Here is a 72,089-nt window from a genome sequence, read left to right on the forward strand (position 1 = left end):
AGATATTGGCGAATGGGCATCCGCCAATCTTCATCGTCTTCCAGTTCTTCGATGACCATAATCTGATCGACCTCGAATGCTGGTGCCGATTTTATTTCCAAATTGCATGCCTTTTGACTCCATGGTTCTCTACTTGCCGCTGCTTTTGCCAATTCGTCAGCCTTTGCATTTTGGCCTCGCGGAACATGCACCATCTCCCAAACGACTCCCTTGTGCGTTAACTCTTGTGTCAATCTGCCGACTACCTGATGGTATTTTACTAGCTCCTCCTGTTTCACCAGATAATTTTTTGTGATCTGGTTTATCATGAGTTTGGAATCGCTGTAGATTACCACTCTTTCTGGGGTGAGTTCATTGAGCAACTTCAATCCGCATATCATTGCTTCATACTCTTCGGCATTATTGGTAGTTTTGAAAGTTAATTTTGCTGCATAGCACAGGCGAATAACCTCCGGGCCCTTGATGACGACTCCCAGCCCAGCTCCATCTGTAGATAATGCCCCATCTGTGTACATGCTCCACTCTTCTTTTTGTGCCTTCGGACATTCATCGTCATCCCAGGTGAATACGTTCACGAAATCGGCGAGTACTTGGCTCTTTAGCGCTGGTCTCCCTTCATAGCGAATATCGAATTCTCCCAGGCGAATTGACCATTCCATCAACCGGCCGGATGCGTCAGGTTTCTGTAATACCTTTCGCATTGGGATGCCAGTCCTCACAATGATAGTATGCGCCTGAAAGTATGGTTTCAATCTGGCCGCCGTGGTTATCACTGCGAGGGCCATTTTGTCCAACTTCGAATACCGGAGTTCTGCATCCTTCAGGACTTTGCTCACGTAGTACACTTGATATTATTGCCCTTCTTCTTCTCGCACCATCACAGTGCATATCGCCATATTGGTGACGGATACGTAGAGAAATAAATCTTCTCCATCCTCCGGCCTACTCATTAAGGGCGGATAACACAGTAATCGCTTTATCCCCTCGAATGCTTCTTGACAATCCGGCGTCCATTCAAAGGACTTGGATTTTTTGATGGCATTGTAGAAAGGTAGACATCTCCTAGCTGAGCATGATATGAATCGCCCTAATGCCACCAACCGCCCATTTAGTCTCTGTACTTCTCTTATGCTCCTCGGCGTTTTCATCTCCATTACTGCTTTAACCTTCTCGGGATTCGCCTCAACTCCCTTGCCGCTAACAATGAAACCCAGGAACTTTCCCGCTCTTGCTCCGAATGTGCATTTCTCTGGGTTCAATTTGAGGCCATATTTGATTAGCACTTCCAGGATTTCTTTGATATCCTGTGGGTGGTCTTGCATTTTCTTGCTTTTGATGATCATGTCATCAACGTAGATCGAGAAGTTCTCGCCGGATTTGTCTGAAAATATCTTGTTCATCATCCTCTGGTATGTTGCTCCCGCGTTTTTCAATCCAAAGGGCATCACCTTGAAGCAATAAGTCGCCTGGTGAGTTATGAACGATGTTTTGATTTCATCCGCCTTCTCCATGGGTATCTGATGGTAACTGGATTTCACGTCGGTGAATGATAAAGCTTCATATCCTGCAGTTCCATCTACCAATATATCAATATAAGGAAGCGGATACATATCCTTCGGACATGCCTTGTTCAGATCTTTGAAGTCGACGCACATTCTGTACGTTCCATTTGGCTTTTTCACTAGCACCACATTGGCTAACCACTCCGGATAGGTGACTTCTCGAATTGCATCTGACTTTAGCAAATCCGCCACTGCTTTTTCAATCGCCTTTTGCCGCTCAGGAGCATGTCCTCTCTTTTTCTGTCGCACTAGGGTTGCACCTTTGTCTACATTCAAATGATGGGTTGCTACGTCTGGACTTATTCCTTTCAGTATTTCATTTGGGGCGGCAAATGCCGACTCACATTGGACCAGCACCTCGGCAATGGCTTTCTTCGTTTCTTCGGGGAGGCCCATCGTTATTCGCATATTTTTGTCGCTTAAGATGGCGAATAGTTCCGTTTCTCCCAATGCTTCCGCTGGCAACTTCTCCTCTACCCTATCTTCCTCGTCTGGCTTTGGTTCAAGTGACAATGTATAGGCCTGTTGAGATACAAGTTGATCACCTTCAACTATGACTCGCCCTTGGTGTGTTGGTAAATGTAATGTTAAATGCTTCATTGAGATGAGCGACTCCGTTTCTGACAGGAATGGGCGTCCCAGAATTATATTGTAGGCCAATGGGAGATCAACAATTGCGAATTCTAAATCACCTCGCCATTTTAGCTTTTTATCGCCCATTTCTGCCTCCAACACCACCTGTCCACTTGTTTGAGAGGATTGACCCCCAAAACCTGTTACATCCATGAATGTATGTTCCACTCGCTCGTCATTAATTCCCAACTTGTTGAATGCAGTCCGAGTAATAACATTACAAGAACTGCCAGTATCAATAAGGACCCGCTTGACGTCCCATCCTTCTACAGCCATTATAATCACCAAAGCATCCGCATGCGGCTCCGTGATTCGCGCGAATGAGTAATTGAGGGCATCCCCCCTATGAGTGTTGCTTTTTCGCTGTTCACGGCGAGCTCTTTTTGTTGGAGGCTCATAGATTCCGCTGGCTATCACATTTATCACTCCTTTTTTTTGCTTCTTTTCGGGCCTTGCCTCTTCTTGATGTAGTAACGTTGCTTTCTCGTCACTAGTCTCCTTTCGTACAAATTGATTCAGCTTGCCCCTTTCGATCAGCCTTTCAATCTCATTCTTCAATTCATAGCAATCGTTCGTGTCGTGGCCGTTCAGTCTGTGGAACCTGCAATATTTGTTAGGATATCGCCCCCAAACTGGTTCGACCTTTTACCTCGGGGAACCGCACATCCTTCTTCAGGGGGCTCTTTTCGATCCAAAGTAACACCTCCTGGCGAGTCGTGTTTAATGGTGTCTGATATCCGCCACTTTGAAAGGGGCGATCGCCTCTTCGAACAAAATTACTTTCGGACTGGGTCTGGCGCCGATTGTCCGAAGTGGATCTAGCGGCATCTCTTTCTCACCGGGTTTGAGCCCTATGTTCCCTGTTGACATCATCCACTTCCATGAATTCCTTTGCTATTTTCATGAGTTCGGCCACTGTGCGCGGCTTGTTGCGGATGATTTCCTCCCGCATACTCCAATCTGTGGTTCCATCTGCCATGATGTTGCGGATGCTCACGATATCCGGGTTTTGCAATCGCACCAGAATATCGTTGAATGCGACAACAAATTCCCTTAGGGAATTATAGTTCCTCTGTTTGATCTCCTTTAGCTGCCTATCCGTCACATCCGCTACTTTACAGCCCACAAATTTCGCACAGAAATCCCGACTATATTGATGCCAATTGTGAATAGATTCTGCGGGTAAAGATTGAAACCAATCAGATGCGGCTCCGCCCAAAGTTGTTGAGAATAACCTGCAAATGATGCTTTCACTCGCTCCTGCAACATCCATTAGTTCTCTGTAGTTCCTGACATGAGCCTCAGGATCAGAATTTGGATCTCCATAGTATTTAGGTATCGCGGGCGCTTTGATTCTGTGATCTGGAATGAATTCCCGCAACGAAGGGGCAAAAGGTGAATCGCTCTGGACCTCTGCTCTCGGCCTAGGCGAGTACCCCATTCGCTCCATCATGCTTCGTAATTGATCTTCTAAGTCAATATCGGGTATTCGCCGGACTTCTTCCATCCGCTGCTGGTGAATTCTGGGTGGCATCCATCCGCCCATCGGTGTTGAGACGTGTGCCTGTTGGGGTACTAACCACTGTCCCGTTATAGGATCAAAGTTCCATGTGTGCTCTTGCCCAGGAGTCATCAACTCCGAATGTCTGTGAGGAAAAGGTTCCACTTGCTGTAGCGGAAGAGTGCCTTGCACTCCTGGCAACGGTTGGGATGGCTGCCAGGTCGGATGTATCGTCGTAATGAGATCTGGGTGCAAGTAGTTGCTCGGGTGGCTGTGTGGGTTTGTGCGACTACTCTGGCCCACTTGATTTGGCGCCTGAGATGGCTGCGGGAGGGACGATATGACAGGGATAGTCGGTGATTGTGTTGAGATAACCACAGGTTCTTGAGGAGCAGCCGCCACGGCGGTATTGTGTTCGGCGAGGGCAGTTAGTAAATTAATCATTCGATCTCCAGCCGCCTGGCTCATGTTCGAAGCCAAGACTTGTCCTGCCATCTGCACGAAATCACTATTGGACATTTCCATCTCAGTTTGCACTTGGACTTCCAATAAGGGACTCAATTGTCCCGAAGGACCCGATGAGCTAGGCACCACAGGCTGTGTACTTGCAGGTTGCGAATTCGCAATCCGTGGTCCCCTGGAGTTCATACTGGTTGATCTAGTGGTAACGCCGGTCGTTCGTGATGGTTCTGACATGTTCTTCGCGTACCTTTAACCAAATGTTGGTAAAAAAGGTCCACGCTCACCGCACCAATGATAACTTGCCGGATCCGATTTGATATTCTCTGCCAGAGTTACTTGCAAAACAGAACCGGAGACAGGATCTCCGGGAAAACTCTCCGACGATCAAGTCAGTTTTTGTAAGAAGGTTGGTAATTTGACAATAGTATTGCGGGGAAAATTGTGAGTGTACCTTTTTCCCTCGTTCTTAAGGCCTTTTATAGGTGTTTTTTAGGTAACCGCCGAGGGCGGTTACTCCTTAGTGGGCCACGTTCTGAGGGCGGTTCCCCCTTTTTAGGCCATGTCCCTTTCGTGGCTTTCATGGCAACGAACGTGGTTCTTAGTGGGAGTCTTGATGCTCCGTTTAGGAATTCGGGGCGGTTACTCGCTTCACCCGTTTCCGCTTATTCGGGTCCCATTCGGGGCGGTTACTCGCTGCGCCCGCTTCCTTTATTCGGGTCTCATCCGATCTTAGACCATAGGTCTAAGTATGGGCTGGGCCTGTGAAATGAATATGACCCGGTTTAGCCTCGCGGGTCATCAGGTGGTGATGGTGTTTCCTTTAAGGTCGGCTTAGGAAGGGCCTCCTATTTCTCTAGCTCTTTTTCCATAACTTGCTTTGAGACTGATTTATCATGTGATTGCACTTCTTTGCCACTCCTCAACGTGATAGCACTAACATTCTTTCTAAGATTCACCTCGGGTTGGGATGGAAGATGCCCATAAGCTTGAGATTCCAACTTGCTTATTGAAGTTGCCATTTGGCTCATTTGTGACTGCACATTTTCTAGACTTATTTGGATATCTTGTTGAAATATCAAAGTATTTTGCTGAAATAGCAAAATATTAGCACCTAAAGCATGAACAATTTCTTCAAGAGACATACCTGAGCTTGATGAACACTGATCACTAGAAATAAAGCGATAGAAAAATTTTAAGCACTAACTAAAAAGAAATAATTCCGTTAAATAAACCAGTCCCCGGCAACGGCGCCAAAATTTGATGAGTGTCGAATTCACCAAAAATAAAAATACCTACTCTTGGAATCCAAAAACTGTAGTAAATATGGAGTAGGGTCGAATCCTCAGAGACTGGTAGAATTATAACTTTTCAGAATTAACAATTAAAAGTAAAATGAGGTTTTTGGTTTATAGAATGAAATAAATAGAAAATAACAAATAATAATAAAATAGGAGAAAAATTAAATAGTTGAGAAATATATATGAGAAAGATTCCAGCTAGAGGTTAGGTTTGAGTCTTGAATTGAACAATTGATCATCGATCATAGAAAATATAAATTTCAACCCTTCAAATAAATTAGCTATGGTTATTAAAAAGCATTAACAACCTATCTCTTCTTATCGATTGGACAATTAAGAAAAGTTCATTAATTTTCCCTAATCAATTAAACAGTTCCAAACAAGCTTTGGAATTTAATTTGATTAAAAGCATTAAAGTATGAAAGAGATACCAATTCTACTCAATAATCACTAAAGCAGGATTATTTAAAGCATATTAATTACATTCACAACATAGGTTAAAAGCTTGTCCACAATTAACTATGTTATTTGCTACTTGCATTAGATGAATTAAACGATTACGTATTTAAACATCTAATTAGCGAAACGATTACAAGTAAATAATCAAATCAAGGATTCAATTAAATCATGCAATACGAACAAGAACAGAATAGAAATTGATTACTTGAAATAGATGAAAAAGATTAAGTACAGAATGATCTCCCAATTGATTGTTCAAGACCTAAAAACCTCTAGCTAGAAATTGGAAATGAGTTCATATTGGAGGAAGAAGAAGCCATGGAAGAATAATGATGCATGAAGAGCCTTTGATATTTTTCTTGTTCTCTCTATGTGTGTCTGTCTCTATGTGTGTGTCCTCCTTCCCAATGTGGTTCTGATTGTCTCTTTTTATAGCTTTCACAATTGTGCCTCTTGGCCTATAGGAGAGAGAAAAACTGACTTTTATTAATTTCTCATAAAAATATTAAGAGAAACTCTTCTTTAGAATTGAACTCTAAAAGAAACTCCCTTTTAGAATTAAATTCTAAAAGAAACCCATATTTAGGATTAAACTCTAATTAGGACTATTTAAGAAAATCCTAATAGAGTTAAAATCTTATAAATATTATATATGTTAAGAATCTCATAACATAAGTCATCAACTCTCTATTAAATGCTTATTGATCCACAGGTATAGGTTAGGACAGATCATCATTTGAAACTCCTTTTCAGCACATGACTTGACAAGTTTATCCACAGGTATAGGTTAGGACAGATCATCATTTGAAACTCCTTTTCAGCACATGACTTGACAAGTTTCTTCAAATTCTCTTTAAACTCCATAGAATCACTATTTTAACCATCAATTTGGAATTGAGTCTCAAAAATACCTACAAAACAGAAAACAATGTAAACTTGAACCTAAACAACAAAACTAAAACTAAACCCTAAGGAATTAAGATATAAAAATATGTATAAATATGGACCTATCATCAGGTGCACGAACAACTATCGAGTTAGAACCGGTGCTAGCCGAAGAACGAAGAAGAACTGGAGAGATAAGGTAATTAGCCAAGAACAAACCCACTTTTCAATTGTATATGTCTGTATGCGAATTCACTTTTGGTGAATTAAGGTGGCTGCCGAAAATTCCTTTTCAAGTGGTTAATTAGGTTTTTTTTGTGGAGTGTTTTAATTTATATATAGTGTATTCCTAAACCTAATTGGTTTAAGGTTAATTGGTTAATTACAAAACTAATCCAATCCTAATCTAATTACATAAATAAATACCAATAATATTTATTCTATGCAATTAATTATGATTAGATTACATTTAATTACCCCAATTAAATGAATAACACTAATTAATAAATTAACGTATTGATCTAATTAATTATTCACCGAATGCAATTTTATTAATTTACAAATTAACTAATTACATCGCGCAAACTAATTAATCAATTAAATACTCAACACTTAAAACCATTAATTAATTACCTTGATACAAAGTATCAATTAATCAATTAATTAACCACCAATTAATCTCCTTGACATTTTACTGTCAATCAATTAATTAATTCTATCTCTCCAATGTACCGTTCTATAAGTTCTAACTCAGATGTTCGATGTGCACGATCCTATGGGACTGTCCTTAGCTAGCAGTGGGCTTATGGCTCACAGACAGTAAGTGGGTTCTAGCAAACCATTACTGCCCCTAACTAAGACAGAGTTTCAGCAGTCTAAAGATGCAGAGACCCTATAGTTATCTCTTAACGTCTTTTACCATTTGATATCGATATTATAAACTAGAGGCATGGCGGCTGTCATCCTCTTTGATGTTTATGATATTTCTTGATCTTAAGTAGATTAATGAATCAGATTAGTAAACTACTTATCAGGGTGTGGCCACACACTTATCAATCTCACTTATCAAGTGGCCTGTGATATCATCTCACTATTATGTGAGTGGTAATTCCATCACTTCACTATCAATACTAATGTGTTCACCTGTTCACCCAATCATACCCGTATTTGGCATCCTGTTACAGACCTGTTAGGCGTATGTCAAAGTGAACCGGATCCCACATTGATATTATAATGAAATCTGGTCTGAAGACAGTTAGAGACCTACTTAAGAAAACTAATGACACAACCACCATGTAGTTTTCTCGGGCGGATCGATCCAGTCACATGTATACAACATGTACCCATATTCACAACTGACTTACCAAGTGCTATGGCTAGTATCAATTACTACCATATAGTCGTCGAATATACAAGTCTGTGGTCCTAATCATTCCCATGATAGAATAGACTTGGGATATGGTTTTACGATTATCAATCAATGGATTCTCTATTCATATTATAGCACAAGATATAAATGAACTAGATTAATGCCTTTATTAATGTGACATAAATACATTTTATAAGAACCAATGCCTATGAACCAGGGCACACCAACAGTCTCCACATGACTATTGTACACGGACAGGAATCCCTTATGGGGACAGGCGGGTCGCTGATGGGCAGCCGCCAACTCGGTCTCATAATTTTTGATCCACGGATAGCGATCCGCCAAATCCGCAAGATCTGTGGTGCTCATGCGAGATGAAGTAATCTCTGCACGAGGCTTCTTTTTTCTAATCGGAGTTGAAGGGGAAGCTTCCATCCCCGAAAGGGTCCTAGGATCTATCGCCGGAGCAATATGAGCTACAGTGGCGGAAGGGTTCTGGATTCTAATTAAACGAGGGCGACAATTCCTACTCTCCCTCACCGTATTACGCAACTCGGATAAATCACAACTAGGCATACTTTCAGAGGAATTAGAACTCTCGGAAGAGGTCTAACTAAACAAAGGCTCGGAGGAAGTGGTCAAATCAAAAAGTTCAATGGTAGAGCTAGAGGAAGAACTCATAAAAACCCAGATGGCAACAAGAACAGGACGAGAAGGTTCACTTACATGGAAAATTGGAAGCTCTAAAGATTCTTGACGCCGGAAAAGCTCTAAAAAAATGCAAGCCAAATCGAAAGGAAATTAGCAAGTGAGGCAGAAAGAGAAAGAGAGAAGTTGAAGAAGGTACCGTCACTTACCTCGAGCTGTGCGTCCAGGACATCTGTCGCGCAGTAAATGGCCTTGAACAGAGCGGTAATTAATGCGACTCATCATGACAGCGCGCCAGGAAGTGCAAAAGCCCTAAAGGACTTTAACGAAACTTTGGGGGGGCTTCTGATAACATCGAGATATTATCTACGGGATCAAAGAGGATATTTACCAAAACAACTGTGTATTCGGATGATCCGGGAAGCAATGGCGTATCAAGCAAGCCATCCGAGTGGCGGATCACCTAGACTCCGCCACACGCCATCCGTAGTCAAACCTACAGGAGACCCGCCATCATGCCTCGATCCGCCTGTCGAACGGTTAAGCCGATTCTCAATAAAGGCAACTAATAACCCATTAATGAGCTAACGGTCATACTTGAATGAGATCAGTAACCGCCATTAATGAGGCATTAATGGAGACTCTCTAGTTACTAGGAGTTACGACTACATGACTATAAATAGCTTGCATCCCAAGCTATTGAGGTACACACATTCTCGCTCTCCTAAACCCTACTTTTTTATTACAGTTTATTCACTATGCATATACTGACTTTGGCATCAGAGCTTCCCCCCGTCGAACCCAATGACGCCCCCTGCAAGGAAGAAATCCGATCGAAAGTTCATCACCAGTTATCAAGGTTAATAAACTCACAGCGATCTCAGATGCTCCCTCATTGCTTCAAGTTCTCCCAATTATCCGTTTTAACATTTTTTTGTCAACTTAATAATCTCATCATACATTCTCTCTTTAAAAAAACTTGACCCCGATTATTTGTTGAATATGGAAGAAGCTCATCAATCTTGAACAGACTCACATCTTTCATATAGAACGAAAGTGTTGTTTGCTAAGAATTCAGGAAGAACACCTCACAAGCTTCTAGATTTACTTTCTGCATCATATTGAAAGGATCATTTTTTTGAGTTAGAAGCTTGCTACTTAGTGTGCTTGAAAGCCTCACGACACTTGAGTACACAAGAACTTCATCTCCAACCTCAATTTGTAAGATTCCTCATCCTTTGTGGCATTAATTTTGGCACCCTTCTTCCACTCTTCACCGACATTAAATGGAAGGTCTCGGCAAAGCTTATCAAACCACTCCTTAGCAATCCCAGGAACACTCTTCTAAGCCCATATATTGCTTTGAGTATACTAATCTTGGACCTTCCTATCCTCCACTCACTAACTCAGACATCATTTCACCATTCCCGAATTTTTTTCACATGATTTTCATCCACCTAAGCATTATTCTTGCTCATTACATGCTTTAAGAAAACCAAACACCTCATTTGAAGCTCATTTTCTCTGTCTCCTTCTCATCTCAAAATCGTCCTTCTCTTTCTCGTGCTCATTTTCAACCTCGTTCTTCTCCTCCTTAAAATCGTTCTTCTCTTCCTCAATCCAATCTCACTTTTCACAAGTGATTTTCCGAATATATATCTCTTCAAGCACGTCACTATCCTCCTTTGACAATAACATATTATCCACTTACAATCCCACATTTCTAACTTCTTTCATGTGACTTTCGACATGGCTCAAGTTTATTATTTAAATTTCCAAGTTTCTCGGCCTAGTTAATATGTTATACCATAACATATGAAATCCGCCAACATCTTTCCCATCACCGAATACTTCAACATCCACACATAAATTGATTTTGTCTGTCTTCTTATAGAAAGTATTAAGCCTAATTTCACTCTCCCCTTTTTCAATATCAATACCTTTATCTTCTTCAAGCATAGTAGTAAAGTTGTTTCTAAGGGGGAATTTTCTCAAACACATAAGGGGAATCCTTTCCAACATGAGCTTCCCCAATCTTACTATACATAAAATCAATCTCCCCAATGTGCTCACCTTAAAATTCCTTCCTCCTTATTCATACAAAAATCCAAATTCTCATTCACAATCTCACTACTAATAAACTCCAAATGCCAATTTAAATCATCCTTAATAATACAAACATCCAACTTCTTACTAGCAAATTCACTATCCATAATTTCAACATGAGAAATTCAAGAATTAGGGTTTACTTCTTGAGAATATAATGTATGAAAGATTAATGATAATTCTTTAAGAGGAACCATTAGGTTTAATTGGAATGATGAGATAATATTATCTTTTTCTACATTTAGTTGTCTTAAAAATTGTTCAAAATCTCTTTTCATCTCTCGCCTAAGGCTTTCCATCTCAATTTTCATCTCTTATCTCTAGCATTGAAGATCACTTCTTATTTTTTGTCTTGGATTTTGGATTTTTCTATCCAACTACTTCATTGTTGTACTTCAAACTTTGGTGGAATTAAGTTCTCAAAGAAGTCTTGGATTAGAAGATGATCAAAGCTCTAATACTAAATGATGTAGAGAGAAATTGAGAAAAAGAATGTGTTTATTTTGACCTTAAACAAACAAAGAAAATTCACATGTTAAACTTGTAGGAATTAGTAAAAATCTCTAATTCATGGATGAACCCTAGCCTCCATAAGAGTTTCAGAATTTTCAATTGATTAAAAGCTAATAAAAGTTTCTTACATTGCATAAAAAAATATGAATTTATACCTCGTCTAACCTAGAGGGTAAAATTACATCAAAGCCCAACTATATAAATCCTAAACTAAATACAAAGAGAAAGGTCTAAATGTAAAATTTTAAAACTAATTAAACCTAAAGAATAAATGTAATTAAAATAAAGAAATGAAATAAGAAAATAGATAAGAAATAAAAGGGGATGCTATTTTTACAAGACCGCATTCGAGCTCTGGAAGACAGGAAACGGACCCTCCTCCGCATGAATTAAAATCTAATTTCCTTTTCACAATTTAAAGCCTAAAAGCCTTGAGAAGGAAGCTCGGCGTAGTAACGCCCATCAATGAATGAGTTCGTCAACCATTAAGTGAGGTCCATGACCTCACAAGCCTCTGACCTGAATTGGGGATCTCACGTTGGTGACTCAGGACTTCGAGTCAGCAACCTGAGACCCAAAAAATAATCCTTTTGTGTGTTCTCGGGTTCTCGATGTCTCCCCGTTTCGCTCTAATCACAACGACTAGTCTTGATTATTCCTTTGAGCACCATTCCTTCAGGTTAATAAATTTATAATGATCTCTAATGCTTCCATGTTGCTTCAATTTGACTCGAGTTCTCTCAATGATATGTTTTAACATTTTGGTAATTTTGATGCCCTCATCACTTGTATTCTTAAGTGTGTTTCATATTCATAGTTAACTATTTTAGTAATCAATGACTAAATATATAAAAATTATAATTAATTGGCTAAATATATAAAAAAATATAATTAATTTAAAGTTGAATGTATAAAAATTGAAAAGATAAAAAAAACATATGGTGCTTGTTCCTATTTCAAATTCATGATAAAAAAACTTTTTTTAGTAGTATAGGGATCGAAGATTAAAATATTATATAGCAAAAAGGGTGATGAATATTGCTCCTTAAAAGAGTGTTCTCTCTTTTTAGGGTTTTTAGATGTTAGGGTTTCTTACGATTTGCGTTAGGGTTTTGGCTATTTAATTTTATGTTTCTTATTGTTAAGGATATTGTGACTAAGGCTCGACAGAATGGACAATCAATTGATGAATCTTTCTCTTGTGGGTATGGGTTAGAGTTTCAAGATTTAGGAGGAGATAAGCCCTTGGAGAACTTGGACTTATGTTTGGTAAGAACTTTTCTTACTATTGATCTTTCAATTTTAATGTGTTAAAGCACCAAATGACGAGTCCCTGATGTCTATGCAAGGGTTTGTTGATTACTGAGATTGGAGGAAAGCTGGCGTTATTCCATTTTTTCCATCAAAAAGGTTTTTGTTGGAATATGGATGGGGGTCGTTAGACCTTCGATAATCATCTTCTCGTTTTATATAAATTGAAAATGGGAGGGGATCTAATGAACATTCTATTACACCTTGTAATTTTTTTTATTCGGGTGCATGGTTTTCCTTCGGGGTTTTCCCAGAGGTAGGGACAAGCTCTAGGAAATTATATTGGTTCTTTTGCGGGCTATGACACTAAAAATAAATTATCATTATCGCGTCCTTACATAAAGTTGTGTGTGTGTATGTTGATATACGCCATTCATTTAAAAAGGACAATAAGCTTCTCAATGTGGGAGGTGATTGGGTTACGTGTACCTTTAAGTATGAGAAACTTATGTCATTTTTGTGTGTGGGCCAATTGGTTACATTGACCATCACTGTGATACATATTTCAAGTTATCAGAAGCGATGATCATGGAAGATTGGGATGCTTCCCTAGGGGCTCCTAATCATAGGGTAACAACATTAGGTGGGGAGTGGTGGTTGAAAGAAGTTGATGATATGGGTGTTATTGGAAGTGTTGGGGCCGGGGATAAGACTACAACAAGAAGATAGTGTATGGAAGTTCCTAATGGTTCTGGTCAACATGGTTATGTTACTGGTCTGTGGAACCTTACTCTCATCCATCAGAGCCTTGGGGCTAGTTTATTGGCCACAAGGGAGAAGTTAGTACCTAATAGAGCTATAGTGTGCTTAAGTACTAAGTATGTGTTTGTTATGTGTTATTGAGAGGTGTCAAGTCTCGAGCAAGAACTCAAAATTTTGTAACCATGATTAGGGAAAATGCACCTTATCATATAAAGTAATAATCTAGTAAAGACCGGATGTCAAATCCACATGAGTTATTATTAAGAAAATATCATCCCGATAGGCTTCTTTATTGTTTAGGCCAGAAATTAAGTTGATTTTTATTTCTAAATTAACTCTACTGCTAATCTTATTTTAATGTGAGTCATTTTTTAGCATGCCTTATCAAACAAATGCGAGTGAAATGAGTTGCGGTAAGATTGATTCAATAGGTGTGTTCTAAAGTTTTAATTTTAATCTCATCAACCTCATTCTAGTGCAAATCGACCCTTTTAGCCCTGTTAGGGAATTTTCGAACCTAAACTCAAACTTTAAGGACCTGTAAGTACTCGTAGGGTTGTCAAGCCTACAATTTTGAAGGTATTAACCCTGGTAAGGTTTCAAATGTGAATTTTGATTAAAAGTAAGGTGGTCTAGAAATAATTAGATTAGGAAAAGCAAGCATAAAGAATAAGCAGTAATAATAAAACTTAACAGAAATTGAAATCAAAATATGTATTGATATAAGATGAACATGAACATTCAAAAGTAACAATCTTAATAACTGAATTAATCCAAGTACTATAAGTCCTAGGAGAAGAGAAACTTTCTATATAGCACTTGCTAAACTCGTACTATGTTTGGATGATATAAAGACAATAGAATCCTTACCAGATAGCGAATGGATGGTGGAAGTTCTTACAAGTAGAGTGATCATCAGAAGCCCTTAATGGCAAAATAGTAAATAAATTACATTTGAGTACTAAGGTTCATTTGAGTAGATATACCCATCTATCATAACTTCTATATAGTTTAAATATATGGTTAAAAGTAAAAAGAAATAAAATTCAATGAATTATACATCTGGGTATTGGAAACCCTATGCTTAGAAACCAAGCCTTTTCAATCGATGGTTCAAAATTTGATCCTCCGACAATAACATAAATAACTCCTTTATGCTTCTTTTTCTCTAGATGTTATTTTCTATTGTCTGACTTGTCATGTTCTAGTTGATGTTTGACAAAGCAATCTAGGTTGACCTTTACAATCAGTCTTTCAATTTCTTTTCCCAATTCAAAGAAGTTGTTATCATGACTATTAACTCTATGGAATCTATAATAAGGCTTCATGTCCATACTGTAAATTCCCCCTTGATGCATTACCAGATACCGAATATCTCATTTATCAAGGCTTTTCTCAATCCATAAAGGGATCTTTTGCTTGAGTTTATTAAGGGTGGTCCAACATATGCCTGCATTCTCTATTCATTTGTTTCATTTTCCTGGATCTACCCAAGAGTTATAGTCTTTTTCTACTCTATCAATCCTTTTTGGTATTTATCTCACATGATTAATCTCGTCGAGTTCAAGAAATACTTTTTTCCTTTTCCATCAATTGCCCCATATCTTGGGTTTTGCAAAGGACCAAGTCTACTCATAATTTATTGCTTCTAGTGTTGGCAATCATGGATTCTAAGGCCGTGTTAAAATCAAGACTGTGAATGTTTGCCAACATAATTGATTTATCTAATCTATCATATTCATCTTTACCCTATCTTTTGCTCTTGAAATTGGGTTTTCATTAGCTGTCGTCAAGTATTTTCTCCTCATGATGTATCATTGGTAGAGAAAATGAACAATATTTTACGTATAAATGGGATCCTTCCTATCTCTGCTCCTTTAGAGGGTGACTGAAGTAAAATGCTCGAGGTATGTCCTAGAATTGTGCTTTGAGTGTTGTTGGGTGTCCCTTCCATTCTATTCAATTGGTGTCAATTTTAAAGAATGTGTTAAAGATAGTGTTGGAATGGTTTTGATTGAGATTGGAAGCAATACTTTCTAGAAATTACTCTATACCCTCGCTAATCAGAGGAACATTGTCGGTTCCCATATTGGCGTTAATAATGTCGTCATAGAATTAGAATATCATGAGCCATGACGATTTATTAGATCTTGTTCATCGCATCAATGATATGTTAAGTAAATAAATAACAATTTAACTACTTCTCTTGCTCCAAATCTGGTGTGAACTTGCAAGGCGTGGCTAATTAACTAGGGAATCTCTGGTACCTAAGTTAGTACTATAATTAAGAATAAAATAGTATGAGAGTTTATAATAGCAAGTTAAGGTAGCCATATATTAAGGGCATGAAAGCTCCATTTATAGGAGGAAAGATTCCTATATTCCTGTATTCTCTCTTAGGAAGATCTTTCAAACTAATACAATAATAATTTTTTATAAGAAATAACATATTTCTAAAATCATATTTGGGCAGGATTATATGTACGTAGTAAACGAGATACTTGTAAACCAAGATCCAGCTTGAATATCGAGATATAGTCTATGTCTACGAAGCAATAGTTGGTTCATTTGTATAAATTGGATGATAACATTCACTATGTTATCACCTTATATTCAAATTCAAGACTTGGTTGAGATACAACACTATGTTTTTTAGACTTTTAAGAGATGGGATTCCCACCAGCAAAAACATAATAACCAACTTTATTTTTTCATAAATGTCTTTATTTTTTGAAGTATATATATAACATTCTTTAGTCATTCTTTAAAAAACATTTCTTGCTCTGTATAGCTATATGCAATTTGATATCTTAAAACACTCATTTGAGTTGGTCAGATTTTCTTATGAGTTTTATCTGGCTTAATACCCTCCCAGCCCCCTCAAGTTGACCCAATACTGCAACTGACCCCCTGTACTTACACTTTTAACAAGTAACCCCCCGAACTTGCTTATTTCGAATAAATAACCCCTCAAGTAGGGTATTTTAGGAGTTTTTTTACCCTTTACTTAATGTATCACTAGATTAGTTAGATGTAGCAACTGATAATTTGAAATCTTTTATTTCTGATGTAATATTATGTTGAATGTTTTTTGGGGTTTAAGGGTTATTTGTTCTAAATAAGCTAACTTGAGGAGTTATTTGTTCCAATTGAGCAATTGGATGAGTTATTTGTTCCAAATAAGCAAGTTGAAGGGGTTACTTGTTAAAAGTGTAAGTACCGAATTGGGGGGGGGGGGGTCAGTTGCAGTATTGGACCAACTTGAGGGGGTTGCGAGGGTATTAAGCCTTTTTATTTCTATCAATATAGTTTGAATTAAGTCACATGACACAAGAATCTTCATCTAATTAAATGTGAAATGTTGGATCTAATGATGTATTTCTTTGAATATGATTATACAGTTGTGGAAACCATCATAATCTATTACAATGTTATCAAACAAGTCCTAAGTTCAAAAATGACTATATATTAAACCATTCTAAAATAACAATAATCAGTATCTAACCAAATGCTACAATATCTCTGTGTGTTAGAATGAAAAAACTAACACGGATTCATAAAAAAAAGGTGAAAATAAAAGGTCTCTAAATATCGTCATATCTGTGTTTTTCTTTAATAAAACAGTAAATAACAGCAGTAAAGAAAGATTTTTTTTTGTACTACAAAATTGATTAACAAAAAAAAACTGAATACATCATTTGCATCATGAACTTGTCCAAAAAGCTTGATTGAGGTCCAAGGTGTTGGATTTGGGCCAGAGCGGACAATATCTACATGGTATTGGCCAGGGTGTTACAATTGGTATCAGAGCCGACTCTTCACGTACGATGTGTGGTTTGGGGACAAACCAGACGGAAGCTAGTGGGCCTGTAACGACCCGGTCCGGAAAGTATGGCGCCGGGGTAGAAGGCATGAGTAAGGAGCATCCCTAAGGGATGACGATAGGGGCAAGAATGAATTGAATCCCACATCGGAAAATGGAGAGGGAGTGATTGGGGCTTATTTTAGTAAGATGAGAATCCAATACATGCAGATGCGTTTTAAAGCCGTGAGGCCCAAGGTGTTGGATTTGGGCCATAACGGACAATATTTACATGGTATTGGGCAAGGTGTTACAATTGGTATCAGAACCGACTCTCCACATACGATGTGTTGTTCGGGGACGAGCCAGGCGAAAGCTGGTAGGCCTGTAACGATCCGGTCTAAAGAAGGTGGCGTCGGGGTAGAAGGCCTAAGCAAGGAGCGGCCCTGAGGGATGGCGATGGAGGCAGGAATGAACTGAATCCCACATCAGAAGTGGAGAGGGAGTGATTGTGACTTATTACTAAGATGAGAATCCAATACATGCAGGCGCGTTTTAAAGTCGTGAGGCCCAAGGTATTGGATTTGGGCCACAGTGGACAATATCTACATGGTATTGGGTAGGGTGTTACATGAACTTGCATAAAATGTTCAGTTAGCTTCCTAAACTTGCATAAAATGTAATCAATTAATCACTCTGTTGTAAAAAAAATAACTTAAAAATGCAGAAGATGTATTTTATACGTCTTTTAAAAAAAGTAAAACGATCAAGATTGAGGTATGTAGTTCTAATATTAGAAAATACAAATTTTATAGTTGAACAAGTAAGAACTTTTTTTAAAATCTATTTTATGAATTATATAATAACAATCTAAGACGTTTACAATACATATTTCGCATTTAACTTCTTTTTTTTGCAGCTGAGTGATTAAGTGATTACATTTTATGCAAGTTTAAGGGGCTAAATGAATATTTTATGCAAGTTCAAGGAGCTATCAAGACACTTTAAAAGTTCAGAAAACCAATCAAGCTTTTTTTTTGGAAAAGTTCAGACAACAAATTATGTATTAAACAAAAAAAATTGTTACCAATAATAATTAGATATATATCCGCCTGAATAGCCCAAAGGCAAGGGTCCAATGTCGCGTTTGTAAGATGATTATGCTAATTGAACTCAAAATAAATAAATAAAACTGAGTATTTAGTGTGCTTCCATATTTTGCCGAACGGGTCCACGCGTAACGGCAATGACAGGAAGTAGAAATATCACATACCAAAATTGAAAGTCTAATACATCTCTCAACCCTGCAACTGACCTCTTAACTTTAAATTGTTATAACTAATTTTTTTAATTTACTTATTGAGAACAAATAACCTACTAATTTAGGTATTTAGAAAAAATAACTCTCCAAGTAACTTATTTGGAATAAATAACTTTTAGATCAAAAAAAAAACATTCAACATAATATTACACCAGGAAAAAAAAAAGATGTCCAAAATATCGATTACTACGTTTAACTAATCTACTGATGTATTAACAAAAGGGCAAAAAAACTCCAAAAATCACGAATATTAATCTATTTAAACAGTTATTTGTTTCAAATAATCTAATTAAAAGGTTAGTTGTAACATTTTAAAGTTTAAAGGGTCAGTTCAGATAATTTGATTAGGCTGAGAATATATTAAGCCAAAATTGAAAATATAGAAATTGCAGAGACTGTTTTCTCAATTTGACCGTTGAATATGGACCATCATAGTAGTCATGTCATGTATTTACCGTTGGATTTCTTACCGAAAAAGACCGAAGTACCACTTGGTCCTTGGCAAAACAATACAATGTATAAACCATCCAAATACACTCTATATAAACTATTTTATCCAATAATTTGATGCTACAACTCCATAACTGTTCTACTTATATTCATGTACATTTTTAGAATGACTTTTTTTTCTTAAGCCGTCTGTGACAACAATAGCAAATATTCAGTAACTGCATAACCTTAATTCTAGATTTGGTTAATTAGTCAATGTTAGGTACATAAACATAAACTTCTTGTTCAAATACAACTCCCAAAGAAAAAAAATCCAAACAATATTTACTAATTATATATTGTAGTACATTATTTCTAATAATAGTCATATTCATCCATAGTCAATTTTCTTGAATACAATTATTTTTCACTTTATCCGTATAATTGTTATACAAGTCTACAATAAGATTTAGAGGATGTTTGCTTTATCCATATCATTGTTAAACAAGTTAAACCGTGGGATATGTAGTGTTTGACTAGGTTTATGTAACAGCAACATATATCTTTTTTTATATAGAAACAACAGTTTTTAAAGCTTTTCATGAACAATTGTTTGTATTTATTTAATTTTGACAAAATTATCTTTTTTATTCATACAAAACACATTTCTCCTTTAATGTTTATTTCTATTTCTATAATATTGTTGTTTATTACTGAAACAATAAGGTTTTAGTTATTTTTATTTTGATTTAGTTATTTAGATTATTTACCCTCTTCAAAAAAATAAGGTTCTACTTTGTTTAATAAATAATTATTTTTTATTTTTGTTTAGTTATGTTATTTAGATTATTTTTATTAATTTGTGTATTACAGTTTTTATTTTTATAATGTATTTATTGATTAATTTAAAGCATGTCCATGTTAGATATTTGAATAAATAACTTATTATCCCCTACATTTTTATCCAACACACTATTTAGTTCTCGTATTTTAATAATCTTATTATACCTAATGATCTTCGTAAATAACATATATTGCTTATAAGTCAATCAAACTTACTACAAACTCACATTTTAGTCCTTAATTTTGTTCTGTTTAGTCCTTCACATATTTGAATTATTAAATTATCTAATCATTTTTTAAGGAACTAAACTATTGAATGGAATAAAAGTTAAGGACTAAATAGTGCATTATTATATGACTAAATAGTGTGTTAGTTAAAAAAAATGTAAAGACTAATAAATTGTTTACTATATATATTTTACATACTAACAATAACAACTAATTACAGTTTTACCAAACATTAGTAACCAATCAGCTAATAATAAATAGCTAACTGCAACAGCAACAACTATTAGTTAACAGCTGAATCAAATAGACCCTTAAAGGCATCTCCAATGCAAGTAACTTTAAAAGTTGCTAAAACTTAACACATCATTAAAAAATATAATATTTTATTTTTTCTCTAATCCACATCACTTTTGACAATTTCTTTAAACAAAATATTTCAATATCAAGCAACTCCAAAAATTATCGCTAGAGTCCCCCAAATCACTATTTTATGTATATCCATTTTAATCATAAATATTTTCATAAAAATGCACCAATAATAAGCAGCTAAATCATTTTTTATATTACAAAAAAGTAAAGGTCTAAAAAAGTGGCAATATTGACATAAAAAACTAAGCAACACTTGTTACTCTAATAGAATGCAAAGCATCTCTATTGGAAATGCTCGAATAACTATTACTTTCTTTTTCCAAAAAGTAATGGATAAAAATAGGACCATTTCGTTTCAAATATAAAAATATGAGCATTCAATTATGTTTCATTAAATTTGTATATTTTTCATAATTATTTTGTTAGATAATAGCATTCTTGTCATAATTACTTTGTTAAATAATAACATAAAATAATTTTGGAATTAAATATTTTGAGGCTCTAATTCCTTAATAGTTATTTTTGTTATAATAAAAAACTCTATGGAAATTATGTTTCAACATAGGAAATCAATAATAGAATATGATAAGTGTCTCTCTCCGAAAAATATCCTTTATATACACATCAGGGCAATGTTTCATATGACTCAAACCCTAAATGCATCCCATTAGCAATGTTTGTCCCATCATATGAAATCTTAGGCTCTTCGTCTTAGATCTCGGAAGGATCGAGCTGTCACGTGATGAGCTCTTTGTATAGATCTTTACTTTGACAATTTGCTTCCATTCTACAATAACATCAAGATTAAGGTGCCTAACTTAAATGACTATTTTTTGTTTGGAACTATTCCACCACTTCTAGAGGGTTTCAAACCAGTCATGAACTAAGTAGTTAAAGTCCTATATGGTTTTCTGCTCATATTTGAAAGTGATAAAATGTTGAGAAAACTTCGTGACCATTTAGTTGAATCTTTGCATGGACACAATTGGTTGTTCGTACAAATATGTATTCGCTTCCTTTAGTATGGTAGGAAACAACCTATATATGACATCGTTAGTAACTGTAGTAGTCCCCAACGATCGACGAAATTTCTTTACATTCGTCATAGGGTCTCCCATCCAATTATATTCCTTAAGAAAGGCATAGTTAAAACTTAAGGAATTAGTTTCTCAAGATTCCAAGTGCAGAAATAGGAGAGCTAGTATTTGTGACCTTGAGGATTCACACATCAATTTCTACATCCATCGTAGCAGTTTTGAATCGCATGTTTACCTTTTCACTGATCAGATTGAACATGTTTTCCTTTTGGAGAGATGTTTGGGATCCATTTTGGTGTCACTAGGGAGTAATTTCTTGAGGTGGATACCAAATTCTTTAAAAGAGTTTGCTTCGTGCGACTTTTTTTCCAACCACTATTGCCAGAGAGGATCGAGGGTGATTTGGAGTGATGACCTCTATTTTTTATCGTGCCTCGCTCTCGTTCTCTAGACCGCATTTTGGGGTCCGTAAGTCTCGAGGTGCAGGATGTGTCCTTGCTTCGGTGGTGTCGGGGAAACCACATTAAATGGTCCGCTCTTCAACTTATTTATGACCTCTTTATAGTCTCCACACATCTAAATGAGCTGTTTGGTGATTCATCAAGGAATTATCGTATTTTGGATCCAAGGAACCCAGACACTCAACCAAACAATGATCCAACTCCACGGTTATACCTTGGAGAGTTATTGGTTGCTCATTGTCATCTATTGGAATGATTGGTTTGGTTGAAGGGTTGGTGTTTTTTGATAGAAGGGTGGGGGGGGGTGTGTGTTAGGGTATCCAAGGTGAGGGATGAACTAGTGAGATCTAATAAAAGAGTTTTAAAGTGATCTATGTATATTTTGTTTATCCATACTCACCAAGCCAATTTAATGTGAAGAATATTAATGAGGGGATTGTTTTGCATTTTGAATATATAGATAGGCTTACAAAGAGATTAGCAACATGTTATAGGAGGCAAGTGACCGACACCTATATTTCGTACCTAAATTGGTCCTAAGATCAAGATGAAGAGTATTAAATGAACAAGTAATATTTAGAGATATTAATTGTATGTGCATTTGATCTCTGAGTGTTTTTATATTTATATAGGTTAAAACCTTCACGATGAAGTGGACCCCAAACACGTTTGGCTCTATTTGGTTGTATGGAAATATGGGATCAACGACTAGCCTGTCATCTATAATGTATAGTGTTTGTATACGCAGATTCATTGCTACATGGAGGGAAAATGAGCGAAAGTATTCCTATTGATACAGGTGGATAGGTTAATTAATAGTCTGATATTAAACTATGATTTGGGTTAAAATCAAAATAGATTACAACTAGTTAGGAACAAAAATAATATTAGAGATGAACTAGTGAGCCTAGTAAGAGAGCTTTGAAGTGAGCCATAAATATTTTGTTTGTCCATACTCACCGTACCAATTTAGTATGGAAAATATTAATAAAAGGGTTATTTTGGATGTTGAATGTGTAGATAGTCGTACAAGGAGATTAACAGGTTAGAAGGGGCTAGTGACCAACCGACACGTTTATTTCGATACATAAGTTACTCTATATATCATAATTAAGAGCAATAAATGAACAAGCCATATATCTATAGATATTAATTGTATTTATCTTCGATCAGTGAGTGCTTTTATATTTATAGAGGTTAAAGTTGTCATGATGAAGTGGACCCTATACTACCGGCTCTATTTGGTTGTATGTGAATATGAGATCAGCAGCTACCTGACATCTATAACGTATAACGTTTATATATGCAGCATAATTCATGGCTACGTGGAGGGTAAAGGAGCGAAAATGTTTTCATTGATACACGTGGATATGTTAATTAATAGTCCGATATTAAACTATAATTTAGGTTAAAATTAAAATAGATTAAAACTATCTAATATTGCCCATCCATACCATAACATAAGAATAAACACAAAAACTTAATAATAAGCATTATAGTAATAAATAAATAAAAAAAGTTATCCCCAAAACCAAATCCAATCCATAAAACATGTTCTTAATTAAGCATGTCATATAAATGGACTAATAGTAAATCTCCAAATCATACACAGGGAGGCGTTTCGTTGGACACAGAAAAACGAGAAAAGGGAGAGAGAAAAGAGGAGAAAAACAAAGCGAAAATAAGGAAATAGAGAAACAGAGAAGAGAGAGAAAGAGAGAGTTGAAAATGGTCTTCTGGTTATAAAAGCTATAAACAGACATGCTCTGCCATTGCTGTGTTCTTGCCTCCTCTCTCTCTCTTTTCTTTTGGCTTCTTTTGGGTTTTTTGTTTTTTGTTTGGGTGATATAGCTCACAGCTACCAGCGACCTATCTACCATTTACCTTTACTTGGTTTCATCTTTTTATGCACATATATTCATTTTGTTGTTAGCTTGAGCGTGCTCTTTACAAATATTACAGAAAATAAAAGGGGAAGTCGAAGATTGGGGTAGAGGATTTCAGGGGGCAAGGTTTCCACTCGCTTTTCTCTCTTTTCTTTTCTTGTGTAAAACATGATTGCAGGTATTCAGAAATCGTACGTTTGGCTGATGAATATTTCAGGTTCAGTATGATGAAATAGAAATATCATCGTAATATAAGGAGAAGATTCTTGACAGAAATCTCTGGAGAAACGGAAGATATTTGGGGGAAAACAATCCTTAGGCGTTAATGTCGAAGTTGCCAAATTAATGTAAGAGATTAAGCTTCTATCTCAAGAAGAAATCGACTCTACAGCTCCATGCAAAAGAATCTACAATCAATAGAAATGGCGACCAATCAATTTCTAGAAATGCAAGAACCGAGCATAGACACCGATAAGCTCAGCTATGAAATTTTCTCAATTCTCGAAAGCAAGTTTCTGTTTGGCTATGATGATCAGAAACTTTGGGTTCCCAAACAGATCGCTCCTCCACCTGCGGAGGCAAAACCTGAGCCGGTAATATCATCATCGGTGGTCGACACCAACAGCGTCTCTGCAATCAAGAACCAGAGGGGGAAAATCTGCATACTCTCCATCGACGGCGGCGGTATGAGAGGGATTCTTTCTGGAAAAGCATTGGCTTATCTCGAGCAGGCGCTGAAAACGAAATCAGGGAATCCTGACGCCAGAATCGCTGACTATTTCGACGTGGCGGCGGGGACGGGAATCGGCGGTATCTTCACGGCTATGCTTTTTGGTACAAAGGATCAAAACCGTCCTATTATGAAGGCGGATGAGACATGGAGGTTTTTGGCTGATCACGGTAAGAGATTCTACCGTTCTGGTGGTGTCGGAAATAGTCGCAGCAGCGGAAGCGGCGGCGGAGTTATTAAGCGACTATTCAAAAGCGGTTCGAGTTTGGCCGACGGTTCAGCCGGCCTAGAAAAGGCTATGAAAGAGACATTCACAGAGAATAACCGGAGTTTAACGCTTAAAGACACGTTAAAACCGGTTCTAATTCCATGCTATGATCTTTCAAGCACGGCGCCGTTTCTCTTCTCAAGGGCCGATGCATTAGAAACCGATAGTTTTGATTTCCGTTTATGGGAAGTCTGCCGGGCCACATCTGCTGAACCGGGATTATTCGAACCGGTTCAAATGCGGTCAATCGACGGTCAGAGCAAATGTTTAGCAGTGGACGGCGGTTTAGCTATGACCAACCCAACATCAGCTGCAATAACGCACGTGCTACACAACAAGCAAGAATTTCCTTTTGTAAGAGGCGTGGAAGATTTGCTCGTTTTATCATTAGGAACTGGTCAACTCCTAGACGTTAGCTATGACTATGAGCAGGTCAAAAGTTGGAGGGCCAAGCATTGGGCTCGACCCATGGCTCGTATATCAGGTGACGGTTCAGCAGATTCAGTGGACCAAGCCGTAGCCATGGCTTTTGGTCAGTGTAAGAGCAACAACTATGTGAGAATTCAGGTATGGTCCTTTGACAACTTGAATACAGTACATATCTATCTATCTATGAGTAATTAATATTTGTACAAGTTGGTTATAGTCTTTTTCTATGTTACGGTGTATATGAGGACAGTTTTAGCCAGGCTGGTGAAAGGTTAAGCCAATTGTGTCTTTTTCAGGCACAGATGTAGGTATGGATTGATATACATTATGATGATTTTTGGGTTCTTGGGATTCAATTTCAGCCAAATTGTGTATGGGTCATAGATTTCAAGTGTTTTATATGGTTTTCATTAGCCGAATATTGGTTGGAATTTTAGTATTTAGGCAGGAAAAAGTTGAACTCGAGAGACCCAATGGGGACCTTTGTGCTTGTTTGTGTCTCTGAGGCTAGTCTCCCTGTTGTGCTGCATGTGATGTGTGGCATTAGGTTTTTAGTTCTTTTGGATAAGTAAACGTATTATTTGGTAAAAATAAAATTTGACTTTTATAGTCAAAGTTTAATTTTCTTTATAGCAAAATGGAAGTTTTCTTATTTTCTCTATTGTCAAAATAAAGATCGTGGGTCCAAATCCTTAGCCATACTAGGGAAAAATCAAGTTTTTTTATTTTATTTTATAATAATCAAGTTTTAATATATGATTTATTGCCAGCTTACTAATCTTCAAGGTTTTCTAGTATAGGTTAAAAATTCAGAAGTTGGTAAGTGAATTATTTTGCCACCCAACCCACGAATTCAGAATTGTCTTTTCTCCTGCCAATTTAGGGATTGTATCTGAATAGTAATTGCTTTGGTAAGAAATCTATTTTTGTGCAAATATTAGCTGGCTGAATCCTGAGCAACTTTTTTTTTATCTTTTTTGGCTTTTTTTCTTACCAATTAAGTGAATAAAAATGGGGCTTGAATTTGTCATGAGTAGGGGAGAATATAATGATTTAAATTCATATATTAGTTAGAGGGTAAACATGCTTTCCATAATTAGCTTGAAGCTTTTATTATAAGGTTCAGATATAGGTATACTTTATTTGCTGTCAAATGCCAAGGACATGGTTTTTGATATTGCCATTCCTGTACTACCTTAATGTTAGCCATCTATAAGTAAGGGAGGGGACCCTTATTATACTTCAATTTCCTGTCCTCCATCTTTTGCAGGTTAATAAAGATTCACATTCTACCCAAATTAATACTATGACTTTTTTAGCTTTATCTTTAGAGTGTAATTAGAGCACTAATTAATATATTCAAGTTAATGCAGGCTGATGTGGGAACAAATCAGCATAATTAGTGAAAGCAATATTAAGTTATGAAGCTTCAATCATTCCAATAGAAAAGCACAAACAGAGTGCTTTATGGGGTCTGTAAATTTGAGGCTTTTTGGCTAATTGACTAGGTTCTTTTGTTGCATGACTATGACTTTGAATGTTTTAAGTAAATTGAATGAGTGGCCTATGTATCCATTACTTCGTAGACTGTTAATAGTTATTGATTTTGGTGTGTGACAGGCAAATGGGTCCAGCTTAGGCAGGTGTGGGCCTAATGTAGATACAGACTCAGGTCCTAACAATGTGAAGATGATGATTGCCATAGCAGATGAGATGTTGAAGCAGAAGAATGTTGAATCAGTTCTATTTGGAGGAAAAAGAATTGGAGAGCAAAGCAATTTCGAGAAACTTGATTGGTTTGCTGGTGAACTTGTGCTTGAACATCAGAGGCGGAGCTGCAGAATTGCTCCCACTGTTGCTTTCAAACAAGCTGCCTCTAAACCCAATTAGAATTCACTCCCAATTACATTTACAGCCAATCAAAAACCAAAAAGAAAGGTGAGTCTTCTCCTCTCCTCTCCTTTCCTTTTCTTTTGCTCTATTTTATGTTTCATAATTAAATCCATTTATACTCTATGTCTAAAGCTGGCTATTATTATTATCTTAGTGGACCCTTTCTAGAAATAATCAAACTGGGAAACTTTCATTATAATATAGATTAAACCAAAACAAAATAATTTCTGGTTTGTAAAGCTTGAAAATGTATAAAATAACTATACAGTGGCAACTAGAGACCCTTTTTTCCAAGAAAGAAATGTCTCTATCCACTACTGATGCCTGCCTAACTAAAATTGAATGCATAGGTCCGTGCATTATCATCATCATTTTTTATTTCTCTAGTGGGTTATAGTCACTATCGCATCTTAATCCATGAAATTCTTATTTTATTTAGAAGATTGTTGAGAAATGGTGGTCAGATTAGGCCAAATAAACATAAGGAGGTAATAGATTTTTGTCATATAGTTAGTCCTCGTGTACAAGGTCTTGTCATTTTCTTTCTCTGATTGAAAAGAGCCAAACCCTACAACAACCGGTTGTTGCTGTTATAAGTGGCGGTGGTGTGGATGCTCTTTCTTCTTGGTTTGTTTTTTTCCCTGTTTAGCTGAAAGGAATAGGAAATACAATAAGTATTCAAATAGGGATATGTGGGGAAGATTGACCCTGTTGTTGTCGGGCTACCGACACTGATTCTTGCTTGCTATTAGATTTAAGGGCATTTTGGTGATTTTTTATGTAGGTGAAACCAAAACCTTGTTTTGGTTTAGCTTTTTGGTTATCTGCTTGTAAACACATGAAATCAAATGATTTGGTGAGATCATCAGAGTCTAAAGGTATTTCCGTAGTACCTAAAAAGGAGTTCTCTTTGTCACTTATTTTGATTTTTGACTGTTTCAGCAAACCTAAAATACCTTTTCTCCACAAGGATTCCATAACCTAAATAACCAAACACAACATCTGTCTTCTGCTGTCACTTGAAGGGCATTCGTGTAATTGTAATTTTATGGTCAAGTTAATTTTTTTTGAAGTAATACAACCCAAACCCTCTATACTTCCACCAATTCTTTATACTTCTAAAATGTTGTATTTATTCATAAACTTGTTTAAACTGATTCATGATCCATTAAATTTTCTTAAATTAAATGATTAACCCCTGAATTTGCTTATAAAGTCACTTTAAATAAATTTAAGAGTAAATAATATGTTTCTAAAATATAGAAAAATAGTTGACTTTTCTGCACAAATACAAAAGCTAAGAATGTATTAGACGTTTCTAAAATATAGATAAACAGTCGACTTTTCTGAACAAATACAAAAACTAAAAATGTATAAGGGCTGGCTTTTTCGTCTTTTTTTTGAGTTCTTATATTAAGCATCCGGTCTTCTATGTTGCTTGGAGGACTCTCAATTCACATTTGGACACGTGTATTGTGACCCCACTGCAACAACAACAACAACAACAACAACAAAGCCTTAGTCCCGAAATGATTCGGGGTCGGCTAACATGAACCATCATAAATAAAATAGTGAGATCTCTTATTATTTTTACTAACATTTATATAATATAATATTTTATTTATATAATTATTATATATTGATTAAAATATACTCATAATTATCTTTTTACATTTATTTATCAAAGGCTACTTATATACTCGCAACAGCGAACTGTTGCTAAAAACAACATTAGCTATAGACTAAACTAAAAATACCCTAAATATGCTGTAAAACTAAAACACATGGGTCAAACTGGCTAAATTTATGCTCCAAATTTTAACTTTTGCCCTTTTTGTAAGACAACACAATTTTGGTCCCTTAAATTTTCAAGTTTTGACGCTTTATTTAAATTTAGTACTATTAGGTCTTTGAGCTGTTATTCTTGTTCGTATTAGGTCTTCGAGCCCAATAATACAAATTGAAATGCAGATCTTAATAATAACTTATTAGGGTTTCGTATTTTTGAGTGTTTTTTCTTCTTTGATTTCCTTGAGGTCCATTCTATCTAGTGTATTGCTTGTATTGATCTGTCTAAGTTATCTTAACAAATGAATAGCACGTGTCTACGAGTAGGAATGTATTGGTAGATTACTCCTCCTAACTTTTTGAATACTGTAGTGTTGCGTAAATCAGCGGAAATGCTCAATGTCAATCGTATAAGAAAAAGTCCATTTGGTACCAAAAATCAACTCTTTCAAGTTTGCCCGACCTATGATGTTTTTAGTGGACCTACTTCGCATTAATATATGCTTTCACTTGGTTTTTAATTTCTAATCATCTGCTTTACTAATTCATCATCAAGAACTGTTGATTCAGTTGTTTTAGGTTTGCTTTTAGCCCTTGTTTGGTTGGGGTTAAGGGAAATGAATGAGAGTAATGAAAGGTTAAATATCAAGTTAACCTTGTTTATGAGTTATTTTTTTGAGAGGGCTTTGAAGGTTAATGGAAGTTAAATGTTTATTTCCTTATTGATTAAAAAAAATTGATCAAAAAAATGTTTACTTCATTTGACCTCCAAACTCTAACTTCTAAATTGGGGGAGTTAATGGAGCAACTTAAAGTTTTTTAAATTTTTTTTATCTCTGCAGAGTAAATTTAACTTTTACTCTCCTCCATATTTAAACTCCTAAACGAAGTTAAACATTTAATCTCATTTACATTCTATAAACTCCCAAACAATGTTAATTTTTAACTTTCTTTTCTATTACCTCTAACTTTCACCTCCATTAACATCCAAACTCCCAAATAATAGATATTAGTTGATTTTTTTTAGCTCCTGACAATAGAACCAAAGCACTAATTATTAACATTGAACATGGGATCTAGAGTAACGTGTTGGTTTTGAATTTTTTTCTCTCATGTTGGTTTTGAATTTTTTTCTCTCATGTTGACGTTGTTGCCGTGTGACCAGAGGTCACGGGTTCGAGTCTTAGGAGTGGCCTCTTGCCAATTTAATTGGCAAGGGAAGGCTTGCCCCCAATACACCCTTGTGGTGGGACCCCTCCCCGGACCCTCGCTCAGCGGGGACGCGTAATGCGACCGGGCCGCCCTTTATGTTGATTTGTGCTTATCATAGAGATATAGATAGATAGAGACATATATTATTGGTTTTGTTGAGTATTATTGATTGGTGAATTTGAATAATGAAATTGCAGGTAAGTAAAGAAGTATAAAAATATAGATATTGAGGAGGAAAAGAAAAAGTAAAAAATAGAAGGCAGCTTTTAGTAATGAAAGTGAAGAAGAGGGGGAAGAAGAAAGGAAAGGAGGATAGAGAGAAGAAAAGGACAAGTAAAAGAGAAAGAGGGAAGATCTTAGTGGGATACTTTGCCTAGCAGAGGACAGGCAAAGTGGTGTCCACTCCAACTTTCTATATTTTCAATTTGAATCAAACAAACAAAACAAAGCAAAAATCCATTTTGGGTTTTCTTTCATTAGGCTTTTCCAAGGTCAAACCGAGTATATCAGGTGTGAATTTTTTTTTTGTTTTTCTTTTATTTTGTTGTTTGGTCTTTTTCAACCTTTCTTTCTCTCAAGAAACTTGAGTGGGAGGGGTGAAGTGATGGTGGGCTAGCTACTTTCTCATGAAACCAAGCTTACATATTATCCAAAGTTCTTTTGTCTCAGCTTTGTTTTTCTGAATATATATATATTTTATTTCCTTTTTTAATGTATTGGTGGAAAAAGGGAATTCAGATCAGTGGCTGGTATCTTTTTTCAAACAACCAACCAAATCTCCTGGGAATGGGATAGATCATATTTCAATGGGCCATTGCATATATTTTATATATAACTATGCATTTGTGTACTTTTTACTTGGTATTTCACCCTTTATATTAGGATTTGGGGGTCCTGGCTCTATTCAAATTTGCTCTTTTTCTTTATGAAAAATAATGTTGTTATGATTGTTTGGAGCAAGGATATTATTTCAATTTCTGTTAATTACTAAAGACTGGTGGTGGTGGTGGTGGATTATTAGATCTTGCAAGTGTCCGATTGAGCCAGATTTGGTTGTGGTTTGCTGTTTTGTCTAGCCGCTTATTCACTAAATGCAAATGATTTGCTTGTACCTCCTAGTATTTCAAGCATCATCAAATTTGTACATTTCTTCCCATTTCTTGGCGTTAAAATGACTTGTTCGCTTTGTAAAAGCTAACTCCTAGTCTATTCATCTTCTCATTTTTATGTTATAACAATATTTTTGGGATAGGGTGCAAAAGTATTCCTATCGTTTACGAACATGAGCAATTTTATTCTTAACGTTTAAAACTGTGATATTTTACCCTTAACGTTGGTGGCCAAAAGCTATTTTACCTTTAACGTTGTCAAGTTGAGTCAATTTGAGAAATAATTGATAAACATGTCTTTTCGGCCATGAATCTTGTCATCTACACTTCGCATGAGTCATTTATCACACATTAGTAACAGATAATAAACATGTGATTAAGCATGGATTTTTAAAAATAAAAAATAAATAATACTATCTTTTATACGGCACAAAAAAATTTCAAAAAATTTCATCGAATTTATAAATATTAATCTCCAATTCTATGATTAAATTACAGGTCTAATTTTTTTTTAAAAAAAAACAAACTGAAATGCAATTGGTGCAGAATAAAGAATAAACTATGTGTTTTTTTGCGGATAACAAGACAAAACAAGAACAAACAGCAACAAAACCGAGAAAAAAAATCAAGAAGCCAGAAGCCTCAAACAGGGCCTGCTTGCACGACAACTATTTGTGTTTTATAATAACTAGTTTTTGGCCCGTGCGATGCATAGATTCATTTTGACATATAATAGATATATTTTTATTTGGTACTAAAAAAAACCCTTTTCCCTTTTATAATGTTATTCGCGGATTAGGTTAAGGAATGGGATAGATTATGTAAAAATCTCTTAAGAATATGCGTTAGTATGTAGGAATCATGGCCAGCTCCTTGAGCTGGTATAAGTGGTTCGACAAATCTACTTCCCTTGAAGTTACAACTCGATCATTTTCCATCTTTGGCTCGTCGAGCTAATACAAAGATAAGTTCTAATCTTTGTTTATCGTTTAATTTCTATTCGACTCTAAGCTTTTTTCATCTCGACACTAATTATTATTGAAAACATCTATAAATGTAAGAAAACCATTAAAAGCTACTTAACAAACAAAATGATCACAAACACGTGCTCAAAATATGGAAAAAAAGAGAAGTGCATGAAAATTAAGGAAAAACTACACATAAAAATGTGTTTTATTAACTTTTTCACACTTAAAGCTTTGTCTTTTCTCAAACAAACTAAACCAAAAAGTAAAGTTGAAAAGCTACCGCTAAGTTAAACCTTTGATCGAAACTAAGAAATGATCTTTTCAATTGGTATCAAAAGTAAACATTTCTTTTATTCGAAATTGAGCTCATAGATTCGAGTTAGGCACGAACTAACAAGATTCTCCTCATATTGATCGGATATTTAGATCCACCCTTAGAAGATGTGATTGTTTCTCGAGATGATACCTCAATCCTAGTCTAATTAAGAGTTTTTAAGCATGTATATTATTCTCTTACTTTCACGAAGTCTTTCCTCACTAAGAATTATTTCCTAAATAGATACGAAGCACTTTATTCCTATTCAATGGAGGAATCATCACTCCTATATAAAAGTCTCACTCTCTCAAAAAAGGGCACACGGTATTCAATATAGAATTTACTATTCTTTAACGATACTTTTTTTTTGCTATTACTGTTGGGATTTATGTCCGATAGACAATATTGTTTTAGAATATAAATATTTATAAATGAATTGTTTCTCTAATCATTTGTTTTATAAGATATAATATGTTTAGTTGATTGATTGCATTTTATACAAGTTCATAGACTAACTGGGCTTTTTTATGCAAGTTAATATGTCTATTAGGATACTTTGAAAGTTTAAGGCGTTGGTCCCGTATAACGTGACAATAATAGTTCCAAGAGGGGGGGGGGGGGTTAGGAACTATTTTAAAATTTTCTCGTATGGCTGACTGTTAATTTCGAGCTTAGACTTTCTCGAAGCCTTTTTGCACTGTGAGATTGAGTAAGTTTTAGATACAGACTTAGTCAACAGGTAACTAAGACTTAATCTATCATTGATTCAGGAGATAACACTTTAAGTCTATTCCTAAACTCAGCTTCTCAGTTCACTCAACTCAGCTTGTATTCGTTTTAGCGTTTAACTAGGCAGTGTTATAGCAAGCAATAATTAAGGGAGATAAGGGTTAGAAGGATATTACTCAGTAGACGTATCCTGGTTCGGCCTCTTCGCCTACGTCCAGTCCCCGGAAATCCTTCCGAGCTTTTTGAATCCTCTACTGAGCTCTTTAAATGTAGAGCACAAACCTTTTACAATAGAAAGCTGAGTATACAAGAGTACCTACCTCTATACCTCTACTCACTCCTATTTCTACCGCTGAGTACTATAACCGAGTACTCAGCTTCTCCTTTCTATTCTTCTAGAAATGATAAGTGTTTTCGTCCTAAACAACAATTGCTAAGACACTTTAGATGATTTAGATCACTCTAGACTTTTACACAGAATTGGAATTGGTGTAAGATTTGCTTTCCTTTTCTCACAGAACTTCAAGTAACAATTTGGTCAGCGTTTTGACTTAATTGAAGATCTGCATCGAATGAAGCATTTGAGAGGCCTATTTATAGTGACACTTCAAGCACCTATGATTTTGAATTTCAAAATAACCGTTGGAGGGAAACGGCTTCCTGTCGCTTTCATCAGTACGTGCTCAGCGTCCTCGGCCAATAATATTCTTGTATCTTCTGTCTTCGGCAGTGCTCAGCAGCTTTTCGTCAAACAAACCAGAATGTTTCCACATTTATAGTAAAGTCTTCCAGACAGCTTTCTGCGTCCTCTGAGCTTTATCCAAAGTAGAAATACTTTGTCTCTAATTTTGTTCAGGTCAACTGCTGACTGGACTATCTTGTCGCTCAACTCAGCAGCTTCATCTTGAAGCTATTTAGACGAAGGCTTCTCGATCCTTCTCCATGCTGGGCTGACGTTTTACTTAGAACGAATGCGTTTTGTCTTTCTGGGCCGTGAGGTCTTGATTCGTTGACTTGGGCTTGACTTTCTCTTGTGGGCCTTTGGGCCATTTATCTTAATGTCTTATAAATCAAATAACTCAACATTGAACAAACACATTAGTGTGAATAAATCAAAGCATTTAAATTTAATGTGTTAGAATATTTTCATCATATAAATAATTTTGTCAAATCAAAATCGTGTGGAAAGGTTTTTCAACGAACTCCCCCATTTTGATGTTGGCAAAAATATTCAGTAAGGAACTCAGTGTTGAGCTCCCCCATGATGGTTGACCTTGATTTCTTAAGGTACTCCCCCGTAAGGGTTGAGCTACTGACTTAGTTTTACTTTAGACATTTCAAGGTTTAATCAAGTAAGTCTAAAGTTAGTTGTCAGAGTTAGGTCAGCTCATGGAGCATTTTCTTTTTATACTCAATTAAGTTATGTGGAAGATTGAGTTCAGATATAAGAGTAAGCTGAGTATATTTTTGTTCAATGAGGTTTAGTTAAGAAGACATAAGAGAGAGGTCAAAAATTTAGATTAACACAACAGACGATCATAAAGCAATGTGAACAAATAACACAGTTGATTTAATGAAGATACATTAGTATTTAGCACAAAACATAACATAAGCAAGTAATAAGGTTACAAATATCTATCGCCTAATGTTGACAGACACTTGGTTAGACTTGGTCTTGGGTTGTTGCTGGGGTTGAGTGCTAGGAGGGATAGCTGAAGAAGTGGAACCAGGATGTTGTTTCTTTTGTTGAGTTCCAGCTGGGTGTTTATCTTTCTCCCCATTTTTGCCAGCATCAACGGGCTGAGGGACAGCATCGTAAAACTTCCCTTGATCAACAGCACGAGTCAGTAGGGCGGAATACTGTTGGAGTTGAGTCGTGCCGTGCTTAAGCCCGTCAAAGACACCAGCCATGTTGGACGCCGGAATGTCCATATGAGAACTGATGACACTGAGTATAAATTGAAGGGACTTGCCCATCCAGCTCATGGTGTCGGTCATCATGGCGTAAGACTGATGGTACATTTTGAGCAAACCAGCGTCGTAATGGTGTCACTGGTTAGATTGATGGGTGACATGGTCATAAGTGGCCTTGGCAAGTTGAAAAATCTCAGATGACTTTGCCTGGTCAGTTTGCATCTCCTCTTTTGCTAAGTTGAGCAGGCGGATGGCTTCAGCAATTTGCTCTATTGTGCATTGGGAGGAAGAAGCAACCAAGTCTCTAGTTGTAGTGAGCTCAGTACTAAGTTGAGTGAATGCTTGAGCCACTTGAGCAGACTGAGCAACACCAGAGTTTGCGGCAGATAAGTCATTCAGCTTACCTTCAATAGTGTCCATGTGGTGCACCATATGCAAATGAAGGTTAGCCATCTTTGTAGCGAATTCCTGCTTTGGCTGCTGAGCAACCATATCAGTTAGCACACACAACAGCTCCTTAAGACTTTTGAGTTCAGTCAGAAGTTGCATTATGGTGCTCAGTTGAGCAGGCTCAGTAGGATGACACTCAGCTTCAGAGGCATGAGTTTGTTGTATGTCTGCGATCAGTTCTTGAGCAGCTTGGAGAATTCACTTTCCCGACGCGGAAGAAGTAAGAAAGTTCAGTGGATTAGTTGATGGAATCTCAAGAACTGAGTTCTGGTTAGCAGCAGGTGATTGCATATGTGGTTGCTCACCAGAAATGGAGGTGCCCTCTTGAGTGGTTGAAGGTTGAGCAATTGGAGTGGCAGACTCAGTGTTGGGCCCAGCAGCAGGAGCTGACTAGTTTGCTGATTGTTCAGTTAGAGGATTGGTTTGGACAGCAGCAATATCTGCCTGCTCAGTGTCAGTCTGGAGCTGAGTATTGACTTGTGGAGGAGTCAGCTCGAGATTGTCCTGAGCAGGAGTTTTCTCAGGTACGTGTTCATTTTCTTGAACAAGATGTTCTTCGATCACTTGCTCAGTTGAGGCTTGAGCAGCGGTGTCGGCAGACTTCTGACCTTGAGGAGCGTCAGCTTCGGCATGTTCCTGACTTTTAGAAACAGAGGCTTGTTTTTCCTTGACTGGCGAGGGCTTGGCAATAGGCTTGGAGAAAAAGTTGAAGTCCAAGTCAGTCAAATTGACGATAGGTTCATGGAGAGGGGAGTCATCCAGTATATCAAACATGGGGGGTTTGTGTGACTTCTTTTTAAATCTCTTCTCGCTCCCATCTTTAGATTGTTTTGGAGACAGAGTTTGGTCAGCTTGGATGATGTTAGGGACATCCTCAGCTAGTTCTTCAGCAGCTGAGTTGCTTGAGGTATGTTTCTTTGTCTTCTCAGCAGAGACAGACTTTTCTTTATCTGTTTCCTGAGCTCGTAGGAAGAAGGAATCCTTTGGAACAGCAAAATCAAGAGGGATTACGTTTATTTGTGCATCACCAGGAACCTTCTTCCTCTTTAGGGGTGGCTCAGTTTCCTCATGCACGTCCTCAGTCTCTTGGACAACAGCTGGTCGTTTCTGGGAAGGCTTGGAATGGTCAGCTTTCTTCTTAGCTGGCTCAGCTTGAGTGGGTTTGGCCATTACCACTTTAAGTCTCTTTGCAGTTTGGAGTGCCGGCATAGTTTTTGCTTCAGCAGACATGATTACCTTTCTCTTTTTCCCTTTACTGGGAAGCTTAATCTCCTCTTCTTCTTCAACTACAGGGTCCTTTCCTTTCTTTGATTTAAAAGGAAGGCTGTGTGTTAGGCCAGCAAGATTCTCAATGCTGATTTCTGTTCCCAGTACGCTTTCCTCATTCTTAAAGCTGACTTTGTGGTCTTTGAGAATCTCGGTGATGAGAGATCCCATTCGAAGTGCTCCAGTACTTCGTTGCATGGCCTCGATCAGGAACACAAGCATATTTAAAGGTTTGTAGTTGAGCATATGCCACAAGAAACATTGCTCGAAGTTGGAAGTAGAGGATGTGGTGCGTGCTTTTACTAATGATGATGCTTACGTCATCCTAGAGGCTACGTACCTACGCGTGCAAACCCTAATTGTTCAAGTTGCTTTACTCAGCTACGTAGTTACTTAGCAGTTCAAGTTCTGAGTGTATAAAGCAGTTTTAATTCATTGTATGTTAAGGGATACTCAGCACGTATAACAACTCAGTATGTATAGCAACTTAGCATGTAATAAATCACTCAGCATGAGTTATACTTAGATCTTATTGAAGAGGATTAAACATACCGATACCTTCTCTAAGAATGTTAAATTGCTCACGCGCCAGCGGCTTGGTGAAGATATCTGCAAGCTGCTCATCTGTTGGGACGTAGGTCAGCTTGATCTCTCCCTTGAGTATATGGTCTCTGATGAAGTGATGTCTTATGCTGACGTGCTTCATCCTGCTGTGCTGGATTGGGTTCTTTGATAGGTCAATGGCACTCTTGTTGTCACATTTGACTTCAATTGTTTTAGTCTGAACACCATAATCTTCTAGCTATTGCTTAATCAAGAGGACTTGAGCAACACAGCTTCCAGCAGCAATGTACTCAGCTTCAGTGGTTGACAAGGCTACTGATGACTGCTTCTTACTGAACCAAGACACAAGACAGCTTCCAAGGAAATGACATCCTCCTGAGGTGCTTTTTCGTTCAAGTTTGTCTCGTCCGTAGTCAGCGTCAGTGTATCCAATGAGTGTGAAATCATAAGTATTGGGATACCATAAACCTGCATTCACTGAGCCTTGCAAATATCTAAGGATTCTTTTTACAGCTATGTAATGAGATTCCTTAGGGTTAGATTGATATCTAGCACAATAACATACTGAGAACTGAATGTCCGGTCTACTAGCAGTTAAGTAGAGTAGAGAGCCAATCATACCTCGGTACAATTTGCTGTCTACTGACTTACCATTTTCGTCAGCGCAGAGGATAGTGTCAGTGCCCATTAGGGTAGATATTGACTTCCAGTTTTCAAGCTCATACTTCTTCAATATCTCTTTAGCATACTTAGTTTGACTGATGAAGATGCCATTTTTCCCTTGTTTGATTTGCAGTCCAAGGAAGAAGTTGAGTTCTCCCATCATTGACATTTCAAACTCAGTCTGCATCTGCTTACTAAATTCCTTGCACAAGGATTCATTAGTGGCACCAAAAATAATATCATCAACATATATCTGAGCCAGTAGGGTATCTTTACCCTTCCTCTTAATGAATAAGGTTGTATCAGCTTTACCTCTGATCTAATTTCTAGTCAGCAGGAAACTGGTCAGCCTCTCATACCAAGCACGTGGTGCTTGCTTGAGACCATACAGAGCCTTTTTGAGCTTATAAACGTGGTTTGGGAACTTGGGATCCTCAAACCCTGGAGGCTGATTAACATAGACTTCCTCGTTTATAACTCCATTAAGGAATGCACTATTAACATCCATTTGAAATAACTTAAAGTTCATGTAACTAGCATATGCACATAAAATTCTTATAGCCTCTAGCCTTGCCACTGGGGCGAAGGTCTCACCGTAATCAATACCTTCTTGCTGACTATAGCCCTGAGCTACAAGTCTTGCTTTGTTCTTGACTACGTTCCCTTGTTCATCTAGCTTGTTTCGGAATACCCATCTTGTTCCTATAGTCTTCTGGCTTTTTGGGTTTGGCACTAAGTCCCAAACTTCATTTCTTCTGAACTGATCAAGTTCTTCTTGCATTGCACTCATCCAGAACTCATCGTGCTCAGCTTCAGAGAAGTTCTTTGGTTCCAGAACTGAGATGAATGCTACGTTGCTGAGGTATCTCCTGAGTTGATTTCTTATCATCAGGGTGTTTCCAGCAGCATCAAGAATAGCACTCTCTGAGTGTCCTCTTGGTATTCTGATCTCTTTTGGTAGAGTGATGTCTTGAGCTGGTTGTGTTTCAACAATCTCTGCAGGTGTAGATTGGTTAGTGAAAACAATTTGAGTTTCGCTTTTACCTTTGGTCAGACCTTGAGGTAGTGACTCAACGGTTGTTTCTTGGTCAGCAGGTGCTGAGTATGGATCATCTTCAGTCAACTGATTGTCTTTTCCTGCAGGGTTAGTTTCATCGAACTCAATGTGTACGGACTTTTCTAAGACCTGAGTTCGTTTATTGAAAACTCTATATGCTTTGTTGTTTGTTGAGTAGCCTGAAAAGATAGCTTCATCAGCTTTTGAATCAAACTTAGCAAGGCTGTCTTTAGTATTTAGAATAAAACATTTACAACCGAAGGCACGAAAGTATCCAATGTTGGGTTTTCGTCCTTTCCAAAGTTCGTAGGGGGTCTTCTTTAATATAGGTCTGACTAGAGCCCTATTAAGTATGTAGCAAGCTGTGTTGACAGCTTCTCCCCAAAAGTACTTTGGAAGCCTATTCTCACTCAGCATTGTCCTGGCTATTTCAACCAAGGTTCTGTTTTTCCTCTCAACTACCCCATTCTGTTGTGGCGTTCTAGGAGAAGAAAAGTTATGGTCAATACCACTAGCTTCACAGAATTCAACAAACTGTTGGTTTTTGAATTCTCCACCATTATCACTTCGGATGTGAGCTAACTTTAGGTCTTTATCATTTTCAAGTTTTCTTACTAATGTTGAAAACGTCTCAAAGGTTTCATCCTTGCTACTCAGCAAGATGATCCAAGTGTACCGAGAAAAGTCATCTACAATGACCAAGGAAAATCTCCTACCACCCAAGCTCAGCGGCTGGACTGGTCCGAAGAGATCCAAGTGTAGCAACTCTAGTGGACGCTTGGTTGAGACAATGTTTTTACTGTGAAACGATTTTTTAGTTTGTTTTCCATACCGACAAGCGTTGCATAATTGATCCTTTTCGAACTTAAGTTCTGGCAGTCCCTCAACTAATTGCTTTCTTACTAATTTGGCCAGGAGGTCCATGCTTACATGACCAAGTCTCCTGTGCCATAGCCAGGAATTTTCTTCCTTTGACACTAAGCATATATTTTTTGAAAATTTCTTTTCCAAATTCAGCATAAAGACATTATCAATACGAGGGGCAGTTAAAATTAATTCATTTGTTTTTCCCTCGAGTATTTTACATCCAGTGTCATCAAATATAACTTTTCTTCCGTTGTCACACAGCTGAGCTACGCTCAGTAGGTTATATTTAAGTCCACTGACTAGGGACACTGACTCAATAGTAGGATTACCACCAACGGTTCCTGACCCTACTATCTTACCCTTTTTGTTGTTTCCGAAACTTACGCTTCCACCTCATTTACGCACAAGTGTGATGAATTGAGTTTCATAACCAGTCATATGCCTCGAGCATGCGCTGTCAATGTACCACATCTTTGACTTCTCAGCACACCTCAGGCTTACCTGCAATATAACTAGTTATCTTTAGGTACCCAAATCTTTTTGGGTCCTTGTTTGTTAGGCTCAGCAGGTGAAACATCATATTTAATCTTATGACGACACACTTTGACAGTGTGTCCATTTTTCCCACAGAAGTCACAGCTGACCTTCTGTTGGGGATATCTCACTGGCTGGTCAGCACCCCAATGCTGAGCATGCCAGCACACCTTTGTGGTGTGTCATTTCTTCCCACAGAAGTCACACTGGACATTCCGCTGAGGATTCCATCTCTGCTGACTAGTTTTTCGGTACTGAGTGTTCAGAGGAGTATTTCTTTTATTTGGAACCTTGAATTGGTTCTGAATAGATGTGATGTCCTTTCTCAGTTTCTTAGAATCTGATTGGACCTTAGAGACAAACTTGTGCATAATTTGCATGTTTTCATGCAAAGTTGAGTTGTCTTGGAGAAGATATCGAAGGTAATTGAGTTTGACCTCTTCAATCTCATCACATCGCCTACTGAGTGTTGGTCCCTTATAACGTAACAAGTTAGTTCCAAGGGGGGGATAGAAACTATTTAAAATTTTAGTACATTAAGGCTGACTTCTTTTACTTTGAAAAGGAATTACACAGCGCGCTGAGTGAAGTAAGACACTGGCTTAATCAACTGGTGACTAAGTCAGCTTCTTTCTTTGAGTCAGGAGATATCACTTGAGTCTATTCCTGAACTCAGATACTCAATGCACACAACTCAGTGTGACCTCTTTACTTGGTCAGTTTTGTTTAAGCAAGCAATATATATATTAAAGGAGTTTAAGGTTAGAACGATGTTACTCAGCAGATTTATCCAGGTTCGGCCTCTATGCCTACGTCCTATCCCCGGAACACGTTCCGAGCTTTCGAATTCTCTACTGAGCTCTTTAACGGTAGAGCATCAAACCTTTCACAACAAGAAGCTGAGTATAACAAGAGTACCTTCCTCTATACCTCTACTCACTCCTATTCTATTGCTGAGTACTATAATTGAGTACTCACCCTCTCCTTTCTAATTCTAGAAATGATGATAAGTTTGTCCTAAACAATAATTGCTAAGACACTTTAGATGATTGGATAATCACTCTAGACTTTTACACAGTAATATGGAAATTGGTGTAAGTATTTGCTTTGCTTTTTCACACAGATTCTTCAAGTAGAAATTTGGTCAGCGTAATGGCTTGGTGAAGATCTGCATCGAATGAAGCAACTGAAAGGCCTATTTATAGTGACACTTGAAGTATCGGTTATTTCAAATTTCAAAATAACCGTTGGAGGGAAACGGCTTGATGTCGTTGTCACTCAGTACACGCTCAGTGCCGTTGGCCAATCAGATTATTGCATCTTCTGTCTTCGGTCAGTGCTGAGCATCTTTTAGACAGACAGGCAGAATGTTTCGCCTTTTATGGCAAAGTCTTCCAGACAGCTTTCTGTGTCTTTTGAACTTTACCCAAAGTAGAAATACTTTGTCTTGAAGTTGTTCCTTGCTCAGCTACTATCTTGTACTCTTTGTCGTCCAACTCAGCAGATTTGTTCCGAAGTAGATAAAGAAGGTCTTCCAGATCCTTCTTCATGCTGAGCTGCGTTTTGTTCATAACGGCAGCATTTTGTTTACACGAGCCGAGTTGTCTTGGGCCTTTGACTTTCCTTTGGGCCTTTAGCCTTTTAGTCTTAATGTCTTATAAATAATTTAACTCAACATTGAACAAACACATTAGTGTAATAAATCAAAGCATTTAAACTTAGTGTGTTTAGAATATACTTTAATCATATACTTAAATAATTTTGTCAAATCAAAATCATGTGGAAAGGTGTTTCAACAAACTCCCCCATTTTGATGTTGGCAAAACTATTCAGTGAAGAACTCAGTTTTGAGCTCCCCCATGATAGTTGACCATTTATAACTTAATAAACTCCCTCGTAAGGGTTGAGCTACTGACACAGTTTTACTCTAACCATTTTAAGGTTTAATCGAGTAAGTCCTAGGTCAGTTTTCAAATAAGGTCAGCTCATGAAACATATTCTACTAACTCAGTTTTAAGCGGAAGATTTAACTATCAGAGAGCGCTGAGTATTTCGTTGTTCAATGAGTCTTATAAGACAATGTTTTAATCATACAGGACAGTGTTAACATCATACAATCAGAAGACATTAAGAATGATAAACACAGTTGATGTATGCAACACATAATAGCTCAGCATCACATAAGATTTTAATCAAGTTGAAAAAATTTGATGCAAGCATAGTATTAATAAGTAGTCAGCATTATACATAACAGGGATGAAAAGACTTAGAAACTAGCTATCCAAACTAAGTTATTTTTTCTTATGTATCAGTTTTCCCTTTCCCTTAAGCTGACTACTTCCAGGAGCCTCATGCTGAGTTCTTCCTGTTTGTTCTTTCTCCCCCGTTTTGGCAGCATCGGGAGGAGGAGGAGGCCTGAAGGTGCTGTTTTGAGCGTCTTCAGATATTTGAGCTGAGAATTCCTTAAGCTTGAAAGTGCTTTCATTTATGCCATCAAAGATAGCAACACCATCGTCGAATACCTCTTGAGGCACACCAATTTCAGCAGCGCTGAGGATGCTCAGTGCGTAGGCTTGAGATTTAACCATCCAAGTGAGTGTATCAGTCAGCACAGCATAAGCTTGATGAAACATCTTGAGTAAAGTTGAGTCATAGAACTGAAGCTGAATGTTGGAGTGACGCACATGGGTGAAGATTTGATGTGTATACTGAAGAATTTCATTCTGCTTCATCTGGTCAGTGTCCATCTCAGCCTTGTTTAGATTCAGAAGACGAGCAGCTTCGCCGATCTGTTCTACTGAGCATTGGGAGTAAGAGGAAAGCTGATGGTTTGTCTTCTCTTGCTCAGTTTGAAGCTTGGTGAATAACTGATGAACTTCGGCAGAAGTTGCATACCCTGAGTTCGCAGCTGACAAGGCTTGAAATTGTCCCTGTAGGGAGTTGATGTGTTGAACCATGGTCAGCTGGAGTTCAGCCAGCTTAGTTATGGACGCCTGCTTTGGTTGTTGGGCTTGGGTATTGATCATTACACTCAGCAAGTCTTTTAGACCTCGAACCTCGTTGAGAAGTTGTGTGACTTGTGGAAGCTGAGTGGATTCATTATCGGCAGACCCAGCAGCAGTGTCTGAATTTTGATGAAGGTCTTGGATCAAGGCCTGAGCCGAGTTAATTATCCTTCGACCAGACTCAGTTTCAGTGAGGTAGTTGAATGAGTCTTTATTAGTTTGACCAGCTGGTGGAGGAGTGAGATTTAATGCATCATTGGTAGTGCCAGTGGGGTCAGTGACTAGTCTTGGTGTGTCAACCTGCACTTGTTCTTGAGGATGGAGAGGTGATTGAGTAGCATCATAGGATGCAGGTTCAGAGTCAGGCTGAAGCTGACTTTCTGTTGAAGGTTGGATAGGTTCAGTGCTGACTGGAGCAGGAATTTCCTTTTCCGGCAGAGGGCTAGGTTTAGCATCTGCATTTAGAATTGGCTCGGTGTTGGTTGGGTTCACAGAAGCATCTAAGTCGGCTTGTTCCTGTGGAAGAGAAACAGAGGCTTGCTTTTCAGTGTGCTCTGGCAGAGTAGTGGAAGATTTCTTGAAAAATTTCAGCTTTATAGTCGATGGATCAGTGGTTGGTCTTTTTTGTGTTAAGTTATCCATGACGTCAAGCATAGTTGTTGGGTGTGCCTTGACAAGTCTTCTTCTCTTTCCCTGAGTCCTTGGAGGAGTGGGATCAGCGTGAATTGATTGAATTGAATGAGATGGAGAATTTACTCCTTGATCAACATCCTGCTGTTCAGTTTGTTTAGCTTCTTCTTCTGCAGTCAACTCAGTGTGAGTTGGCTCAGCATCTTCTTCACTAGCTGTCTCCCCAGTGTCATCCTGACCACTCTCTTCTCCTTCTTCTTCTTGCTCATCATCCTGATCTTCCTCATCTAACTCTTCTTCCAACTGTTCAATGAACTGATCATCCAGTTCAACTTCATCGTTCTGTTGCTCAGCGGCAACACCTTGACTCTGAGTATAGTGAGAGTCGTCGGGAACAAAGAAGCCAGCAGGAATAGCATCGATTGGACATAACTCCGAAGAGGTCGAAGAGTTCTTCTGCTTCTTACTCAGAGGTTCTTCATCAAGGTTTTCCCTTTCATCTGCCTCAGGCTCATCTTGCCTAGGTCTTTTTCTCAGCTGACTTGGGCTCAGCGTGTGCAGTCGTTCCTTTAGACACAATCTTTATCTTCTTAGGAGCAGGAACAACGCCCTTAGAGGTGCTTAGCACATCTTTCCTCTTCCTGTCAGCAGGAGTTTTGGTTCTTCTGCTCTTTTGAACCACTGTTCCCTCAGCGGTCTGATCAGCGGCACCTTTTCCTTTCTTAATTGGCTGATCAAATTTCAAGGCGAACAGAGTAGCCGCAGTTATCTCTGATCCTTTGCCCTTAGTTTCCCCCGTGAGGTCTACTCGGTGGTCAAGGAGGATTTTGGTAATAAGTGAACCAAGCCTTAGAGTGCCAGTGCTCCTTTGAAAGCCGGCAATCAAGAATACTGGCATTTTGATGGGCTTGTAGGTCAGCATATGCCATATGAAGCATTGCTCGAAGTTTGTTGCTGAGCTGGTGCAGTTTATCTTTGGGAAGATGTAATTGGTCAGCAGGTAGTGCGCCATCTTTTGGTGTTGTCCCATTGAAGTGCTGGAGATTTCGCCAGCATGTCCAGTCGGTTTACAGAACGTAGTGGAGTACCCAGTAACGTCCTGATCTCCAGACTTTCTAAGAATGGATCCTTCATTCTTGAGTTTCAGAAGGCTGGCTAGGTAGGTGGGATTGATGAAGATGGTTTTGTACTTCACCTTGGTGACTAAGTGGTCCTGGTTGTCATCAGCGACACACGGCTTGTGGTAGAACTCCTTTACCAAGTCAGGGTAGGTATTGTAGCTTATTGAGAACAGCTCGGTCCAGCCATTCTTCGAAATCCACTCACAGAATGGTTGCTCTTTTTCCACAAATTCTTTCGAAAACCACCTTGAGTAGTCAATCTTGTATTCCCTGACGTTTTCATAGACCCTGGTATATGTTCGTTGCTTAGGTTTCTTTCCCTTGGAGGAGGTACCTTGCTTAGTTTGGGTTTTCTTGCTCGGTGTGGTAGCTTTTGTTTGATCATGCTGGGTAGGAGACTTAGGGTTTCCAACAGATTGGTGACCGGCATCGGAGATGTTGACAGAGTCGTTCGTCATTTTCGCAGAGAAGATTTAAAGGATTGGAGGATTTTGAGAGAGAAAATATTTATGCCAGAAAGTTCTGCAAGCGTAAAGAGATAAAAATGCGGATTTGCCCATTATTTATAGATGTGAGAGATGGATCTTATCTAATCCATGTGTCAGTTTTGCCCTTGGGATATGCAACCGATAAGAATCCTGGCATTTATGACACATTCGGCGCATACGTCATCCTAGGTGGCTATTCGCGTGCTTTAGCATTAAGTGCAACGGATCGATTTACTCAGTGTGAGAATCCTAATCGTTCTATATTCTGAGTAGTCAGTTTTATACAAACGGATGATTTAAGTAATTGGTTGTTCAGTTTGAGATAACTACTCAGTGCGCATATTTGCTCAGTATGTGAGATTCAATTAACATTAAACACTCAGCATACATCTATTCACTCAGCAAATAATAGCATAGATCATTCAGCATGTCAATTCACTCAGCATGAATCTATATTTAGAACTGGAATTTACTGAAGAGGATTAAACATACCAATGGCTTCTCTCAGTATGTTGAACTGCTCACGAGCCAGTGGCTTTGTAAAGATATCCACAAACTGCTCATCCGTTGGGACATAGGTCAGCTTTATCTCACCCTTGAGTACATGGTCTCTAATAAAGTGATGTCTGATGCTGACATGCTTCATCCTGCTGTGCTGAATTGGGTTCTTTGATAAATCAATTGCACTTTTGTTGTCACATTTGACCTTAATTGTCTTTGTTTGAACACCATAGTCTTCAAGCTGTTGCTTAATCCATAGGACTTGAGCAACACAGTGTCCAGTAGCAATGTACTCAGCTTCAGTGGTAGATAAGGCTACTGACACCTGCTTCTTGCTGAACCAGGATACAAGACAGCTCCCTAGGAAGTGGCATCCTCCAGAGGTGCTTTTTCGTTCAAGCTTGTCTCATCCATAGTCAGCGTCAGTGTATCCAACGAGTGTAAAATCATGAGTGTTGGGATACCATAAACCTGCGTTCACTGAGCTTTGCAAATATCTAAGGATTCTTTTTACAGCTATGTAATGAGATTCCTTAGGGTTAGATTGATATCTAGCACAGTAGCATACTGAGAACTGAATGTCCGGTCTACTCACTGTTAAGTAAAGTAGGGAGCCTATCATACCTCGATACAATTTGCTGTCTACCGACTTACCATTCTCGTCAGCACAAAGGACAGTGTCAGTGCCCATAGGAGTAGATATTGGCTTGCAATTTTCAAGATCATATTTCTTCAATATCTCATTGGCATATTTAGCTTGACTGATGAAGATGCCATTTTTCCCTTGTTTGATTTGAAGTCCAAGGAAGAAGTTGAGTTCTCCCATCATTGACATTTCAAACTCAGTCTGCATTTGCTTGCTAAATTTCTTGCACATTGACTTATTAGTAGCACCGAAAAAAAATATCATCAACATATATTTGAGCCAGCAGGGTGTCTTTACCCTTTCTCTTAATGAATAAGGTTGTATCAGCTTTGCCTCTGACATAATTTCTAGTCAGCAGGAAACTGGTCAGCCTCTCATACCAAGCACGTGGTGCTTGCTTGAGGCCGTACAGAGCCTTTTTGAGTTTATAAACGTGGTTTGGGAATTTAGGATCCTCAAACCCTAGAGGCTGATTAACATAGACTTCCTCGTTTATAACTCCATTAAGGAATGCACTCTTAACATCCATTTGAAACAGTTTAAAGTTCATATAACTTGCATAAGCGCATAAAATTCTAATAGCCTCTAGCCTTGCCACTGGGGCAAAGGTCTCACCATAGTCAATACCTTCTTACTGACTGTATCCCTGAGCTACAAGTCTTGCTTTGTTCCTGACTACATTTCCTTGTTCATCCAGCTTGTTGCGAAAGACCCATCTTGTTCCAATGGTCTTCTGCCTTCTTGGATGTGGCACTAACTCCCATACATCATTTCTTCTGAATTGATCAAGTTTCTCTTGCATTGCGCTCATCCAGAATTCATCATGCTCAGCATCAGCGAAGTTCTTTGGTTCCTGAACTGAGACGAAGGCTACATTGCTGAGGTATCTCTAGAGTTGATTTCTTGTCATCAGGGTATTCTCAGCGGCATCAAGAATAGCACTCTTTGAGTGTCCTCTTGGTATCCTTATCTCCTTTGGTAGATTGATGTCTTGTGCTGTCTGTGTTTCAACAATCTCTGCAGGTGTAGACTGGTCAGTGAAAACAATTTGAGGTTCACTTTTACCTTTGGTCAGCCCTTGAGGGAATGACTCAGTGGCTGTATCTTGATCAGCGGGTACTGAGTGTGGATCATCCTCGGTCAGCGGCTGATATCTACCTGCAGGGTTAGTTTCGTCGAACTCTACATGTACTGACTCTTCTAAAACTTGAGTTCGTTTATTGAAAACTCTGTATGCTTTGCTGTTTGTTGAGTAGCCTAAAAAGATAGCTTCATCAACTTTTGAGTCAAACTTAGCTAAGCTATCTTTGGTGTTCAAAATAAAACATTTACAGCCAAAGGCACGAAAGTATCCAATGTTTGGCTTTCGTCCTTTCCAAAGTTCGTAAGGAGTTTTCTTTAGTATAGGTCTAATAAGAGCCCTATTAAGAATATAGCACGCTGTGTTGACAGCTTCTCCCCAAAAGTACTTTGGAAGCCTATGCTCACTCAGCATTGTCCTGGCTATTTCAACCAAGGTTCTGTTCTTCCTTTCAACAACCCCATTTTGTTGAGGCGTTCTAGGAGTAGAGAAATTATGGTCAATGCCGTTGGTTTCACAGAATTCAACAAACTGTTGGTTCTTGAATTCTCCACCATTATCACTTCGGATGTGAGCTAGCTTTAGGTCTTTATCATTTTCAAGTTTTCTAACCAAATTTGAAAATGTCTCAAAGGTCTCATCCTTGCTACTCAGCAAGATGATCCAAGTGTACCGAGAAAATTCATCTACAATGACCAAGGAAAATCTTCTTCCACCCAGACTCAGCGGCTGGACTGGACCGAAGAGATCCAAGTGTAGTAACTCTAACGGACGCTTAGTTGAGACAATATTTTTACTATGAAAAGATTGTTTGGTTTGTTTTCCAGCTTGGCAAGCGTGGCATAGTTGATCTTTCTCAAATTTAAGTTCTGGCAGTCCCTCAACCAATTGCTTTCTTGCTAGTTTGGCCAGGAGGTCCATGCTTACATGACCAAGTCTCCTGTGCCATAGCCAGGAATTTTCTTCCTTTGAAACTAAGCATACAGTTTTTGAAAACCTTTTCTCTAAGTTTAGCATGAAGACATTATCGATGCGAGGGGCAGTTAAAATTAACTCATTAGTTTTACCCTCGAATATTTTACATCCAGTGTCATCAAATATAACTTTTCTCCCATTGTCACATAGCTGAGCTACGCTGAGTAAGTTATATTTGAGTCCGCTGACTAGGGAGACATACTCAATAGTAGGATTACCTCCAATGGTTCCTGACCCTACTATCTTACCCTTTTTGTTGTCTCCAAAACTTACGCTTCCTCCTCGTTTACGCTCAAATGTGATGAATTGAGTTTCATCACCAGTCATATGCCTCGAGCATGCGCTGTCAATATACCATATCTTTGACTTCTCAGCACACCTCAGGCTTACCTGCAATGTGACTAGTTACTTTTAGGTACCCAATTCTTTTTGGGTCCTTGCTTGTTACGTTCAACAGGTAAAGCATCATGTTTTATTTTATGGCGACATACTTGGATAGTATGGCCATTCTTTCCACAGAAGTCACAGCTGACTTTCCGTTTAGGATGTCTCACTGACTGGTCATCACCCCAGTGCTAAGCGTGCCAGCACACCTTTGTGGCGTGTCCTTTCTTCCCACAGAAGTCACACTGGACATTCCGCTGAGGATTCCATCTCTGCTGACCAGTACTTCGGTACTGAGTATTCAGAGGAATATTTCTTTTGTTTGGAACCTTTAGTTGGTTCTGAATAGATGTGACGTCCTTTTTCAGTTTCTTAGAATCTGATTGGACCTCAGAGACAAGCTTTTGCATAATTCCAATGTTACTATGAAAATCTGAGTTGTCCTGAAGAAGATATCGAAGGTCACTCAGTTTGACCTCCTCAACCTCGTCACATCGCCTGCTGAGTGCTCTAACCTTTTTATTACACTTTTTGACAAGTGTGTAGAGGTCACTCAGGGCATTAACCATTTCATTTCTGAGCAATGGTAGTGATATTACCTCAGTTGAATGTTCCTCATCGTCAGATGCAATGGAAGGGTCAGCATGCTCAGAAACACATGGCTCAGCAAGTTCGTCAGCCATGAAACAAATCTTCGCTGACTCAGTGGCATCAGCTTCAGATGATGATGAATCATCACTATCACTCCAGGTTGCCACCATTGCCTTCTTGCCGTTCTTTCTTTCTTTCCTCAGCGAGGGACAACTTGACTTGATATGCCCAGTTTGATGACATTCAAAGCAAGTTATGGGCTTTGAGCTGTCCTTCTTGTACTTGCTGTCGCTGGAGTCAGTTTTGTACTTATCAAACTTCTTATAAGGCTTCTTAGAATATTTGTCATTCTTTTTGAACAACCTTTTCATCTTTCTGGTAAACATAGCCATCTCTTCATCGTCTGTTGAGCTCCCATCAGTGGAGTCAGCTTTCATGACAAGAGACTTTTGCTTCTTGTCTTCAGACTTTTCCTTCACCTCGAAATTCTTCATCGAGATCTCATGGGTCAGCAGTGAGCCGATGAGTTCATCATACTTATAGGTGGTTAAGTCTTGTGCTTCCTCAACAGCGGTCTTCTTTGCTTGCCAGTTTTTAGGAAGACTCCTAAGAATCTTCTTGACTTGTTCTTCCTCAGTGAAGATCTTCCCAAGTCTCTTGAGCTCGTTGATGATGTTTTTAAACCTTGCATTCATGTTAGAGATTCCCTCATCATCGTTCATTTCGAACAGCTCGTATAGTCTCATCTGCTGGTTCACCTTGGACTCATTTACTTTGTTGGTTCCTTCGTAGGTGAACTCTAGCTTCTTCCAGATCTCTTGCGCTGACTCACAACCTGAAATCTTATTATATTCTGTAGCATCAAGCGCACAGTGAAGCATGTTTATAGCCGAAGCGTGATTTTGTAGCTTCTTGAGATCATCTTCTGTCCATTTGGCCTCAGCTTTGACAACTGTTTGGCCAGCCACAACTTCAACAGGAACAAAAGGGCCTTGGACTATTGAAAGCCATGCACTCATATTTGTTGCCTGAATAAAGTTTTTCATCCTATTCTTCCAGAAGGTGTAGTTAGACCCGAAGAATAGGGGAGGCCGAGTAATGGACAGCCCCTCAGGTAAGATCTGAGTTGTCTGGTTTCCTGGGAGAAACCGAGTGCTGTTTTCAGCCATAGTGGGGATCAGCTCAAGGTAGTTAAACCTTTCACAGTGAGCTTTTAAGCTCTGATACCACTTGTTGGTCCCTTATAACATAACAAGTTAGTTCCAAGGGGGGGGGGATAGGAACTATTTAAAATTTTAGTACGTTAAGGCTGACTTCTTTTACTTTGAAAAGGAATTACACAACGCGATGAGTGAAGTAAGACACTGGCTTAATCAACTGGTGACTAAGTTAGCTTATTTTTTTAAGTCAGGAGATAGCACTTGAGTCTATTCCTGAACTCAGATACTCAATGCACACAACTCAGCGTGACCTCTTTACTTGGTCAGTTTTGTTTAAGCAAGCAATATATATTAAAGGAGTTTAAGATTAGAACGATGTTACTCAGCAGATTTATCCAGGTTCGGCCTCTATGCCTACGTCCTATCCCCGGAACACGTTCCGAGCTTTCGAATTCTCTACTGAGCTTTTTAACGGTAGAGCATCAAACCTTTTACAACAAGAAGCTGAGTATAACAAGAGTACCTTCCTCTATACCTCTACTCACTCCTATTCTATTATTGAGTACTATAACCGAGTACTCAGCCTCTCCTTTCTAATTCTAGAAATGATGATAAGTTTGTCCTAAACAACAATTGCTAAGACACTTTAGATGATTAGATAATCACTCTAGACTTTTACACAGTAATATGGAAATTGGTGTAAGTATTTGCTTTGCTTTTTCACCCAGATTCTTCAAGTAGAAATTTGGTCAGCGTAATGGCTTGGTGAAGATCTGCATCGAATGAAGCAACTGAAAGGCCTATTTATAGTGACACTTGAAGTATCGGTTATTTTAAATTTCGAAATAACCGTTGGAGGGAAACGGCTTGATGTCATTGTCACTCAGTATAATCAGATTATTGCATCTTGTGTCTTCGGTCAATGCTGAGCAGGTTTTAGACAGACAGGTAGAATGTTTCGCCTTTTATGGCAAAGTCTTCCAGACAGCTTTCTGTGTCTTCTGAACTTTACCCAAAGTAGAAATACTTTGTCTTGAAGTTGTTCCTTGCTCAGCTGTTGTCTTGTACTCTTTGTCGTCCAACTCAGTAGCTTCGTTCCGAAGTAGATAAAGAAGGTCTTCCAGATCCTTCTTCATGCTGAGCTGTGTTTTGTTCTTAACGGCAGCGTTTTGTTTACACGGGCCGAGTTGTCTTGGGCCTTTGACTTTCCTTTGGGCCTTTAGCCTTTTAGTCTTAATGTCTTCTAAACAATTTAACTCAACATTGAACAAACACATTAGTGTAATAAATCAAAGCATTTAAACTTAGTGTGTTTAGAATATACTTTAATCATATACTTAAATAATTTTGTCAAATCAAAACCATGTGGAAAGGTGTTTCAACACTGAGTGCTCTAACCTTCTTGTTACACTTTTTGATAAGTGTGTAGAGGTCACTCAGGGCATTTATCAGTTCATTTCTGGGCAAGGGTAGTGACATTACCTCAGTTGAGTGTTCCTCATTGTCAGATGCAATGGAGGGGTCAGCATGCTCAAAAACATAAGGCTCAGCAAGCTCATCAGCCATGAAGCAAATCTTTGCTGACTCGTTGGCATTAGCTTCTGATAATGATGATTCATCACTGTCACTCCAGGTGGCCACCATTGCCTTCTTGCTGTTCTTCTTTTCCTTCTTCAAGGTAGGACATCTTGATTTGATATGGCCAGTTTGATGGCATTCAAAGCATGTGATGGGCTTTGAACTGTCCTTTTTGTACTTGGTGTCCCTGGACTCAGCTTTGCACTTATCAAACTTCTTGTAAGGCTTCTTGGAATATTTATCATTCTTTCTGAACAGCCTTTTCATTTTTCTAGTGAACATGGCCATTTCTTCATCGTTTGTTGAGCTCCCATCAGTGGAGTCAGCTTTCATAACAAGAGACTTTTGCTTCTTGTCCTTAGACTTCTCCTTCACCTCAAAGTTCTTCATTGAGATCTCATGGGTCAGCAGAGATCCAATGAGTTCATCATACTTGTAGTTGGTCAAGTCTTGAGCTTCCTCAACAACAGTTTTCTTGGCTTGCCAGCTTTTGGGAAGACTCCTCAGTATCTTCTTGACTTGCTCTTCCTCAGTAAAGATCTTGCCAAGTCTTTTGAGCTCGTTGATTAGGTTGGTGAATCTTGAGTTCATTTCAGAGATTCCTTCACCATCATTCATTTCAAACAGCTCGTATAACCTCATGTGCTGGTTCACCTTGGACTCCTTAACTTTGCTGGCTCCTTCATAGGTGACCTCCAGTTTCTTCCAGATTTCCTGTGCTGACTCACAACCTGAAATTTTGTTGTACTCTGCAGCATCTAACGCACAGTGAAGCATGTTTATAGCCGAAGCATGATTTTGTAGCTTCTTGAGGTCATATTCTGTCCACTTAGCATCAGCTTTAACAACCGTTTGGCTGGCAACAGTTTCAACAGGAATAAATGGGCCTTGGACTATAGAAAGCCATGCACTCATATTTGTTGCCTGAATGAAAATTTTCATTCTGTTCTTCCAAAAGGTGTAGTTAGACCCGAAGAACAGAGGAGGCCGAGTAATGGACAATCCCTCAGGAAGAATCTGAGTTGACTGATTTCTTGGGAGGAAACGAGTGCTGTTCTCAGTCATTGTGGGGATCAGCTCAAGATAGTTATATCTTGCTCGGTGAGCTTTTAGCTTTGATACCACTTGTTGGTCCCATATAACGTGACAATAATAGTTCCAAAGGGGGGTTAGGAACTATTTTAAAATTTTCTCGTATGGCTGACTGTTAATTTCGAACTTAGACTTTCTCGAAGTCTTTTTGCACTGTGAGACTGAGTAAGTTTTAGATACAGACTTAGTTAACAGGTAACTAAGACTTAATCTATCATTGAGTCAGGAGATAGCACTTTAAGTCTATTCCTGAACTCAGCTTCTCAGTTCACTCAACTCAGCTTGTGTTCGTTTTAGCGTTTAACTAGGCAGTGTTATAGCAAGCAATAATTAAGGGAGATAAGGGTTAGAAGGATATTACTCAGCAGACGTATCCTGGTTCGGCCTCTTCGCCTACGTCCAGTCCCCGAAAATCTTTCCGAGCTTTTTGAATCCTCTACTGAGCTCTTTAAAGGTAGAGCACAAACCTTTTACAATAGAAAGCTGAGTATACAAGAGTACCTTCCTCTATACCTCTACTCACTCCTATTTCTACCGCTGAGTACTATAACCGAGTACTCAGCTTCTCCTTTCTATTCTTCTAGAAATGATAAGTGTTTTCGTCCTAAACAACAATTGCTAAGATACTTTAAATGATTTAGATCACTCTAGACTTTTACACAGAATTGGAATTGGTGTAAGATTTGCTTTGCTTTTCTCACAGAACTTCAAGTAACAATTTGGTCAGCGTTTCGACTTAATTGAAGATCTGCATCGAATGAAGCATTTGAGAGGCCTATTTATAGTGACACTTCAAGCACCGATGATTTCGAATTTCGAAATAACCGTTGGAGGGAAACGGCTTCCTATCGCTTTCACTCGGTACGTGCTCAGCGTCCTCGGCCAATAATATTCTTGTATCTTCTGTCTTCAGCAGTGCTCAGCAGCTTTTCATCAGACAAACCAGAATGTTTCCACATTTATAGTAAAGTCTTCCAGACAGCTTTCTGCGTCCTCTGAGTTTTACCCAAAGTATAAATACTTTGTCTCTAAGTTTGTTCAGGTCAACTGCTGACTGGACTATCTTGTCGCTCAACTCAGCAGCTTCATCTTGAAGCTATTTAGACGAAGGCTTCTCGATCCTTCTCCATGCTGGGCTGACGTTTTACTTAGAACGACTGCGTTTTGTCTTCCTGGGCCGTGAGGTCTTGATTCGTTGACTTGGGCTGGACTTTCTCTTGTGGGCCTTTGGGCCATTTATCTTAATGTCTTATAAATCAAATAACTCAACATTGAACAAACACATTAGTGTGAATAAATCAAAGTATTTAAATTTAATGTGTTAGAATATTTTCATCATATAAATAATTTTGTCAAATCAAAATCGTGTGGAAAGGTGTTTCAACATAAGGGACCAATAAAACTTTTTAGACAAATTTCGGGAAAATAATATATTAAGCCTTAATGAAATATATAACATCTATCATGCATAGCTCGGGTAAATTACAAACATGGCCACTGACGTTTACTTATTTTAACATTGTGGCCACTGAACTTCAATTTTTAACGGCATGACAACCGAACTTTACACTTTTTAACACAGGTAGCTACTCAACGTCTCAAAACGATCGTTGACGGTCTTAAAATAAAAAAATCTGTAGAGTTAATGATATTTTAAGGAAGTTTAATTCTTAAAAAATTTCAGTTTGAGGTCATCTAAGTGTTGTTTGGTTAGGAGAGAGTGAATTTTTAGAGAGAAAAAACTCTAAAAAAATATGATTTTGGAAAATAAAATATGTGGTTTCATAGTAAATGTCATTCCGAACAACTTTAATTCTTGAATATTTTCATTTTGAGACCGTTAACGGTCATTTTGAGGAGTTAGTTAAAATTGACTTACCATTGGTGTTAAAAAATGTAAAATTCAGTGACAATATCGTTAAGAATTGAAGTTCAGTAGCCATAATATTAAAATGAGTAAAGTTGAGTGGTTGTTAGTGTAATTTACCATGCATAGCTCACAAGAAATTTAATTGGAACAAAATTATTAGAATGTTCACTTAATTTTTAATTAATTAGTCATTTATATAGAAAACTTGAGTATAATTAATCTATTTGAGGTTACAAATATAATCAATCTTCAAATGCTCATATTTTCTAATTAGTTTTTTCTACTTTACCCTAAAAATTTGAAGTGGAAATCTAGTTTAAATTAGAGATCATTTTAACTCAAGCTATTTTTTTTTAACTATTTATTTAATATCCTAAATCGATATTTCAAACTAATTCAAATTGAAATCAAGTAATTTTTTTTTTTTTTAATCGGAGGAGGGTGAAAACTCAAACAAAACAAGGAAAAGAAACTAATTAACGACCTATTCTATGTGAATGTCGGCTAAGCCGATCCTCACAAAGAATAGCCTGGAGGCCTACAGGAGGCACATCACACTCGTGATGACCCAAAGAAAATGACCATGCGAAATTCGTCATCCAGTTAGCAGCCTGATTACCTTCACGAAACGTATGAATCAGACTCAGCTCCCAATCTCGACTCTTGTACTCTCTGCATCTCGTCAACAACCATGATAATCGGTGGTGCCTTTCAGTGTCCTCATGTATCATTACCAGGACAGTCTGTGAATCAAGCTCCACTTGGACCCTTCTGTAACCTCTATCCCAAGCCATTTTAAATTCAAAATAAAAAACCCCAGAGCTCAGCTAATATTACCGTACAAACACCGAGATTAACCATGAATCTACATCTCCAGCGTCTTTGCGCATCCCTGATTAAACCTCCAGCAGATACTTGGCCTGGATTCCTCTTACTAGCACTATAAGATTAAGATAAAGCTCTTTTACGAAATATTTTAGATATAATTGTATTTCTAGGATTTGAATTTTGATTGAATAGTTAAACTAATAAATACTTAACCACCTGGAACAGTACTTTACATTATTTTCGTAAGAATGAAGATATTATTTTCGTAAATTAAACTTTATTTAATTTGAAATGTTGTGTATGAAATGACTAAGGGAATGATTATAGAAGAGACCAAACACGAAATCCAATTAAGTTAAAGGAGTCCGTGTAATTAGGCTTTGGACTTTTCCTTCAATTAAATAGTAATACTCGCTCGTGACATGTCCGACCAAAATTCGTGCTTGCCCACTATTATTTCCCTAAACCAAACACTAAGTTCCTGATTTTACTTTTCTCTTACAGGCTTGCCACTTGTCCTTAGGATTTGGCAGTAGTGTCCGTCTTATTAACCCGTTATATTTGGAAGAAGGGGCAAAATGCCATTCACTACGGTAAAACACAGAACTAACTGCTCGGGCTAGACAGTAAGAAGCACAGTTCGCTGACCGTTTAACAAGAGATAGATACATCATTTAGCTCTTGAATCAACAAAATACAACCAGAAATCACCTCAGAAAAATATGAAATCGAATGATGACGCTCCTTAATTGCAAGAACAACTGACAAACAATTAGAACGAATCTCCACCTTCTTTAAACCACATCCTTTGATCCATGAAAGAGCTTCTTTAACAGCCATAGCCTCAGCCAGAATTGGTTCAAAACATTCATTCAAACCTCCATGACAGGCAAATAAACACGAACCCAAATGATCCCTCAAAATAAACGCATAAGAACAGTAACCTTCATCATGAAATAAACCAGCATCAACATTACAAGCAATCTGACCAAGCTCGGGACAGACCCAATAAGCCGGACGACTAACCAAACCAGAAAAACCAGAATGTCTTAAGGAAAGAGCAATTTTCCACTCTTCCAACTCCTTAGAAGCAACACGAATTAAATCCCGAGGTGATAAACAAGAATGAGACCAAACTTGATTATTCCTATTCTTCCAAAGCCATCAAAGAACAAATAATATTCTACCAGAAGCGGACTGGTCAGAATTCATTAACAAAAAATCCAACCAAACACCAAAATCACGAACACCCAATATACGATTATCCGAGTAAAATTCAAACCATACCTCTTGGGAGAACGAGCAATGTAAGAAAATATGTGACTCATCCTCAACTTCATCATTACACATTGGACAAATTGGTGAGAGATTGTTGTGACGTCTCAGTAAATTCTTCATAACCGGTAAGCAACAAGCCTTTGTTCTCCAAATAAAATTTTTGATTTTTGGTGGCAATTGTAACTTCCAAATACCGCTCCAATCACAGCTTCCAGGCAACATATCACTACAGATAGTACTAAGTCTATATCCGGATTTAACCGTATACAAACCAGATTTATCAAAGCCCCAAATCCAAGAGTCCTCAACCAAGACATCTCTCCTAGGAATAGCCAATACAAGTTTAACATCCCTGAGATTAAAAGTTTGAGAAATAATCTCATGATTCCACCGTCCATCAGAAAATAGAAGATCAGCAACCTTACCAGTTAGAAGATTAGATGAAAAAGGGCTTTCGATAAATGGATTCAATTCGTCCAGCAGCCACGAGGCTCCCCAAATATTTGTTAAGAGACCATTACCAATTTTACGACGAAGACCCTTCAAAAGGAGAGGACGACCAACAAGAATACTTCTCCAAATATAGGAAGGATTGTGTCATATAGTTGCTTGAATAAAACCAGAATTCGAAAAATTAAGAAGCCTAGCAACCAATGATTCCGGACAGTGTAAAATGCGCCAAGCTTGCTTCGCCAAAAGAGCTATATTAAAGTCACGAATCCGCCTAAAACCAAGCCCTCCAAACATTTGGGTTCACAAAGACGGTCGTAACTCATCCAGTGAATACCTTTATCTTCACTATTACCTCCCTTCCACCAAAAACGATTAATCATGCGCTGAACATCTTCACAATACTGAACCGGAAGAACAAAAATACTCATGATATAAGTTGGAATCGATTGTAAGACAGACTTGATAAGTATCTCCTTACCCGCTCTTGAAAGAAGCTTTTCCTTCCAATTTTGAATCCGAGTTCTGATTCTATCCTTTAAAAACGCAAAGGTTCTCATTTTACTATGACCAACAGACGCCGGAGCCCCCAAGTAGAAACCAAGATCAGTGACTGATGCTCGTAAAGTATATAGCAGTTAATAGGACAAGTGTATCCTATCGCAACAAGTAATAAAGTGCTAAGCACGAGATCGAACCACAAGGACTATTCGTTATAACTAGCAAATCTACCTAGAATGATCTAATTGTTTAGAGGGTTGGATAAATGTTGGGTTTTTGAATAACTAACTAATTGAATTAAAAGCAATAAACATAACAAAATAAAGTGAACAATTGATAGGGTAGAAGGTGAATTCATGGATGACACAACCTAGGCTGAGGAATCCTTTGATTAAATCCTATGTATGGGTTTAGGGAGTTCAGATTTGTGTTTTACCAATGATTGAAGGTAATTGCCCTAAGTGAAAGACTAATATGATCAGTATTGTCCTTCCTATTCACATGCATTCGGTTGACGGCTTGATTAGGCATATACCCTAGGTCATGCAAAGCATTAGGTTTATTGACAATTAAGGCTAAAGCCGTAGCCCAGCCACAAAGCCTCATTCCTAGTGGTCTCTAGCGAAGTCAGATTTACACAAGTTCGGTATAGAAGATTCCGTGGTCAGGTTCTCATCTATCTATAATCCTATTTAATGTCAGGGTAACAGGTATTAGGCACATTATATACATAAATAGGTTAGTTGATCATTATCAATGTTCATTCTAGCATAAATCCTGTTCCTAACAATATCTATGCATTAAGCATGCATAAACTGATCAATCAAAGGTCCTAGATCCCTAATCATACATATTCATACAATCAATTTCATCCCCATCCCAAATTGGATGGAGATCAGTTCATAGACAAACTAATCACAATAGGAGGAAATCAAGAATAACGGAAAACATCCACAATAAATTATAAAAGCAAAAGATAAAAGAGAGAGATAGAAATCTGAAACCCGCTTTCTCTGATTCGATTATAAAAATAGAAGATGAAGAGCTTCTCCCATCAATCGTTCTTGAAAGAAAAGACAAAACAGAAAATAAACCTAACCTAGAAAGCAGGAAATCTAATCTAAAACCTAAAAATCTACATAATGGAGGAGAGAAAGCCCTAGCGGCTCTCTGATTTATTCAATGGCTAATCCCCCCCTGAAAGATTAGGATTAGCTCCCTATTTATAGAGTTAGGAAGGAAACCCTAATGCCTCAGGGGTAAAAATGACATTTACAAAGTGTTAAATGGGATTTTAGGGCCCTGATCCGCGGATTTCAGCAAAGGGGAAGGCGCAGGCGCGCCTTCCCCCGCCTCGTCTCGTCGAGACAAGGCCTGTCTCGATGAGACGAGGGCCTGTCTCGACGAGACAGGTGATGTCTCGCCGAGACAGGTCCTATTTGAGGAACTGTGGCTCCGGCTTTTATCTGATTAGGTCCATGGGCTTCCAAAAAGTGCTCTAATGGTCCCTGATGAATCCCAAAAGTGCTCTGATGGTCCCTGAATGATCCGGAAATGCTCCAATAGGCTTGGGTCTGGTTCGAAAATGAACGAAAGGTCCCTGAAAATCCCTGAAAACACCGAAAATGCCAAAAATAAGGGAAATTGCTAATTTAAACTAAAAGATAATAAAACGCTACTGAAATTAAAAGGAAATAAAGCAAAAGGAAGCTAAAAGTGGCCTAAAAACCCTATACAAATGGGAGCTATCAGTGACCTCACGGACTCCCAAAATTGAAGCAACCGAATTTTTATCATTGACACCAGTGTTAGAACTGAAAAACAGAGCAGATTTATCAAAGTTTATACATTGCCTAGAAGCGCCCTCAAATAATTTGAGACATTGCTGAACCGTAGAGGCTTCCAAATTGGAGGCGTTAAAAAACAAATAACAGTCATCGGCAAAAAAGAGATGGGAGATACGAGGTGCCGTTCGTGCAATCCGACAACCATGGATAAGACCAAGACTCTCATTAACTTTCAGAATAGCCGATAACCCCTCCGCATAGATTAAAAATAGAAACGGACTAATAGGATCACCTTGTCTTATCCCCCGAGATGGACTAATAGGACCAAGTTCACGACCATTATGACAAATCTTATAGGATACATAATCAACACACATTCTCATCCATTTAATCCAATCTTCCTTGAACCCCATCTTTTGAAACATCTTCCATAAAAACTGCCATTCAACTCGATCGTACGCTTTACTCATATCGAGTTTCAACGCCGCCAACCCCACTTTTCCTTGCCTTTTATTCTTAAGATGATGGATGACCTCGTATCCGACAATGACATTATCCGAGATAAGTCTTTCACTCAGAAATGCACTTTGATTGACAGAAATGATCGATGGTAGGATGACCTTAAGTTTAACAGCAAGCATCTTAGAAACGATTTTGAACAATACATTACAGAGGGCAATTGGTCGGAGATCAGAAACCCGCTCAGCATTAACTTTCTTTAGGATGAGAACAATAAAGGTGTCATTTAGAAATTCTGGTATTTGAGCAGTCCTAAAAATCTCCAAACAATATGACACAATATCAGCCCCAATGATAGTCCAAAAATGTTGAAAGAACGCCGGATTGAGCCCGTCAGGCCCCGGGCTTTTATCCGGGTACATAGAAAAACAGGCAGCCTTTACTTCCTCTTCACAAAATGGACGACAAAGAAACTCATTCTGAATATCACTTACCCGTTGATGAATTGCCTCAATTATAACATCAGCTTCGCAACCACGACTTGTAAAGATGTCATGAAAATAATCACAAAGGATATTCTCAATACCATTACCCCAACCACACCACGTACCATTACAGTCCCGAAGTTCAGAGATGGTGTTATTCCATTTCCTAGAAGATGCATGGGCATGGAAATAACTCGTATTAGCATCTCCATCTTGAAGCCAATGCAATTTAGCGCGCTGTTTCCAGAAATCCTCCTATTGTTGAATCACTTTCACGTAATTTATCCTCGCTTGATTAAACAATTCAAGCCCAAGCCGATCCGAACGCCCCCAAAATTCTGCCATCTGATTACATGAACTCTGAACCTGGTGAGAAAGATTACCTGCAACAGACTTACTCCAATTTTGTAGAGCCATAATACACCCATAAAGCTTCTGAGATAAAGAAACACCACCACAAGATTCCCACGAGGATTTCACCGTCGCATCATAGCTAGCTTCCCTCAACCATTGGTTCTCAAACCGAAATCTTCTAATTTTGGGAGCCCGTAACCACACTTTTAACTGAAGGAATAATGTCGAGTGATTAGAACAAGCAGTAGATAAATTCATTAAAACTGAATGCCCAAAGAATCCTTCCATTTCGAATTAACAGTAACTCGATCAAGTCTTTTTTCGACCCAACTGATAGACCCTCTTCCCCTCTCCCATGTGAAAGGATAACCTTTCATCTGTAATGTTTCAAGTTCACAATCTTCTAACGCTGCCTGAAATCCTTCTAATAACCAATAAGCATGAGTAGGACCCACTTTCTTCTCAGAATCACAAATGAGATCATTCAGGAAAAAAGAAACTGCCAGGATTCTCTTCTTCTTTGTCATTCAGGAAAACCATAAAAACCCGTAAGAAACCAAGTAGGAATATTAGAGATAGTAACCCGTGAATCAATAAAATTGAGATGAGAATTCAGAATATCAATTACTACATTACTTCGCCAAAGCAAAGCTATACCACCCCCATGACCTCTACCGTCAACAATATGAAAATGTTCAAAAACCCAACTTTCTACAAACAGCTTGAACTCTTACCTCCTTAATCAATGTTTCCATGAGAACGATTATTGAAGGCTTATGGACACGAACCAAGTCCCGTAGGATATTAACTGTACGGGGGTTGCCCAATCCCCGACAGTTCCAGCTAAGAAGACTCATAATCCCAGGCGGACCTGGCTACCAGGTCTCGTCCCTCCACCGATTTTTAGTTGTTCGGTGCAACTCTGCTCAAATTCTATATCCACATTGGAAGTACATTGCCTTTTCGGATCCAGGATTAACACATCATCAGCAGGCAAAGATACAGGCCCAACTACAAACTTACGGTCACCTTGCTGAATACCACTGACCTTTGAAGTTAGACTTCCACCAGACTTCTTCCCAAGAGGATCAATTTCAATAATAGAAGATTCAGAAACATCATATTGTCCCAATTTCTCAAACCTAAGAGTATCATCTTGATCGGACGGGTCCCTTAGCCATTCCCTACCACGCTGAATTCCAGTTTTACGAATAACAGCTCTGAGCCAGCTGCCATACTTCCGTTCAGTGGGTCTTTCAGTTTCATCGAAAAGCTGAGGACAAAATTTGTTAGAGTGACCTATAACTCCACAATAGAAGCAAAATTGAGGCAATCTTTCATATCTGATATTAACCCAAAGCCATTCACTCCCACTTCTCTTCAATTTCTAACCAGTTCTAAGAGGTTTCCTGACGTCAATAGTCACCTTGATGCGTAAAAAGCTTATACGAAGACCCGAGAAGTTTTTAGGCTCAGACTCCAAGAATTGACCCAATTGATTCCCAATAGCTTTACATACAACCTCAGTTTGAAATCCAATAGGCAAATCGAAAACCTGAATCCAGATAATAAGATCAGATAAGGTTGGGTGAAGGGCTTGTTCCATGACTCCCAACTGTTTGATAATCAACAGATTCTGATTGAAGGACCAAGGATCATCATTAAGCACCCTTTGCATATCAAATTCATGATAAAATTGAAAAAGATACCTTCCCTCAATATAAGTTTCCGTAATTGTAACACCCTTGACTGGTTGCCAAATTGCCGCCAACGTATTCTTCATTGACTCAAAATGAGTAGCTCTAATTGTCAAAAATTGGCCAACAATAAAGAAGTTCCTCTGCACAGTAGCAATTTGGAGCGCCTCTTCTGGTAATTCCAGACCCTCATCTTCGTCATGTAGACACAACTGAGCATACTCATCAGCCAAACCCTTATTCTTCTCCATAGGAAATACTAAAGACAGAAAGAGCAAGGATTCTTGAACTAAATCAAGAAAAGAGAACCACAACCAGCACAGATGACAAGGAATGAAGTTAAGAAATCGAAGTAGCAGACAGTTGAAATGGAAAAAGGAAGACAATCAAAAGGATAAAAGAGTAAAGCGATTAGAGAAAAAATCACGAAAGACAATTGAAGATGAGGTTAGGGTATAGCGATTTAGAGAGAAAATCAAGAAAGTCCCCAATCGGAACAAAATATAAATCGCAATTCCAGAAATTAGATACCAGCAATAGGATTGAGGGAAAAGGAAAAAGCAAAGTAAAGTAATAACCAACAGAGAAATCGCAGGCAGGAAGGAAGACAAATGACGACCCTAAAGCTTCAACATCTCAGGCGAGAAGACGAGAACACTCCAATTGGAGAAACACAAGGTTAGACTTGGTAAACAAGACACTTAATTCAATAAAATTTGCATTTCCATTATGCATTATTTCCCGTTATATTTAGACTTATTAAATTTAAATCATAGAATAGTTTGAATCTCCATAATGAGATTTTAATAAACGTTGATCTAACGGTGAGTGACCAAATTCGTTTAGTTATTCAAAATCCAAATGAACATAAGACTCTAATACTACATTTAAATAATTAAGTGTTACACTTAATGTAACAACATCATTCTCTCGGTTATACATTTAAAATATATTAAAATTTTATTTTTATACTTTAATTCTACCTATCATTCTTTATATTTTACCAACAATATCATATAGATAACAAACGTGTAATCGATTACATAGTTGCAACCGACACGTAATTGTAGTATTTTGATTTAGGTTAGTAGGTATCGGGTTTGGATTGGCACCCAAATTTTTGAGTTAAATTAGAGTGGAGCTGCTAAATCGAAAATGACACGAATATTTAGAATTATAATTATATTCTCTCATATATTTACATATCAACTTAATTAATAAATATAATAAAATAACAATTATTAATTACAAACACGACTTGAACCTTTCATATGTTTGTATGTTACTTGCAGACACATTACACGAACCAAATATGATATATTAATAAAATTTTGAATGATAATGATTAACCTCCTAATTCAAAAGTGATATAACATAAGAAGTATTAAAGTATTACTATATCATACTATATTTTTTTTTTTTACAATTATGATCTAGGATTTTTTTTACACTAAACCTATAATAAATACAATATGAACACGATAATTAACACCTTTAAATACTCTCTCGTTTAGGAGGATTCAAAAATTATTATAATCTCTTATAGGAGAGAATTACATCGCAATAGAAAAGAAGTTGTCCTTATCTTATGTGATTCTATTAATGAAGCAACTTTCTAACGCGATCAATTGATCATTCCACTCTAGTCATGGTGTTTCTCGCCTTTTTTTTATACTAAGGATGAAATTGAACGTGCCAAAAAACTTTAAGGAAAACTTACAAAACGATTTTACGCAAACGTATATTGACTTCTAAAGTTCTAATCAAAAGATCGTGAAAGCTGAGAAATGACGAAAAACCTAAGTTCATGATTAACTCTAGAATAGAAATCTAATCGAAACAAGACGCCAAAGTATAAAGGAAATTTGATAGAATTGAAATGCACTTTGAAGGAAAAGTAAATTGGATTGCTAGGAACAAGTTAATTACAAAGAAATGCTTTGAAATTGAACTAAAAATGCAAAGACAATTCTAAAATTGTAGAAGTTGCTCAAGTTGATTTGATTGATTTTGTCTAGGAGAGTTGTTTGATTGGTTGGCTGGGCTTGTAAACTCCGTTCATTCTTCATTTTATAGTTGCTCCCTTATAACAGATCTTTTTACACGTTCTGCCACTTTCAAGAACTATGTCACTTTCGCATAACCGCTTCCACCATGTACTGGTACTTGATTCAAGAAACAAATCGCGTCCAAGACTCTTTGAATTTCCAACTAACGGCCTCTAATCCACTTTCCTTCAAATTCTCATCTAATTAATTTTAATTATGATAAATTAATTAATTAACCATAAATTTACTAATAAATTAAAATTAATTAAATTTACTAAATAATCCAAATTACTCATTTAGACCTAAACTCATTTATAATTATAAATTTGTCCCTAAATAAATGTGGTGTAACAATTTTCCTCACGTGTTCAATTAATGAAATTAATAAACACATGTTGATAAAATAAAAAAATTGAAAACTTAGAGGATCAAATAACATTTTGTCATTATTTTGACAAAACAAAAAATAAATCAATGACACTATTCCCTTCATTTCTGATAAATTGCAGATATGTTGTCTCCCTTCTCATTGAATAACATACGAATATGTATAAGTACAAGAGCGAATACAAGAAACCTCATTTGCTAAATTATAGTATTCCTAAATTATAGCTTCCTAAATTACAGCTAATCGCCCATAAATACGTAAATAGAAAAATAAGGTAGCAATCCAATAAAATATCAACACCCCTGATAAGATCCGAATTAGGGCTGTCAATATAGGTCAAGACCCGCTAACACGATTCACGTAATCCGTAAATTAAACGAATTAGGGGTGAGCCTTAATGGGTTCGAGTCATAAATGGGTCAAATGGATCGACACGCTTAACTCGTATATTAAACGGATCAGATCACGGGTTGACCTGTGAATTCATTGTAAGCTGTGTAATTTTAGATGGGTTGGCGGGTCATGTCGACCCAACCTGTTAACCCATCTAACCCGACCCATGTAACTCGTTTGACCCGTATAAGTCTTGTAAATATTATATACTGTTATGAGTATGATAGTAATTGTTCCTAGTATTTATATATATTAAATCGATTTTTAGGTTTTAGACTCTATAAACTTCTTTTGGAAGATCTAATTCTCCCTTTTTTATTTTGATTTTATTGAAAGTTAAAAGGGTAAATGAGTTACTTAACCTTTATAGTTTATTTTAATATATAATGAGTTAATGGGTTGTTGGGTCATATAACTCTTTTAGCAGATTTTAATATATAGCAGATTAATGGGTTAAACGAGTTGTGCTAATTTTTTTGGTCATGAGCAAATATTATATACTGATAACATTGTTTAAATGAATAAATCATGAGCAAAAAATTTAAGTGCATTTAACTACTAACTAATGATAGAAGGTAAAAACTAACTAACTTAAGTGCATTTAACTACTAACTTAAATGATACTTAATAGTCGTTAAAGGCATCAATGACGGGACTATTTAGATATACCATCATTAATGATAGAAGGTAGAAGACACTTACCAACTGGTGTTTAGGAATATCATGATGAGGACACATGCGCGACATTTTTCTAAATCTGGTCTAGGATGCATGGAGCGCCTCGTGCTCGGGTTGGTGGAACAAAGTGATCTCACTTCTCAGCATCACCGTCTTTGAAGGAGGGAAGTAGTAAGAAAGGAAGTCCTTTTCTAATCCCGCCCACCTAGTAATCAACCCGGGCTCTAGCGATCTTAGCCATTCCAAAGCTTGTCTAGTCAGTGAGAATGGAAATAGCTTCACTCTAACAGCATCCTGAGGGACTCTTTTTGTCCTTGCAGTGTCTGCACACATCAAGAAGCGATCCAGATGATCGTTTGGGCTCTCATACACCTCACCTTCGAATAGTCCCGTCTGTTGGATCAAGTGTATTATCCCCGACTTGATCTTATAGGAGTTGGTTGGAATGTTAGGGGCCACGATCCCAGATAGATGGTGGTGCCGGTGGGGTGCTAGAATTTTGCTCATTGAGCGAGTATCAGGGCCTGTCTCAGTATTGGTCTTGGGTCCTATCATTGCGATTGGCTTGATATTCTCAATTTGCCTGCTCCTGCGAAGAGAACGTTCAAGTTCAAGGTTAAGAGGGACACAAGGTAATTCCGCTGATCGAGTATGCATAAGCTAAAAAGAAAAGATAAATAAACACAAATTTCAGGAAAAGAAATACCAATATACAATCAATGTTTATACATAGCTATCATCTAATTTCCAGTTTACATAATTACAAAGAGATATTTAGAACTGTTTTTGGCAATACATAAATAAATAATACAGATTTTTACAATGTAACAAAGTATACATAACTTTATTTATCACATGAACAAGTATAGAAAAGGTAAAATAAAACAGTTATAAACAAAATGAATGCCTAAACTAATAAATTTGACCTTTGGTTCGATATGGTAGGAAAATAAATCTCGGGCAACGGAGCCAAAAACTTGATGCGCCCATAGACTAACGCTCTATGAACTCATTAAGGGATAAGTGTACCCCGTCGCTACCAAGTAATAATATGGACAAGTACAGGTATCGAATCCATAGGATTTACACCTGTAAGTATCGAGCTACTAAGTTTTTAATGTTATCTAGGCTATGGGGGTTTGAGATTGAGTTTTGTTTAAGTTAATCTACTCCTAATTAAGTTATTCTACTCCGAAGTGATCTTTATTTAATATAATTACCCTGAGGTGAAGCGTGGTGATACGGTAATATCAATATCAATATATCTTATTAACCTAATCTGAGTCACTTGTGCCTAAGGCGATTAACCCTACTTATCCTTCTATGGTTCCTAGCGCGTGATTCCCTTGTAAGGCTAAAACTAGCTCTAAGGCTCAGAAATTTGGGCTTAATCTTCTATAAGGTTGTCAATCCTATAGGCTCTGACTAGGTTAGATTCAGCTCACAATATGTGCCAAGTATTTGTTTGGACTTATGAATGAGTTAAACCAAAAAGGCAAAGTGTAAGACAAAGATTAAATCAAACAATCAATCAATTAAACAAAACAAGATCTTGAATTAATATTAAAGATGAAAAGTAGGTTTGTCACGATGTTACAATTAGCCTAGGATTCATAGAATGGATTAGAGGCAAACAAAATGTAAAAGAGAAGAAATCCCTTTCAGGGAACCTGTCGACCTTCCTAGGACTTGAAGGATGGAGCCTTGAATAATCCTCGGGGAATTTGGGGCTTGATGGATCTTCAATGGCTGACCGAAGGAGGAAGAGGATAGGGTTTTTATAAAAAGAAAAGATATCTAATACAATGTTACAAATTCCTATTTATACTTGTAGTTTTGTGCCTAAAACTAATCTAATTTGTTTCCTATTGCAGGTGGGTGAGTCAGGGTCGAAACGTGGCATCGTGCCAACTCATCGAACTGGCCTTCAGAGGCCAGTACGGTGGGCTAAACATGCCCAAAACACATCGTGCGACTGCCAGGAATTCTCGAGATGCGATTTTCGCCTGACGTTAGTCTCAAGGCTAAATTGACCCACCAATCGTTAGATTTGAGTGAAAACTCCATTTGGAGCGACCTTTGGTGGGTCAATTAGCCAAAATAAATAAGTGGCAGTTCACGTGTGTGCTATTTTGGCAATATTTACCTGAAAACAATAAAAAAAATGGCTAGAAACTAAAAAAGTAAATAAAACATAGACTAAAACTAACTAACAGGAACACATGCATAAAAATGCGAGGATTGCTCGCTTATTGAATGAAAATTAGCCAAAATTATCCTAAAAATCGTACCTAAAGATAGGGTTTTTTGACCCCTATCAGTTCCCCAAGCTATTGTTCATCTCAAGCTCTTTCCATTTTTATTGATAGGGCAAGTGTTGGATTGGCTACGATCATTAGAGCATGGTTCTATCACTACTTGGGAGGGATTGGAGCATGAATTTTTGTTCTACTATTTTTCCCCATCTAAGACGGCGATGTTGATGAGATCACATCCTTCCATCAACCAGAAAATGAAGCACTACATGATTCATGGGCTCGTTTTCACAAGATTTTTCTACATGTGTTTGCATGACGACATTCCTAAACACACATTAGTAAGCATTTTATATCTTGGTTTAAATCCACCTAACAGTGCTACTATAAATTCTGCTATAGGTGGTGATTTGTTTATAAAGTCAGCAAATGTGACCTATGATACGATTAATGAGTTGGCTACGAAAAGTGTATAGTAGCAAGCCGAGAAGCTTGTTGGGCCTTTAAGACAACATGTCTATGCCTTAGAAAAAGAGGCTCCCTATCATTCCTTGTTTGAACTAAGCAAGAAGATTCACGTCTTGATGGCACAAATGAGCCTCAATCAATCTACACAAGTGTTTGCTTGTACGCATTATGGAGGAGATCATCACGGTAAGAATTCTCAAGATGGGAATCCTTTCTCCAGCAACAACAATAATGTAAGCCATATAGGAGGTAAACCAAGGTATAATTCTAATCTAAACTCTTATAATTCTTACAATAATAGTTGTTGGAGGAGACCTCAACACCCAAATCTGTCTTATGGAAATAACCAAAATGTGTTGAGGCCTCAAATCGGGTTTGTTCATGAGCTTAGGGAACAAGGATTAGGAATGTCCTCATATCACCAAGCAAGCTCCACCGCAACCCTCTTATTTACAAGGCGAGTTGTTATCCTTTTTAAAGGATATGTTAGCCCGACTTGGCAATAATATGGCATTTTGGAAGGACTTGAGCAACCTAGGTTCTCTCCCTAGCACAACGAAGAAGAACCCAAAAAATTTACACAGGGAATTAGCTCAAGCCATCATATTAAAAAATGGTAAGGAGGTGGAATCAAGTCTGCCATTAGAAGTGCAAATTGTAACACCACTCAATGTAAGTGGTGAACCGAAAGTGGTAAGCAACTCCGGTGCAAAATCTGAAACCCCAACTCCTTTTATTAATGCTAATGATCAAGCTAAGTCTTTTGTACCTAAATTACCATTTCCTCAAAAATTGAAAAAGGCTAAGCTTGACAAGAAATATGCAAAAAATTTAGAAAAGTTTAGCAAGTTAAAAATTAATATTCCACTAACAAAGGCACTTGAGGAAATGCCTACATATGCTAAATTTCTAAAAGTTATGCTTTCAAGGAAAAAGAAGTTGGGAGAAAATGGTGTCGTGGCTTTAACGGAGCAATATTTTCCCAAAAATTGCCCCATAAACTTAAAGAATAAGGGAGTTTTACCATCCTTTGTAGGATAGGGAACATGTATATAGATACGAAATTATGCAATTTAGGCGCTAATATTAATTTGATGTCTTTGCCTATTTTCAAGAAGCTAGGATTGGGTGAGCCAAAGCCCATAAACATGACACTCCAGTTAGCAGATAGATCCATAGCACTGTCTAAAGAAGTGATTAAGAATGTACTTGTAAAAGTGGACAATTTTATATGGGACTTTGTACGATCTCTTTCCAAAAATCGTTGGGCTTTGTACGGGCTTATTCCAAAAAGCACAGCCTAAACTTCCCAAGCCTCAAAACGCTTGTTGAGAGCTCCCAATTGTTGGTTATCCCATGAAAAGAAACATGTATTGATCACAAACATGGGTCAATCATGGCACTCTTCCATATACAACCTGCCAAAAAAGCTACATGCCATATACTTCAAAATGTTAGGCTCCTAGACCCAAATGATGTTGTTACCCCGTAAACCTTCTATCCCATTCTTCCATTGTCAGATGACCATGGGCGTGTGAAAGAAGGAAGAGTTACAGTTCCCAAATCTCAACCATTGAACATGCAATTTCTAAAACCAATAAATTTCCTCCTGGCGGAGAAGCAAATTCAACTCGTATGTAAGCTTTACTTCAAGTCGTAAGAACCTTATGTTCATAGTAAGACCAAGTTGGCGTTGCACCCCTGCCAATTTACAGAATATGTTCCTTTTCCTATAAAAAATATTCTCGTAAACCATATCGTTCCAATCATTCATAATAGACGTGAAATTAGTAAGGCAGTTCCCGACCCCATCGTTATAGTTCCAATTCTCACTAAAGAAGCACAAAAATTAAGGATGACTAAACTAGGTCACTAAGAAATGAAATTTCTTGCTCACTACTTGATAGCCCCCTGCCTTTAAAATCGACGAGGATGGGGGAGTGATCTGACTTGAATCGATGGAGGTGCCTCACAACTGCTTCAGGAAAGGTAGACCGCCAACTAAGGTTATAGAGAGCATGATCTAACCTGGAGGAAACCCAAGTATGAATAGTGGAGCCTCGAAACCAAGTGATCTTGGCCCCGTAAACCCCAAATCAATAAACTTCATCATATTGATCTGGTTTGCAAAGAAATTACAATGGTTTAGAATATGCATGGATCCCCATTGCTTCTCATAAACGAAACTAATGCAATTAAAATCATGACAACCATACATGGACCAGCGATGCCACTCTTTAGATTAAGCATGTTTGCCATAAACTGGCATTTATAATTCATCTAAGGTCGAACATAAACAAAGAAATTATCAAAGTA

The 72,089-nt window shown here is 37.8% G+C and overlaps 1 protein-coding gene across 1 annotated transcript; it reads left to right on the top strand.

Annotated features, from left to right (window-relative positions):
• Positions 1 to 23,536: 23,536 nt before the first annotated feature.
• LOC136225688 (patatin-like protein 6) lies at positions 23,537 to 30,857 on the top strand. The gene is made up of 3 exons (XM_066013794.1): positions 23,537 to 25,390; positions 26,873 to 27,190; positions 30,343 to 30,857. The coding sequence occupies exons 1-2, from the start codon at positions 24,221 to 24,223 to the stop codon at positions 27,140 to 27,142; spliced, it is 1,440 nt and encodes a 479-aa protein (XP_065869866.1). The 5' UTR covers positions 23,537 to 24,220; the 3' UTR covers positions 27,143 to 27,190; positions 30,343 to 30,857.
• Positions 30,858 to 72,089: the final 41,232 nt, after the last annotated feature.

This window comes from Euphorbia lathyris, chromosome 4 (assembly GCF_963576675.1).
Source record: "Euphorbia lathyris chromosome 4, ddEupLath1.1, whole genome shotgun sequence".
Taxonomy (NCBI): Eukaryota; Viridiplantae; Streptophyta; class Magnoliopsida; order Malpighiales; family Euphorbiaceae; genus Euphorbia; species Euphorbia lathyris.

Excerpts from the sequence above, each read along its gene's own strand:
- LOC136225688 (XM_066013794.1), top strand. The coding sequence starts at position 24,221 with ATGCAAAAGAATCTACAATCAATAGAAATGGCGACCAATCAATTTCTA. Across the intron at positions 25,391-26,872 it reads ACAACTATGTGAGAATTCAG|GCAAATGGGTCCAGCTTAGG; the intron begins GTATGGTCCTTT and ends GGTGTGTGACAG.